Source organism: Mauremys mutica, chromosome 20 (assembly GCF_020497125.1).
Source record: "Mauremys mutica isolate MM-2020 ecotype Southern chromosome 20, ASM2049712v1, whole genome shotgun sequence".
Lineage (NCBI taxonomy): Eukaryota > Metazoa > Chordata > Testudines > Geoemydidae > Mauremys > Mauremys mutica.
Genome location: NC_059091.1, coordinates 17,799,566 through 17,870,766, shown reverse-complemented (window position 1 = coordinate 17,870,766; position 71,201 = coordinate 17,799,566). Strand labels below are relative to the sequence as shown.

At 48.9% G+C, this 71,201-nt stretch overlaps 1 protein-coding gene across 1 annotated transcript; it reads left to right on the top strand.

Moving 5' to 3' along the window:
• Positions 1-29,412: 29,412 nt before the first annotated feature.
• LOC123353662 (adhesion G protein-coupled receptor E3-like) lies at positions 29,413-60,481 on the top strand. The gene is made up of 17 exons (XM_044994962.1): positions 29,413-29,434; positions 31,804-31,881; positions 33,181-34,401; positions 36,372-36,448; positions 37,044-37,133; positions 37,668-37,851; positions 38,587-38,706; positions 39,617-39,816; positions 41,031-41,201; positions 51,754-51,948; positions 52,625-52,860; positions 53,601-53,667; positions 55,026-55,117; positions 59,004-59,172; positions 59,283-59,387; positions 59,640-59,699; positions 60,179-60,481. The coding sequence occupies exons 3-17, from the start codon at positions 33,228-33,230 to the stop codon at positions 60,179-60,181; spliced, it is 2,943 nt and encodes a 980-aa protein (XP_044850897.1). The 5' UTR covers positions 29,413-29,434; positions 31,804-31,881; positions 33,181-33,227; the 3' UTR covers positions 60,182-60,481.
• The last annotated feature ends 10,720 nt before the right edge of the window (positions 60,482-71,201 follow it).

The following is a 71,201-nucleotide window of genomic DNA, read 5'->3' as shown; positions in this document are numbered from 1 at the left end:
TTGTTTTGTAAGTTTAAAATAAATTGGTTTTGTTTTATTTTTAAATAATACCACTAAAATTCATTTGAATCTTTCATTCAAAACTGCAAAACGAACTCATACTTTTTGCCAAACACAAATAATTAGTGTTGTTTGGCTTTGGTATTTAGCATTTAACCCTTAAGGAACAGTACCTCAATGCTTTATAAAGATCAATATCATTTAAAGACCAAAGTTGTGGCTGCAGCAAGGCAGTCAACCCCCCAAAAATAAAATAAAAATCTAAATTTGTTTTTTGGTAACAAAATAGCAAATAAAAGCTATTATAATTTAAAAAAAATAGTATACCCTTCTGCAGCAACAGCAGTGTAAGGTGCACAAAACAAAAAAAGCAACATTACAAACACTGAGTCTTAAGGTGGCTCTTTGTAATCAAACTCTCACTTTAATAAAAGTACATAAAAACTCGGTAAGCACAAAAACCCCCAAACAACAACAAAAAAACCCAGTTACACCTTAAGTAAAAATTAATATGGCTAATATAATGTTAAAAAAGTTAAACTATAAAAAATGTGCATTTTGCCCAGAACATGTACAGGGTATATTGTAAAAAAAAGTTTAAAAAAAATGCAAACAAGCATACTACTTAATTAAAATACTATGAAGGCCCCAAACGTTGTATGTTCTTTTTCAAATCGCTATGTATTATAAAAGCAAAAGTTAAAAATAAAAAGTAATCAAAACTCTAGTGGAAGTTGGCTGTGTCCCTTTTAAAACAAAGTCTCTAAACTCTGCTAATGGCTTTAAATCCAAAAGCAAGCCAAACAAAAGCATCCGTGTTAATGCAACAAAAACCCCTCCCAAAAACTCCAAATTATAACCCGCCAAAAAAACCTAAAAAAATCAAACCTAAAAATAAAAACAAACAAATCAACCCTAAATATAATTAAAAATACTTTGTGTGTATGCAATGCTTAAATTTAAAAACAAGTACAAAAAATCTGCTTATATGTATAACCCCCCTACCTTTTAGTTAACCAACCCCCCCCCCAGATATAATTAAATTAAAAAGCCTATTCAAAAATTTCAAAAAACCCATTAAGTACACTGGACTCTAAAACAAAATAGTTTAAATAAAAAGCATAGTACACCTCTACCCGGATATAACGTGACCCAATATAACACGAATTCAGATATAATGCAGTAAAGCAGCACTCCGGGGGGGGGGGGGGGCGGCTGCGCACTCCAGTAGATCAAAGTAAGTTCGATATAACGCGGTTTCACCTATAAAGCGGTAAGATATTTTTGGCTCCCGAGGACAGCGTTATATTGGGCTAGAGGTGTATAACAAAGTACTTTTAATACATTTATTCTTAATATTAAACATTAGGATAAATTTAATGTTAATAAGCACCCCATAATAATGTATAGTATGTATGATTTTTTAAAAAAACCTTTAAAGTCAGATATCTGAGGGGTAGCCATGTTAGTCTGGATCTATAAAAGCAGCAAAGAATCCTGTGGCACCTTATAGACTAACATTTAGTTAGTCTATAAGGTGCCACAGGATTCTTTGCTGCTTTTAAAGTCAGATAGTAATGCTTCTCAGCTATTACCTGTAAATAAACTTAAAGCTTAGCACAGCAAAAATACATAAATACAATCTGCTGTATTAAAAAAACCCAAACCAACTGAAGTACCCCACCTCATAAATTTAATAATTAAACAGTAAAATAATTCATCCTAAACCCTTAACAAGTAAAAGCCATTAAAACCTGGCCTGCCTATAGAACAAAACCACAAAAAAGTGTAAGGGTAATTTCTCTGTTTTGCTGCAATCAGCAAAAATATTTATAAAAAAATTATTTAAGCAATAAACTACCACCCCAAAATGTTACCCGGGGTTCTTTCAACCCAGAGCTCTTGGTAACGTTACTCTGTGTGAGGAGGTGTCAGGAAATAAATCCGGGGAGACACAGCCATCCGACCGATAGATGGCTGGCACAAACAGGACAACACGAGAGTGCTTTCACTTAAAGCTAAACTTTAGTCTCAAGCACTTACACACGTCCACAACAAGCTAGCAGAGGGGTAGCCGTGTTAGTCTGGTTCTGTAAAAGCAGCAAAGAATCCTGTGGCACCTTATAGACTAACAGACGTTTTGCAGCATGAGCTTTCGTGGGTGAATACCCACTTCTTCAGATGCAAGACTTGCATCTGAAGAAGTGGGTATTCACCCACGAAAGCTCATGCTGCAAAACGTCTGTTAGTCTATAAGGTGCCACAGGATTCTTTGCTGCTTTTACACAACAAGCTAGTAAAACACACCCAACCCTTGATAATTACTAACGCTGAGTGTGGCTTTCGAGTGATACAGCGGCAGCCCGTCTGCCGCTGGGGAACACAAGATGCATCCAGAGGGAGAAGTCAGTCCTCAAACAAGTCCCACCTGTCTCATGCTTTTTCCCCTTATTTATACATTAGTAATTAAAGAAACCTTATTAAGTAAGCAGTTTCAAGCAAGAGGTTTCTTCTGATTATTGATTAACCAGGTGTGGGTTTTTCCAGAACTTGCAGCCTTGAGACCTCAATAGACATTCCTGGGGCATATCCTACTCTTTGAAAACACACATATCAGCAAATTTTAACCCAATTCTTATCAGGAAGGATGCAGGGTCAAGCCATCCTTTTGGTAGCACCCTAAACCCCCCTCCCCTCCTGCCTTGGTCAAGCTGAGACTTGCTTTTAACAGCTTGCTGACTAGGCTGTCTTTAACAATAAGCCATAGTGGTTTCAGGCACTTTACTGGTTTGCCAAAGTCTCCTCGTACAAAAAGGGGTAAAAACATGTTCTTTTTGTCTTTCAAAAAAATCAAAAAAGCTCATACCAGCTAAAAAGCAACCCAAAATAGTACAAATTTACTGTCACAACAAAAATTGTTGCAAAAGCATCATATTGCAACCAACAATATCGCAATCTCATGCCTACCCATAATCAACCCAGCTAGCCATGGAACTAATTCAAACTCTAAACTAGTAACTATAACATGTGGCAGGGACCTCCGAGTCCACCTTGACAGACTCGGGTTTGTGCTACCGTGATAAAAATAGGTGTGTAGACAGCACTTTTAAGTTGTGGTTTGGACCAGCTGAGGCCCATCCCCCGCCCTACATTCAGAGCCTGACCTCCCGTCCAAGCCACAACTTAGACGCTCTGTGTACGCAGCTACTTTTAGCACAGTCGCATGAGCCCGAGTGTGTCGAGCTGGGTTCTGAGCCTTGCTGCTGCAGTCTGCTGCGCGGTGTAGATGGACATTCTGTTACCTGTTGGGCTTCACAGGCCAGCAGAGAGCAGCTGCAGCACCAACTGTTGGCTAAAGAGATTAGTAAGATACATGGTCTCCTGCAAACCTACTGTGCATCTTGCCCCTCTCTAGGCCGTGTGTTTGCTTCCTTGCTTAGCATTAGACTTGCTGACCCATGAGGAACAGATGTGAGAAGTTTATATCTGACAGAACCCAAAATTACAAGGAACCTGTATGGTGATTGTGTGAATTTTTATAATGAGTTATGATTCCTGTGCATGCTTCAGTTTCCCTCTGGCCTTTGCAGTTCTGTGCATTGAGCGTAAAGGGATATGATGTGGTATCTGACTCAGCAGTGTGGTTGGAGACCAGAGTTATTAACAAACTAAGTAAAGAAAATCTACACATGTGAATGAAGGGTCTGGAAGAGACAACGGAAACCCCAGTGGCCGGGACATTCACTTCTAGCGACCATCAGCTGATAGGAAGGAGATTTCCTGGCCCCTTGCAGGGCAGCAAACCAAACACACTGAGTGGGAGAACAAAGGGGAAAGGTGACAGGTGTCTGGGTTTAGAGCTGAGCTTTCAGAGACACAGGAACACGCCTGGAACTAAAGGAACAGAGCCAGCGAGAGAGAACCAAGATGGTTTGTTCCTACAGCAGCCTGGCTCATGCGAGCCCTGGCACTGGTCAGCATGGACCATGTCCTAACCTCTGCCCCCTATGTTAAAGTAAGGTCTGTCAGATTATGGAGGCCATGTGACTATAAGGGTACATCCAGACTACCCGCCCTATCGGCGGGTAGCGATCGATTTATCAGGGATCGATATATCGTGTCTTGTCTAGATGCGATATATCGATCCCTAAACACGCTCCTCGTCGACCTCGAAACTCCACCAGAGTGAGCGGCGGTAGCGGAGTCGACGGGGGAGCTGCGGCCGTCGATCCTGCGTCATGAGGACAGGAGGTAAGTCAGAAGGAGATACGTTGACTTCAGCTACGGTATTCCCATAGCTCAAGTTGCGTATCTTACATTTACACCCCCTCCCCACAGTGTAGACCAGGCCAAATACATTCTTACCTTGTTTTGAAAAGGCTGCCTGGCATTCCTGCAAATACTCACTGAAAGCGTTGTTCCCTGAAGGAGTAAAGAACAAACCTCCCACTGGAGTCTGGCTCTGCTGGACTTACTACAGGGAGCCATGGAAAATGACGGGGGTTGCTGGCACCCAAAGGCCTAGTTTTGGAGGCCACAGGTCTGCCCCTGTGGAACTGTGTAGCTCCTTGGGGCCCAGCAGCTACAGGGATCTCTCCAAAGGGACTGGTTACAGGCTGCCGCATAGACCAGACCCTGTGAATCCATGACACCCTGCCCCAGGCCATTGAGAAGCCACTCAGACTCCAGCCTCCCAGTTAGTGAAGTTCTCCGGTTAGTGAAACATAATGCCTTGTGTAACGTTTCTGTGCCCATAATAAGTGAGTCCCATGTAGAGTGTCTGCAATGAAGCTGGTATTGGCTTGGCAGCTCTCAGCAGCATTATCTGGACTCTGTGGGGGTTCGCTGCATCTGGGTCACTAGGAGTAGCGGAATGCCCAAAGGGGTGGGTACAGCTCAGGCTCTAAACAGGCCCTGGAGGGAAAACCCAGAATTTTGAGAAGAGGAAAGTTTGGGTGTCAGGGATAATTCCTCCTCCTCTGTGTTTGTTTAGTCATTCACTCCCTCTTTCTCCCTCTGTCACTCCTCAGGGTGTTCTAGTTTTAGTCTGCTCACACTCTGTCCCATGGTGGACAAGAACCTCTTTCTGCTGCCATGTCCCACTGAGAGGTCTTTTAATAGTGTCACTAGGCCATACTGAAAAGCCAGAGGTGGGCCCAGAAAGCAATAGCTGGAGACTTTCTATACTGGACGGCAGTACCTGGAGGACTGTCAGAGGAGTGAGGGAGAATGAAGTAGCAGTAACTCTGGGTCTGTCCTTTTGGCAGCTTTCCCCTTAAGAAGCTGTTAGCATTACAGAATTGGAAATGAAAATTGAGATCATGATCAATTTAATGTAGAAACTAGAAGCACTGGGAAATCCTACAAATGGAACTAAATCCTGAGAGACATTGAGGACTGGCAGCCAGGGCCGGCCCTAGACCAAATGGTGCACCCTCCCCCCATCCATTTGTTAAACATTTAAATACCTTATTTTTTTTTATTGCATTTGTAGACCATTTCATGACTTTGATGCATGATTTATCCCTGTCTCATAAGACTAACTGGTGATACTAGGGTTCCCAGGCATCAGGTTTTTGACCAGAACGCCCAGTCGAAAAGGGACCCTGGAGGCTCTGCATAGCCATTAAAAGTCTGGTTGGTGGCGCAGTGGGGCTAAGGCAGGCTCCCTGCCTGCCCTGGCTCTGCTCAGCTCCCCGGAAGCAGCTGGCACGTCCGGCCCCTAGGTGCAGCAGCAATTAGCAAAGCTCTGAGTTCTGCTGCCGCTCCCAGTGCCAGCTCCGCAGCTCCCGTTGGCCTGGCACTGTGGCCAATGTGAGCTTTGGTGCCAGCAGCTGCAGGCACGGGCAGCGCACACCGTGCAGAGTCACATGACTCTGCCTCTGCCTAGGGGCCAAACATGCCGGCTACTTCTGGGAGCAGCGCAGAGCCAGGGCAGGCAGGGAGCCTGCCTTAGCCCCACTGCACCACTGACTGGGAACAGCCTGAGGTAAGCGCCACCCGGCAAGAACCCCACCCTGAACCCCCTGTCCCAGTCCAGAGCCCCTCCTGCACCTTGAACCTCTGGAGCCCCCACCCTCAGCTGGAGCCTTGACCCCCTCCTGCTCCCAACCTCCCTGTCCCAGCCCAGTGAAAGTGAGTGAGTGTGGTGGAGAACGAGCAACGGAGGGAGGGGAGCTAGAATGAGTGGGGGCGGGGCCTTGGGGAAGGGGCGGGGCCAGAGACTTTGGTTTTGTGCAATTAGAAAGGTGCCAACCCTAGGTGATTCCTTGCTCTTTATATAGTTGCGAGGGCATAGCTGACAACATTCTTAGAGGCTGGAGGAAAATGTAGTTCTCAGAATATCTGGAAGGTGCCATGAGATCCTATAAAGGTCCAGAACATTCTAGGAGGCTAGTGAAAAATGAATCCACATATGGATTCTCCCTTCTGTACCATTACTTCCACTGACTTCAGCGGGCTTTGGAACAGACTGCAACTGTCATCTCAATATCCATCCAGGGACCAACATGATGCACATGGCAGAAAAGTATGTCCCATGATGATCCTTTACTGCCGTAGACCTCTCCTCTCTCCTAACCTGACCCTTCAATTGCCATCCTGGCTGTGCTGTGTCTAATTTAAGATCCGATACAGCATACCCTTATTCATGCAAATTGTCCTTATTTTGGCAGATGGTCCCATGATGTGAGTTAGGGTTTCTCAGCTCCTTGGGTCGTGAGACTATTACTCTCTTATCAAGCAGAAGGTCGGCAAGATAACCTGGAAACCCTATAGTGGCATGTGCTCAGCTGTATGGTAGCAGCACTCTGTGCAGAATCCCACAGGAATTCCCCATACAGGAGGCTCACTGGACCCTTCTAGTAGACTTAGTGCTGTCGTACCTGGTATCTTTAAGAGTGGACACATCTTCATTAAGGGGGAGAGTTTGTCTCTCAGGATCCAGAGGGTTACAAGAAAAAATGATAAATTTATCTGTGGAAACAGCATGAAAGATTCCTTGTAAAACATGCTAGCCAAGGCCAGTCTCTCTGGCTGCAGAACAGTGACTGCTCGTCAAGGTGAGCCATATTGCATTCTCTGCCAGATCTTTGTCTCAGGCCATGCAGGGAACTGTTGGCATAAAATCATAGAATATCAGGGTTGGAAGGGACCTCAGGAGGTCATCTAGTCCAACCCCCTGCTCAAAGCAGGACCAATCCCCAGCTACATCATCCCAGCCAGAGCTTTGTCAAGCCTGACCTTAAAAACCTCTAAGGAAGGAGATTCCACCACCTCCCTAGGTAACCCATTCCAGTGCTTCACCACCCTCCTGGTGAAAAAGTTCTTCCTAATATCCCACCTAAACCTCCCCCACTGCAACTTGAGACCATTACTCCTTGTTCTGTCATCAGGTAACACTGAGAACAGTCTAGATCAGGGATGGGCAAACTATGGCCCGCGGGCCGGATCCGGCCCTTCAGGGCTTTGGATCCGGCCCGCGGGATTACCCCTGGTGGTGCTGCGGGCCCGGCGTTGCTCTCAGAAGCAGCCCCCGGGCCGGGAGGCAAAGGGCTACATGTGCGCACGCAGAGCCCTCTGCCACCCCCCCACCCAGGGGCCGCAGCACTTCCTGGAGTGGCGTGGGGACAGGGCAGGCATGCAGGGAGCCTGCCCTGGCCCTGGTGTGCGCCACTGCCACCCCGGAGCCACTTTAGGTAAGCGGCACCGGCTGGAGCTCAAACCCCTCCTGCCCCGCGCCCCCCAACTTCCTGCCCTAAGCCCTCTGCCTGTACCTCGCACCCCTCCTGCACGCAACTCCCTGCCCTGAGCCCCTTTCTGCACTCCTGTGCATTCCAACCACCTGCCCTGAGCTCCCTGCTGCACCCTGCACCCCGTGCACCCCAACTCCCTGCCCTGAGCCCCATCCTGCACTCTGCACCCCTCCTGTACCCCAACCCCCTTCCCTGAGCCCCCTCTTACACTCTGCACCCCTTCTCTGCCCCAATCCCTTGTCCTGAGCCCCTTCCTCCACATCCCGCACTCCACCCTCCCTGCCCCGGCCCTGCATACAATTTCCTCACCCAGATGTGGCCCTCGCCCCAAAAAGTTTGCCCACCCCTGGTCTAGATCCATCCTCTTTGGAACCCCCTTTCAGGTAGTTGACAGCAGCTATCAAATCCCCCCTCATTCTTCTCTTCTGCAGACTAAAGGTGAAGAAAGAGCCAGCCAGGTGCAGCAAACAGGGGAATTTCAGAGAGCACAGCTGCAGAGCCTACACTTGGAGGTAGAGGGACTTGGCGAGTTGTTTGGTAGTGGTTTGTTTGTTTCCATGTAGCTGGAGTTTGGGGCCCCTGGACAGGTCAGGTGAGAGAAGTCTGCTCATGTCTCTATGGGGGGCAGAACAAGAACCAACATCTAGAAGCTGAAGCCAGAAAATGAAACTGGAAATAAGACACCACAGCCAGAGCGATTAACCAGTGGAACAAACTCCCAAGGGAAGCAGTGGATTCTCCAGTGTTACCATATTTGCCCGTTACTTTGGGGTATGCTCATTTATTAGGGTTGCTCTTTTTGGGGGGGGAGGGTCTGTAATTTTATCAATGTGCTGCTTGTGTCTCTTGTGTGTTCATATGAAGAAGTGTGTTCTACTTCTCCCTTCTGCAAGTCCCCTCCCAGGAGCTATCCTGGTTCCCCAGGGCTGGGTTCTTCCAGATGAACGAACACACACACACACACACACACACACACACACACAGAGCAAGTCTGAGTGGGCCGGATCAATCAGCACTCTCAAGCTGAAACCTTATATGCCCCTGGACTCAATAGGCTGGTCCAAGCAGTACTTCCAAGCTGCCACCCTTATATGCCACAGGTACCGCACCGGAATAGAGTGAGCCTGAGCAGGCTGGGTCAAACAGCCCTTCCAGACTGCCACCCTTATATGCCCCTGGACTCAGTAGTCTGGGTCGAGCAGCACTTCCAAGCTGCCACCCTCATATCTCATAGGTTCAGCATGTGTCCCTATCCCCACATTCACGTTGCAATTGTACTGGTAGTAACCCACTCGATGAGCAAACCTCACAGTATTTTGGCCACTACAGGGAGCTTTAGCTTAGGTAAGAGGAGCATTGCTGCAGAGTAAATGGGGAAGCTAAGAACACAAAAGAGTAAAGTTCAGAGAGAGAGAGAGAGAAGCAACCAGCTGAACCATAAAAGTTATTTATTGAATCATAGTGATAACCACACCAGGAGGGCTAAACAAACATAACAGTTACATTGTTAATGATTACAAAAAGTCAGATATAGAAAACTAGACCTGATCAAACAAGTCAGGGTTAAAAAGTTATACCCGAGGTAGAAAAGAAAAGAGAGAGAGAGAGAGCTGGGGTCTCACCACTCCATGAAGCTTGAACTGGTCGGGGTTCCCAGGTGATGGTGGTAGCTCAGGATCCTGAGTGCTGGAGACAGGCAGAGCCCCCAGCACGATCAGTCAGGAGAAGATGAAGTCCCAGTGGAACTGATGCAGAGTTTGGATCCATGCATCAGAACACTTAACTTGGGCATAGGTAGGGTTTTTTTGTAGGGAAACAACAATGGTTCCAGGGAGAACACTAGATTTGTTTATGGGTAAAACTGATGACAAGGGTTTTCTTTAGGCTAGACAATAGGAACTGATCATTCCTGGCTATGGATGGGTGGTGTTCCTTCAAGGGAGCTCACAATGCAATTAGGCAGCTTCAGTGTTTTGGATATCAATCAAGGATTCATTACTAGAATTGGTCTGATAACTGCTGAGCTGGGTGTCGGCAGGCATAGGTTCATTAACATCTGGAGCAGAGATCCCCCATGATGCAATGCATCCCTGCGTCTCTGGTCCCAGAGTTCAGTGCAGTTCTTGTCTCGGAATCTCTGTTCTCCATTCTGTGTGCTAATGGAGATGCCTCCCTGTGCCAACTTTGATGTAGACCAGGCGAGGGGAGTTGCCTTAATCCTGTCACCCTTGTCAGGAGGGGTTTAGGTGCATCTCCCACTGCCTTTTATTGCTTTCTGTAAGTCTTTCTTCTGATCGGTTTTGGTTCAAGCAGAGGCTGGGTATGTGTGTGGTGGTGGGGGTGTCCCTCTTGAGTCAGACAGGCTGGATACTGTGCCCTGGTTCCCCAAGAACACGGAGCTGATTGGTATCACCAGCCCATGCTGTCTTCAAATCCAGACCAACTGCCCTTCTGGAAGGCACCAGGCAATTTAGACAAGCACAAGTTATTGGGCTATATAGATGGGGCCTGTTCTATACAGAAGGTCAGACCAGATGATCGAATGGTTCCTTCTGGCCTTAAACTCTATGAGACACCGAATGGCCAGCGAGACTGTGGCAGAATTGGGTATCAAACTCAGGAGTCCTGGTTAACCATTGAACCAGGCTACTTCCCCCCTCTGAGGCCAGAGAAACATTCCATCTTGGAAACATTAAGCTGCAGGAAGCTGAGGGGAAGACATAACTTTTCTTAGTGAAGACAAGCAGAGGAGTTGGCCAGGGAGGAGCTTTCCCTGGTGCTGGAGGATTCGGGAGCAGTATCAGGACTTGTCTACACTGCAAGTAGCTGTGCTGCAAGCGAAGTGGAGAATCTATGGCGCACCAGCTTGCTGCGCAATAACATCCCTTGTGGGCACTGCAGTAGCACACTGAACTGCAGCCACACTCACAGGGGATTTTACTGAGCCACAAGCTGGCGCGCTGGAGATTCACAACCTGGCTTGCAGAGCAGTATCTTGCCATGGAGACAAACTCTCAGTTAGGTCGTATCTGCCCGAAAGTGGGAGTTGAGGGGAAATGTTATTCTGGTTCCCACCCAGGGAGATGCTCACCTCCAGCCTGGGGTTTAGCTGGGCTAAGAATTCCCTCCCGTTTCCATTCTCTGGGCCCACTTTATACCACGGAGGCCCTCTGCTGAGCCATCTCCCCTCTGAGCCCCCGCCTCTGTGAGACAACCAGAAATGAAGGTGTCTGCACAGTCCCATGGCCGACAGCCTGATAACCATTGGCTCAGTCAGCAAGGTCCACACTAGTTCTGGAGCCAGAGACGAGGGTCCTGACCTGGGGATCCTGGGGACAGAGCAAGGATAGAACCGGGACTGGAGTTTCTGGGAATCACTCTGTACTGCAGTTTGGTCCCTGGGCATCTCCAGGTACCTTGTGTGGTTGCCATGGTGACCCTTATCACAGTGAATGTCCATCATCTCCTCCTAAGCGCTCAGCCTGACGGCCTCGCTGTCTGCATTGCAGTTCTCTGTGATGAGCTGAGTCTTGGTACCTGGGAGGGGGGAAGTGACAGAGCTTCCCATTGTGAAACCACTTCCCGGGGAATTCATCCATTCTGGCCGAGATCCTCTCCCAGCAGATGTCAGGGTGATTGAAGTCCCCCATTAGAACAGGGCCTGTGATCTGGAAACTTCTGTTAGTTGTCTGAAGAAAGCCTCGTCTACCTCATCCTTCTGATCCAGTGGTCTATAGCACATGCCCACCACGACATCACCCTTGTTGCTCTCGCCTCTAAACTTAACCTAAAGACTCTCAGCAGGCTCTTCTCCAGTTTCAAACTGGAGCTCTGAGCAATCATACCTCATTCTCACGTACAATGCAACTCCTCCACCTTTCCTCCCATATCTGTCTTTCCTGAACTGTTTATACCCATCCATGACATTGCTCCAGTCATGTGAACTACCGAACCAAGTTTCTGTTTTTCCAATCACATTGTAGTTCCTTGACTGTGCCAGGACTTCCAATTCTTCCTGCTTGTTTCCCAGGCTTCTTGCGTTCGTGTACATGCACCTAAGAAAACTAGCCAATTGCCCTACTTTCTCAGCATGAATCAGGAGGCCTCCCATCTTGTACACTCCTCCTTGTGTTTCCTCCCGGTATCCCACTCCCTCACTGAACTCTGGACTTAGGTCACCATCCCCCGGTGAATCTAGTTTAAACCCCTCCTCACTAGGTTAGCAAGCCTGCCTGCAAAGATGCTCTTCCCTCTCTTCGTTAGGTGGATCCCATCTCTTCCTAGCAATCCTTCTTCCTGGAACAACATCCCATGGTCAAAAACATCCAAAGTCCTCTCTCCGACACCACCTGCGTAACCACACATTCACCTCCACAATGCAACGGTCCCTACCTGGGTCTTTTCTGCAACAGGGAGGATGGACGGGAACACGACTTGTGCCTCAAACTCCTTTATCCTTCTTTCCAGAGCCATGTAGTCTGCAGTGATCTGCTCAAGGTCATTCTTGGCAGTATCACTGGTGCTGACATGGAGAAGTAGGAAGGGGTAGCTGTCCGAGGTCTTGATCAGTCTCTGCAAACACTCCATCACATCCTGGATTCTAGCTCTGGGCAAGCAGCACACTTCTCGAGTCTCCCGGTCTAGTCGGCAGATGGATGACTCGGTCCCCCAAGGAGGGAGTCCCCGACCACCACCACCCATCTTCTCCTCTTGGGAGTGGTGGTCACGGAATCACCATCTTGGTTATGCTGGTGTAAATCTGGTGTGACTCCATAGAAGCCAACAGACTTACACCTCCACAGAAGAGCCCCATGGTACGAAGTGGAGTGAGGGCGAGCTGATTATGGGGCTACTGTGATTAAAATCCCCTCAATGGATATAACAGGCATTTGCCTTGTAGCAAATTGCATGGGTCCATTACTAGATGGAAATGGTAGAATTATCGGTAGTAATGCAGAAAAGGCAGAAGTTTTAAATAAATATTTCTGTTCTGTGTTAGGGAAAAAAGGAGATGACGTAGTGTCATCATATAATGATAGCACTCTTTCCATTCCACTAGTATCTTTGGAGATGTAAAGCAGTGACTCCTCAAATTAGGCATTTTAAAATCAGTACATCCAGATTACTTTCAGCTAAGAGTTTTAGAGGAGCTGGCTGAGGATCTTGCTGGAACATTAATGCTGATTTTCAGTAAGGTCTGGAATACTGGGGAGGTTCCAAAAGACAGGAAGAAAGCTAATATTGTGCCAATATTTAAAAAGGGTAAATGAGACGTGTGACATTGATCCTGGGAAAAATAATGGAGTGGGTGATTCAGGACTCAATTAATAAAGAATTAAAGGAGGGTGATATAATTAATGCCAATCGAGATAGGTTTATGGGAAATAGATCTTGTCAAACTAATGATATCTTTTTTGATGAGATTACAAGTTTGGTTGATAAAGGTGTTTGATCTAGCACTGCAGAACATTTTGATTAAAAAAATAGAATGAAATAAATAAAATTAACGTGGCATAAATTAAAAGCTAGATATCAGATAGGTCTTAAAATGTTATAAATGAGGAATCATCATCAAACAGGTGCGTTTCTAGGGGATCCTGTAGGAATCTGTTCTTGGCCTTATGCAATTTACCATTTTGATCAATGGCCTGAAATAAAACAAAATCATCACTGATAAAATTTGCAGCTGACAATAAAATGGGGGAGTGACAAATAATGAAGAGGACAGGTGGCTAATACAGAGTAATCTGGAATACTAGTCCTGTGGCACCTTATAGACTAACAGACGTATTAGAGCATGAGCTTTTGTGGGCGAATACCCACTTCGTGCATGCATCTGACGAAGTGGGTATTCACCCACGAAAGCTCATGCTCCAATACATCTGTTAGTCTATAAGGTGCCACAGGACTCTTTGCTGCTTTTACAGATCCAGACTAACACGGCTACCTCTCTGATACTGGAATACCAGGTAAACTGAGCTCGAACAAACAATACAGGAACTCCTCACTTCAAGTCATCCCAGTTAACGTTGTTTCGTTGTTACATTACTGATCAATTAGGGAACATGCTCGTTTAAAGTTGTGCAATGCTCCCGTATAACATTGCTTGGCAGTTGCCTGCCTTGTCCACTGCTTGCAGAAAGAGCAACCGATTGGAACTAGCTGGTGGGGGCTTGGCACCAGGGTGGGCCGGCAGCCCCACTAAGTTCCCTGTGTGGCAGCCGCCCAGCAGGCTACCAATTGCCGGGCAGTTCAGCTGTCCCTCCCCAACTGCTCTGTGCTGCTCCTGGGAGCCTCCTGCTTGCTGTGCAGAGGTGGGGGGAAGAGGGGTGCTAATATCAGGGTTTCCCCCTCCCCCCGCTCCTTATTTCCACAGAGCGGGGGAGGGGGGATATGACAGGGCTCAGGATGCAGGGAACTTGCTGGCAGCAGCTGCTCTCTCAATTTACTAATCTACTGAAAAAGGCAATGTACTTAGAGTGGGATCAGCGTATTTAAAGGGGCAATGTGTGTGTGTGTCTCTCTCTGTGCCATGCTGTCTCCCCTCCCTCCATTCATAGTGCCTTGTAGAGTGTGAGGCTACATTAACAACAATATGTTAACCCTTGAGAGCTCAGACAAGTGCTAGTTCATCATTTAGCAGCAAGGCATTCCCTGGGAAATATCCCACCCTCTTCCACCCTCTGACTCAAGTACCGCAACCAAGATTCACAATCATCATTGCTGTGTACAGTATTACATTGTTTGTTAAAAACTTATACTGTAGGGGAGGGATAGCTCAGTGGTTTGAGTTAAACCCAGGGTTGTGAGTTCAGTCCTTGAGGGGGCCATTTAAGGAACTGAGGTAAAAATCTGTCTGGGGATTGGTCCTGCTTCAAAACCAGGGGTTGGACTAGATGACCTCCTGAGGTCCCTTCCGACCCTGATATTCTATGATGTGTGTGTATATAATATAGTCTTTTGTCTGGCAAAAAAAAAAATATCCCTGGAATCTATCCCCCTCCCCCTTACATGAATTCTTATGGGGAAATTGGATTTGCTTAACATCATTTCGCTTAAGGTCGCATTTTTCGGGAACATAACTACAACGTTAAGTGAGGAGTTACTATAAATCTGACCTGTCCTGTTTCTCACGATTGGGATGGGAGACTGTCTTGTCCTGAACCTTACCTTGTTTCAGGGTTATTTAAAGATAAAGAAGGAGGGAATCTTACAAAGAAACACCAGCTCACGTATAGGATTTGAGAGTATTAAAAATGTATGGAGTGAGGAGGCACGATCTTGTGGTTAAGGCACTAGACCAGGACTCAATTCCCAGCTCTGCCATTGACTCCCTGTGTGGACAAGTCACTTCACTTCTCTGTGTCTCAGTTCCCCATCTGTAAAATGGGGATAACAATCCATACTTTCTGTGTCTTATCTCTTTACATTGTAAGCTCTCGGGCAGGGACTGTTTCTTATTACCTGTGTACAGCACCCAGCACAACAGGGTCCAGATCTCTGGAAATTTCTGCGTTGCTGGAATACAAATAACAGGGTTTTTTTGTTTTTTGTTAAGCCTCTTGTCCCACTGTGACCATTACGGCTGACGAGGAAATAATCTGTGAGAAGGACTACATATAGGGTTGCCAGGCATTCGGTTTTTAACCAGAACATCCAGTCCCTAAAAGTCCAGTTGACAGCGCAGCATTAAGACAGGCTACCTGTCCAGATCCACGAGGTTCCCCAGAAGTGGCCGAAATGTTCCTCAGCTCCTAGGGAACTGCGGCCAATCGGAGCTGTGGGGGCAGCACCTGTGGGCAAAGGCAGTGTGCAGAGCCACCTGGTTGTGCCTCTGCCTAGGAGCCGTAACAACATATCACTGCTTCCCTGGAGCCACCTGAGGTAAGCGCCGCCCGGAGCCTGCACTCCTCACCCTCTCCCAAACGTAACCCCTTGCCCCAGCCCTGAGCCCCCCTGATCCAAACTTCTTCCTGGATCCCACACACCGCACCTTCTCCCACACCCCAACTGCCTGCCCCAGCCCTATTCCCCTCCTGCACCCAAACTGCCTCCTGCACTCAAACTCCCTCCTGGAGCTGGCATCTCATACTCCTCCCATACCCCAATCCCCTGCCCAGCTCAGAATTCCCTCCTGCACTCCCTCAGCCCCAGCTCGGAGCCCCCTCCTGCACCTCAAACTCCTCATCCACAGCCCTACCCCAGAGCCTGCACCCCTCAGCCAGAGCTCTCAGCCCCCAGCCCACCCCAAACTCCCTCCTTCACCCCAAACCACTCATCCCTGGCCCCACCCCAGAGCCTGCAGCTCCAGCTGGAGTTCCCACCAACTCCTGCATCCAACCCCTTGGCCCAGCCTGGAGCTCCCTCCCGCACTCTGAACCCCTCATTTCTGGCCCTGCCCCAGAGCCCACACCCCCAGCTGGAGCCCTCAGCCCCTCCTCCACTCCAACTCACTGTCCCAGCCTGGTGAAAATGAGTGAGTGAGGGTGGGGGAGAGCGAGTGACAGAGAGAGGGGGCATGGAGTGAATGAGAGGCAGGGCCTTGGAAAAGGGGCAAGGCCTCGGGGCAGGGGTGGGGCAGTGGGTGGGGCTAGGGTGTTCGGTTTTGTGCTGTTAGAACGTTGGCAGCCCTAGCTACATACTATGGGTACCATTCTAAGGAGTCTCACAGATTCCTTAAAATAGTTATACCAGCAAATCCTTCCTAGTGTAGACAAGGCCTTAGTTCCAATCAGTTAGATTTAGGCAAAACTTTTGAAGACAATGGGGTTGCTGCGGTGTCACTGAGGTAATTCAGATTTGTACCAGTGTAAATAAGAGCAGGAGTGTTTCCAGTAAAAGCGCGATGTAAATGACAGGAGACTAAATCCCAGACACTGGATTTTTTTCATTCAGGTCTCATTCTCTGATATTGCTTAGGGGCCTGGGTCTGAGTGTTTTTTCATTCTCCTAGCACTGCGTGTTTTGAGGCTGAGACAGGTCTTTCTCTGTGTGCCCTTGTTAGTTTGGGCTCTGGTTATACAGGACCACTCCTCATTGCTCAGTGGTGGAGCACAAAGATTTCTATTAGGGATCTGGAAGACATCCTACCTCTAGTGGTCTTCTATGGGGAAAGAAGACCTTAAAACTCTTCTCTCCTTGTATTTTCAGGAGATGACTGCTTGCCCACTCCCAAGTTTGCAGCTTCTTGTCTTCTGCCCTACCCATACCGTGAGTCTTTGTGAGGCCAACTCTCTTTCAAACCCTCCTGCCTGCACCCCTCTTTCTATAGGAACATAGCTAGAAACACACCCAGGTTCTGCTACTGATGCATATGGGTCCTGTGACACTCGGGGAATGTCTACACCGCAATCAGGAGGCAGGAATAGTGGTCCATCTGTGACCCCTTTCAGACAACAAAAATTACTACATGATCCCAGGAACAGGGACCGAAGCCTGAGCCAACCCGAGCCCCACTGCCCTGGGTGCAGGGGCCAAAGCCCAAGGGCTTCAGCCCTGGGCAGGGGGCCCGTAACTTGAGCTCTGCCACCCAATGCTTTGCCTGTGGGCCCCAGGCAGTGGGGCTCGGGGTTTACCTGTGCGCCCCAGATGGCAGCAACTCTAATGTCAGCCCTGGTGACCCCATTAAAATGGAGTCGCAACCCACTTTGGGGTCCCGACCCACAGTTTGAGAACCGTTGATCTAGCTAGATCTTGTAGCTTTGATCTAGCTAAATCTTGAAGTTAACATAGCTAGAAACACACCCAGGTCCTGCTACTGCTGAACATGGGCCCTGTGACATTCAGGGAATGTCTACACTGCATTGAGGAGGTGAAAGCTAGCTTGAGTAACAATAGCAGTGTCACAGTAGCAGCCGTGTTAGTCTGTATCCGCAAAAAGAACAGGAGTACTTGTGGCACCCTAGAGACTAACAAATTTATTTCAGCATGAGCTTTCGTGGGCTACAGCTCACTTCTTCGGATGCATAGAATGGAGCACACAGACAGGAGATATTTATACATACAGAGAACATGAAAAGGTGGAAGTATGCATACCAAAAGGAAGAGTCCAATCAATTGAGATGAGCTATCGTCAGCAAGAGAAAAAAAACCTTTGAAGTGATAATTGAGATGACCCATAGAAGGTGTGAGGAGATCTTAACATAGGGAAATAGATTCAACTAGTGTAATGACTCAACCATTCCCAGTCTCTGTTTAAACCTAAGCTAATTGTGTCTAATTTGCATATTAATTCGAGTTCAGCAGTCTCTCTTTGGAGTCTGTTTTTGACGTTTTTTTATTGCAAAATTGCCACCTTCAAGTCTGTCACTGAGTGGTTAGAGAGGTTGAAGTGTTCTCCCACTGGTTTTTGAGTGTTATGATTCCTGATGTCAAATCTGTGTCCATTTATTCTTTTGCGTAGAGACTGTCCGGTTTGGCCAAAACTCACCAGCAACCGCACACCATACAACATAAACACTAACTCAGGAACCCATCCTTGCAACAAAGCCCGATGCCAACTCTGTCCATATACCTATTCAAGTGACACCATCATAGGACCTAATCACATCAGCCACGCCATCAGGAGCTCATTCACCTGCACATCTACCAACGTGATATATGCCATCATGTGCCAGCAATGCCCCTCTGCCATGTACATTGGCCAAACCAGACAGTCTCTACGCAAAAGAATAAATGGACACAAATCTGACATCAGGAATCATAACATTCAAAAACCAGTTGGAGAACACTTCAACCTCTCTAACCACTCAGTGACAGACTTGAAGGTGGCAATTTTGAACATCAGCAGACAATAGAGCTGGTTGACTTTTTTCAAAGTTTTGACAAAAATGCTGTCAAGGCTGATTCCACACTTTGGCACTTCGTGTGCAGAAGTTGGGAGCCCACTAGGATTTACAAAATTAATACTGACCACTCCAGGCTTGTATTAAACTCCCAAGGTTACAGCTTCTCTCTGACCTTGGCTTGGTAAACACTTCCAGCACCCAAATGCAAAACCCCTTTTGGAACCCAGGAAGATACTCTTGAGAATTCCTTCCTGTGAGATACCCTCAAGCCCTTTCACCCCCTCCCCCCTCCAGGAAGAGCTGAGAAAGAAAACAAAGGAAATTAACTGTTGCCACCAGCGAATTAAACAACATATGCACAAACCTCTTAGACACCAAAAATCCAATCCTGTTCTTAAAAAAGGGTAAATATTATTAAAAACAACAACAAAAAATAAAAATACATCTGGAACTTAGGCTTTTGCTAGATTCCAAAAATTAAGCACCCAAACTAGCTTTCTTGGAGGTTCAGCTTAAAGGTTACAAGCAAACAAAAACATCTGGGGTTAGCATAGAAGGGTCCATTAGCCATAAGAAATAAACAGAAATAACCCGAACTGCATCTTTCTAAACATTCCTAATCTACTTATGCATTTGAGAGTTTCAAATAAGTAGTTCTAGGTATGATCTGATGATTTATGATCATACCTGGCTTAAAGCGTCTCATAGTATAACTGCTCCCTGTTCCTCTCTTTCCGGGAGAGCAACAACAGACACACAAAGGGGAAGTTTTTCCCCATTTTAAAAAGTTCTAGCCTTCCAATTGGCTCTTTTGGTCAGGTGCCCACTCCCTTTCCTTCACCTGGGGGACTTTGTTAACCCTTGACAGGGAAAGCAAGCAGAACAGCCACCAAAAGGGACTTTATAGCTAACTGGATGGCTGGGTGTCCATAAAAGAGAGCTACCCCCGTTCATTTATCACAAATGCATTGAAATGCATTTAACCAAAAAAAAGGGAGTTGGGGAAGAATCAAGAACATTTTGAATCTCAACAAACGGGGGAGGGGGAATGTAGGGAGGAAAAATGTCAACGTTTTTATAGTTTTTGAGCAACTATATAGCTGGCTGAAATTTTTTATATTTCAAAATTTCATTGAATAAGTACAGAAAATTTTTCAACAATTTTGTTGTTGCATCTCCCCCACCCTGCACAGCTTTAGTGGGAAGTGAGTATCAAAATAGTAACTGTAAGGGACTTAGGCACCAGAATTTAAGAGTTCAAAATAAAACTAGGTGATTTAAGCAACCAATTAAAACAGCTTGAGAACTGAACATTGAGCAAAATTATTCCATGGATAATGTTGAACGATGAATATATTCAAGGGAATTGATTTCAGAGGGGTAGCTGTGTTAGTCTGTATCAGCAAAAACAAGGAAGAGTCCTTGTGGAACCTTACAGACTAACAAATTTATTTGGGCATAAGATTTCGTGGGCTATAACCCACTCCATCAGATGCATCAGATACATCTGATGAAGTGGGTTATAGCTCACGAAAGCTTATGCCCAACTAAATTCATTAGCCCCTAAAGTGTCACAAGGACTCCTCATTGTTTTTATTAAAGGGAATTGCAATCCATCTAGGGAAAATTTGCAAGCAGGCTGAGATAACATAGAGCCAGATTCTATAACACATGTTTAGGCTCCCAAACCCCTTCTTTCTTCCCAGGGGCAAAATGCAATCCTCCCCTCCCCCCAGTTTTAAACCCTTCTTTCTATGGCCTTCCCTCAATAGATGCCTGAGTCTGTTCAAAGGCATCAGCTAAAAAAGCCATCTCATCCACAGACTTTATATCTTTGTCCCATACACTCTGCTTTACATCAGCCTTACATATGCTTAGAAAGTACTCTTGAGCAACAAGATCAAGCATTCCTTCAAAACTTGCCACCTCTTTACCCCTCACTCATTTCCCCAACAAATCTTTCATTTTGTTTACATATTCCCCATTACTCATACCAATAGCCCTCTTAAGATTCCTAAAATGTAACTCTATATGTTTCAGGAGTAATCTGAAAATTTCGCAAAACAGTATCTTTAAATTTACAATAGTCTAAAGCATCTTCAACAGGCATTCCGTTGAATATATTTTGAGCTTTACTAGTTAATTTTGTAATCAGGGTAGGAACTCTCTTATCATCAGGTATTTCATGTATTACACACAGCCTTTCGAAGGCGGTGAGATATTCAGCAATATCATCCTCTTCACTGTATGCAGGATATAAGTGTTCCCATTTGTGGATTTTTGGAGTTATGGGAGTTGTTGGGGTCAGAGAGTTCTGGTTCTGCTTCTCTAACAGGTTCAGTTGGTGGTTTTGTGCTCTCTCTCTCTCTCTTTTTCTCTTTCTTCCTGCTCTTTCTCTTTTTCTATCATGGCCCTTCTGTGTGCAGCCTCCTCTCTGGCTGCCTCCCTGGCAGCCTCTGCCTCCATAGTTTCCCTGGCCGCAGCTGCTTCTTTGAGCCTCATTTCTGCCTGCCACATTTGAAACTTGTGGTCCTTTGTCTTCTCTGCTGCTTCCAGTCTTGCTAGCTCTAGTTTCGTAGCTGCCTCACTGGTATCATTTTTCTGCTTGCTTGTGCTTATTTCCTCACCCGAAATAAACAGAAAATAACAAAGCTGTCACCTCCTCCTGATTGTTTTTAGCAACTTCATTTAAGACTCAGTTAAAATCACAAATATCAGTGCTTAAAGTGTGAACTTCGCTTGTAGTAACAAGCTGTACATACAACGCCGCTCACTGCACCACTGTGATGTTTCTCCGGTGTTATCAAGACTGGTCTGCTAGGTCACTCCAATCCTCGACTCTGGGAGCCAGCCTCACCCTGCTCTGCTGTGAGAACCCCCACTTCTGGGCTGTTCACGCACAGCCTCTGGCATCTAAGCTGCTCCTTGGATTGTGCAACCGAATGACACTAGCCAGTATCTCCGGTCCCTGACACAACCCTAGGAACCTCCGTCTTGCAGTGTCCAGTTATGCTCACTGGACGCTGCAAGCTTATATAAGTTTGTCAGTGTAACAAAGAAATTGATATGTACCAGGCTGGTTATTCCAAGGAGAATCTCTGACATGCTTCAAACCAAACACACTGCTTCAGGTAAAATAAACAAACAGATTTATTAACTACAAAGATAGATTTTAAGAGATTATAAGTCAAAGCAAAACAATTTGGAGTTGGTCAAATGCAATAAAAGCAAAACACATTCTAAGCTGATCTTAGCACTTTCAATGCCCTTACAAACTTAGATGCTCCTCACCACAGGCTGTCTGGTTGCCCTTCAGCCAGGCTCTCCCCTTTGATCAGTGCTTCCGTCACGTGGTCTGCTGTCTGTAGATGTAGGTGGAAGAGAGAGGGAGCATGGCAAATGTCTCTCCCTTTTATCATGTTCTTTCTTCCCTCTTGGCTTTGACCCCCACTTCAGAGTCAGGTGAGCATTACCTCATCACAGTCCCAAACTGGCCAAAGGAAGGGGGGTGACTCACTCGAGAATCCAACAGATTCTTTGTTGCTGCCTAGGCCAGTGTCATTTGTTCCTGTGAGGCTGGGCTGGGTTTGTCCCATACATGCCCTGATGAGGTGTGAACTGCCCCTCTGCTCTTGGAGAGTTTTGCCTGGGCTTCTTTTAAGCCATGAGGACACATTTTCAGCCTCATGACTATATACATTACATTACAGCCTATAAAATTACTATAACATTACTGTAACAACAATTACTGTAACATCACTATAACAACAATGCTCAGTGCATCACGAGCCTTCCGAAGACAATCAACATGACAAAATATGCATTGGATACCACACAATCATTTTATAAGGATGAACATGGGGGTGCAGAGTGTTCCCCTGCGGTACAGAACGTCACACTGCCTTCATAGCCCTAGAAGCCTCTGAAGTCAGAAGTGATGAATCATAGAAATGTAGGACTTGAAGGGACTTCGAGTGGTCTTCTAGTCCAGTCCCCTAAACTAAGGTAGGACTAAATACTATCTAGGCCAACCTGACAGGTGTTTGTCTAACCTCTTCTTAAAAACATCCAGTGATGGAGATCCCACAGCTCCCTAGGTAATTAGTTCCAGGGCTTAACTAACCTTACAGTTAGGAAGCTTTTCCTAATGTCCAATTTAAATCTACCTTGCTGCAATGTAAGCCTATTGCTTCTTGTCCTGTCCTTAGTAGTTAAGAAGAACAATTTATCACCCTCCTCTTTATGTACTTGAAGACTGTTATCATGTGTGTCGCCCCACCATTCCCGCCCGCCCCACCCTATCCCAGTCTTCTCCAGACTAGACATCCCCAGTTTTTTCAATCTTTTCTCACAGGTCATGTTTTCTAGAACTTTCATCATTTTTGTTGCCCTCTTCTGGACTTTTTCCAGTTTGTTCACATCTTTCATGAAATGTGGTGCCCAGAATTGGACACCCTGCTCCAGTTGAGGCCTTATCAGGGTTGAGTAGAGTGGAAGAATTATTTCTCATGTCTTGCTTATAACACTCCTAGAATCCCAGAATTATGTTTGCTTTTCTTTTTTCTTTTTTTTGCAACAGTAGTACATTGTTGATTTAGTTTTTTGTTTGTGATCCATTCTAACCGCCTGATCCTTTTCTGTAGAAAAAGCAGTCATTCATCCTTTCTAGGAAGTCATTTCCCATTTTGTACATTTGAAATAAGACTCCTGATGAGGTAGGGGTGTGTGTGTGAGAGAGAGAGAGAGTGAAAGAGAGAGAGAGAGAGAGAGGTGGCTGTTGGGCTGCAGTATAGAGTGAATTTAGCGATTTATCCAAAGTGGGTCATCAGCAGGGATCGTACCTAGAATCTTCTGCACTAAAAGCCTGAGCCTTGTATCCCTTTAGCTAAAGGATATGCTTCTCTAGTGCGCAGCAGTAGTAGATTCTTATGTGACGTTGTGCAGTCTATATGGTTTTGTAAAAATATGGTAATGAGTGAATATAATGTAACTGGACTATGCTTCATGCAAAAGGTCTCTTGTAAGGTTTCATTACAAAGCTTATAATCTACTGAGTGTGATCATCCTATTTGTATAAATGTACCACTCCTGTATCTGAAACTAGAAATATGAAATATAACTCTGAGGGCTTATTGTAATTATGCAAAGTGTGGGCCATTACTGGTGGTTTGGAATCTTGGAACCATTAACCAGGACCATTGTTTGCATATGGCTCTGTTTTACCTGTAAGTCTTCCTGTATACGTGTGTGCTGGCAAATGGGTAATGAAGTCTTGCAGTGACATGTGATCCTGTCACCTGAACTGGAATCCATCTTTAACCAGGTGTCTTTCCATTGAGAAGGAGGGGGTGGGAACCTGGAGAGGGAAAAAGGATTCCCGCCGTATGCAAAAGATATATTAATGAGTGGAAGAGAACAAAGGGAGGAGAGGAGCCATCAGGAAGAATCCCCTAGCTACCGCCTGAGCTGGAACAAGAGCTGTACCAGGGGAAAGAATTGTGCCCAGGCCTGGAAGGTGTCAGTCTGAGGAAAAAACTTACTGAAGCATCTCTGAGGGTGAGATTATCTGATTTCGGTTTGATTAGACATATATTTGCACATTTTATTTTATTTTGCTTGGTGACTTACTTTGTTCTGCTTGTTACTACTTGGAACCACTTAAGTCCTACTTTCTGTATTTAATAAAACCACTTTTTACTTATTAATTAACTCAGAGTGCGTATTAATGCCTGGGGGAGCAAACAGCTGCACATATCTCTCTATCAGTGTTATAGAGGACGGACAATTTATGAGCATAAGCTTTATACAGGGTAAAACGGATTTATTTGGGTTTAGACCCCATTGGGAGTTGGGCATCTGAGTGCTAAAGATAAGCACACTTCTGTGAGCTGTTTTCAGGTAAACCTGCAGCTTTGGGGCAAGTAGTTCAGACCCTGGGTCTTTGTTGGAGCAGACGGGAGTGTCTGGCTCAGCAAGACAGGGTGCTGAGGTCCTGAGCTGGCAGGGAAAACAGGAGCAGAGGTAGTCTTGGAACATCAGGTGGCAGCTCCTGGAGCTGGGCAGGAAGTGGACACGTGTTACAGATAAGAAACCATCAGATCTTAGTTTTGTAGCCCTTGTTTGCTCAGCTTATTTCAGCACCAATTGTATACAGCTCTCACTTGATGTGTCAGATCTCCCATGAGGGTGTAAACTGCAGCGTAGGGACTGTCTGATTCCCTGTTGCCCTGTGAGGGCACCCAGCACACTGCAGGGGTTGGGGAAGATACATAATAAAGGGCCCATCCCCTTAGTGGGATCAGTTACTGACTCCAGCGAGGTGAGCTTGGCCCAAAGACTCTTTTCCAGAGACAAGGGGACTAAATAGAAAGATGCTGTGACTGAGTGTGTGTCAGTTATGCTTTTGATCTTGTTTCTAGTTAATAAGGAAGCTGCAAGGGTCAGAATCCCAGAGCTTGTCTTCTGAGCAGCCATGGGACACCGAGGCTTCGCATTTCCTCCAAGTAAGTAGAACCGAGTTAGTGATGGCAGAGCCATGATGTATGGGAGAGTGTGGCAGGCAAGCCGGTGTCCTCTGAATAGCTGGGAGTACCCAGCTGGCAACTTACTGGAGATGCCAGGGAGGGGAAGCTAGAAGGGTTCTGTCCTCAGGCCCTTCAGAGGTTCCCTGGCCTATCAGGGTACATCTATACAGCCTGTGGCAGGGACCCTCCAATCCTGCCTTGACAGACTCAGGCTTGTGCTACCGTGATAAAAATAGGTGTGTAGACAGCACTTTTAAGTTGTGGTTTGGACTAGCTGAGGCCCATCCCCCTCCCTAGACCCTGACCTCCCGTCCAAGCCACAACTTAGAAGCTCTGTGTATGCAGCTACTTTTAGCACAGTCGCATGAGCCCGAGTGTGTCGAGTTGGGTTCTGAGCCTTGCTGCTGCAGTCTGCTGCGCGGTGTAGATGGACATTCTGTTACCTGTTCGGCTTCACAGGTGGGCAGAGAGCAGCTGCAGCACCAACCGTTGGCTAAAGAGATTAGCAAGATACATGCTCTCCTGCAAACTTACTGTGCATGTTGCCCCTCCCTAGGGCATGTGTTTGCTTTCTTGCTAGCATTGGGCTTGCTGACCCACGAGGAACAGATGGGAGAACTCAAATTCACAAAGGCAAAGAGGGAAAGCCCTGTGTGGCAATTGTGTGAATTTTGGTAAAGATTTATGATTCCTGTGCATGCTTCAGTTTCCCTTTGGCCTTTGCATTTCTGTGCATTGAGCGTAAAGGGACGTGATGTGCTATTTGACTCCGCAGTTTGGTTGGAGACCAGAGTTATTAACAAACTAAGTAACGAAAATCTACACATGTGAATGGAGGGTCTGGAAGAGACAATGGAAACCCCAGTGGCCAGGACATTCACTCCTAGCGACCAACATCTGAGAGGAAATAGATTTCCCGGCCCGTTGCAGGGCAGGAAACCAAATGCCCTGAGCAGGAGAACAAAGGGGAAAGGTGACAGGTGGCTGGATTTAGAGCTGAGCTTTCAGAGACACAGGAAACACACCTGGAACTAAAGGAACAGAGCCAGCGAGAGAGAGCCAAGATTGTTTGTTCCTACAGCAGCCTGGCTCATGTGAGCCCTGGCATTAGTCAGCATGGACCATGCCCTAACCTGTGCCTCTCTATGTTAAAGTAAGGACTGTCAGATTCTGGAGGCCAGGTGACTAATACATTCTTACCTTGTTTTGAAAATGCTGCCTGGCATTACTGCAAATACTCATTGAGAGCGTTGTTCCCTGAAGGAGTAAAGAACAAACCTCCCACTGGAGTCTGGCTCTGCTGGACTTACTACAGGGAGCCATGGAAAATGACGGGCGTTGCTGGCACCCAAAGGCCTAGTTTTGGAGCCACGGGTCTGCCCCTGTGGAACTGTAGCTCCTTGGGGCCCAGCACACTACAGGGATCTCTCCAAAGGGACTGGTTACAGGCTGCGGCATAGACCAGACCCTGTGAATCTTTGACACCCAGCCCCACTGTACTGAGAAGCCACTCAGACTCCAGCCTCCCAGCTGCCTCCTGCAGAGCATCAGAGGATGAAACTAGAATGAAAAAAATCAGTGCCTAGCTTCCATTCTCCCAACATCAATGAGGTCCAGTGCCCTGATGTTAATTCTCACCCTCCGCAGGCAAGCCGCCGAAGGCAACCTGCCTGCCGCCCTCGCGGCGACCTGCAGAGCGCCCCCCCATGGCTTGCCGCCCCAGGCACGCGCTTGGCGTGCTGGTGCCTGGAGCCGCCCCTGAATCCAGGGTAACTCCAATCAAAGTAAACCAATGGAGTCATTCCAAATTTACATCAGTGTAACTGAGATTAGGGTCAGACTCATACACAGGTGCTTAGAATCCTTTATTTAGTAATATCTCCCTGTGTTGTTTATTGCCATATCTTAGATTTTAAACAAGTTTTGTTCATCTTCTCTCAAGTATTTTTCCTCCTTGGACTGTTCTGGTTTCTACCACCAGCAAGCGCCCAGAGGACAAACACAATTGGTAAGTGAAACATAATGCCTTGTGTAACGTTTCTGTGCCCATAATAAGTGAGTCCCATATAGAGTGTCTGCAATGAAGCTGGTATTGGCTTGGCAGCTCTCAGCAGCATTATCTGGACTCTAATGTGGGGGTTCACTGCATCCGGTCACTAGGAGTAGTGGAATGCCCAACAGGGTGGGTACAGCTCAGGCTCTAAACAGGCCCTGAAGGGAAAACCCAGAATTTTGAGAAGAGGAAAGATTGGGTGTCAGGGATAATTCCTCCTTCTCTGTGTTTGTTTATTCATTCACTCCCTCTTTCTCCCTCTGTCACTCCTCAGGGAGTTCTAGTTTTAGTCTGCTCACACTCTGTCCCATGGTGGAGAAGAACCTCTTTCTGCTGCCATGTACCACTGAGGGGGTCTTTTAATAGTGTCACCAGGCCATACTGAAAAGCCAGAGGTGGGCCCAGAAAGTGGTAGCTGGAGACTTCCTATACTGGACTGCAGTATCTGGAGATCTGTCAGAAAGGAGCAAGGGAGAATGAAGTAGCACCAACTCTGGGTCTGTCCTTTTGGCAGTTTCCCCTTTAAGAAGCTGTTAATTTTCATTTGCAATTCTGTAATGAGATTATGATCAATTTCATGAAGAAAGTAGAAGCTCTGGCAAATCCTACAAATGGAGCTAAATCCTGAGCAGCATTGAGGACCGGCAGGCAGGGCTGACCCTAGACCAAATGGCATGTGCCCCTCACCCGCCCCATTTTAAAACTTTTAAATACCTTATTTTTTACTGCATTTGTCCTCCATTTCATGAATTTGATGCATGATTTATCCCTGTCTCATAAGACTAACTGGTGATACGAAGGTTGCCAAGCGTCTGGTTTTCGACTGGAATGCCCATTCGAAAAGGGACCCTGGTGGCTCTGGACAGCAGCACTGACCTGGTAGTTAAAAAATCTGGTTGGCGGCGCAGTGGGGCTAAGGCAGGATCCCTGCCTGCCCTGGGTCTTCGCAGCTCCCCAGATGCAGTTGGCATGTCCAGCCCCTAGGCGCAGCGGCGATCAGCGAAGCTCCGAGTGCTTTCGCTGCTCCCAGCACCAGCTCTGCAACTCCCATTGGCTGGGAAATGTGGCCGATGGGAGCTGTTGGGGCTTTGCCCGTGGGCGGGGATGGCGCACAACGCGAAGAGCAACCTGGCTGCGCCTCCACCTAGGGGCTGAACATGCCGGCCACTTCCGGGAGCAGCATGGAGCCAGAGCAGGCAGGGAGCCTGTCTTAGCCCCGCTGTGCCACCGAATGGGAACTGCCTGAGGTAAGCGCCGCCCGGCCAGAGCCCCCACCCTGAACCCCCTGCCCCAAGTTGGAACCCTCTTCCGCACCCTAACTTCCTCCCAGACCCCACACCGTCACCTGCATCCCAACCCCCTGCCCCAGGTCAGAACCCCCTTTAGCATCCTAATTCCCTCCCAGATCCCACACGCTCACCCGTATCCCAACCCCCTGCCTCAGGTAGGAACCCCCTTTAGCATCCTAATTCCCTCCCAGATCCCACATGCTCACCCGCAGCCCAACCCCCCTGCCTCAGGTAGGAACCCCCTCCTGCAACCAAACTCCCTTCCAAAGCCTGCACCCCACATACCCTCCCTCACTCCAATGCCCTGCCCTAGCCCTGAGCCTCCTCCCACACTCCAGCGCCTTGACCCCAACCTGGAACTCCCTCCTGCACCCCAAACTCCTCATCCCAGGCCCCAACCTGAGCCCACAACTCCAGATGGAGCCTGAACCAGCTCCTGGACCCCAAACCTCGGCCCAGTCCTGAGTCTGCTCCTGCACTCCAAACCCTTTGGCCTCAGCCCAGAGCCCCCTCCTGCATCCCAAACCCCTCACCCCCAGCCCCACCCCAGAGCCCGCACCCCCAGCTGGAGCCCTCCCCTGCACCCCACCCCCATCCCCCAGTCTGGAGCCTCCTTCCACACACTGAACCTCTGATTTCTGGCACCACCCTGGAACCCTCATCCCATCCCCCACCACAACCCCCTGCCCCAGCCCAGTGAAAGTGAGTGAGGGTAGGGGAGAGTGAGAGCTGGACGGAGTGGGGCTTTAATGAGTGGGGGTGGGGCCTTGGAGAAGGGACAGGGCCTTGAGGAAGGGGCGGGCACAGGGGCAGCTCCAGGCATCAGCAAGGGCAGCCCATTTGCAAGGGTGGCAGGGATCCAGCCTGGGAGCTGAGAACCAACAGGGGCCCTGGGAGCTGTAGTTCCTTGGTTAGCTCCCTGCCTATAGAGCCAGCCCTGGAACAGGGAAAGAACTACATTTCCCAGCATTCCCTTGGCCACTACCAACTGGAAAGGAAGGAGGGGGACCTCATGCTGCAGCATGCTGTGAGTGGAGAGTTGCACTGTGAAAGGCAGGGAGACCATATTTTAACATTAAAAAAACAGGACACTCCACAGGGAGGGAGGGTAGCCCCAGCCTGCCACCATCGACTCCCTCCGGCTGCCCCCCACAGAAACCCCAACCCATCCACCCTCCCCCGCTCCCTGATCACACCCTCCCAGGACCCCTGCCCCTAACTGCCCCCGAGGACCCCACCCCCTATCTAAGCCTCCCTTCTCCTTGTCCCCAACTGCCCCCCTAGGAACCCACCCCCTACCCGTCCCCTGACAAACCCCTGGGACTCCCATGCCTATCCAACCGTTGCCTATCCCCTGGCTGCCCCCCCAAACCCCTGACCCATCCAACCCCCCCCTGCTCCCTGTCCCTTGACTGTCCTCCCAGGAACCCTCTACCCCTTCTCCAACCCCCCAGCCCCCTTACCGCGCCACTCAGACCAGCATGTCTGGCTCCGCACAGCGCCAGTCATGCTGCTGCATACGTGCTGCTGTGCTCCCCTGTGGAGCCACAGCCCCCTCCCCCACAGCACCTGGCTTCCAGATATGAACACCTCAAAATTCAGGAGTGCTCAAGCTCAGTTTGGGCAGCTGTTACTTCATTTCTCCCAAATCAAATATACCGATCCACTGTAACTTTCTGTAGAAAAAGTAGGATAAAATTGAGCAAGAAATGCTTCCCAGTGGTTATTAGGACTGGAATTGCTATTTTCAACAGCCTTTTTTGTTTGTTTGTTTGTTTGTTTAAAAGGAAGACAGTGATATTGCATTGGCAAATTCCCCATAGAAAGAAAGAGTGGAACAAAAGAATAATAAAGGCACCTCAACTTTTCCTCATTTTTGGAGGACAGTCTTATAATATGCATCCAGATATCCTCCAATCACACAAGCTGAAAATTGTTTCACATTACTGCAGTTCTGTAACCATATGGGAACCAATCCTGTCTGTGTTCTGTGCACATCTAAAATTCCTGCTGAATGACCTGCCCTGGGAGCAAGTTACCAGTGACCCAGGGCTGTGGCGGAAGGAGGGTGCAGGTGGGGAGGGGGGAGAGCCCAGGGCTGGGGCAGCAGGGGGTTGTGGCGAGGAGCCCAAGGCTGGGACAGGGGGCAGCCAAAACTTTTTTTGCTAGGGGCAGCAAAAAACCTAGAGTCGGCCCTGGGCAGGGACAGGATGTTCAGTTTCATGTGGTTAGAAAGTTGCCAACTCTAGGTGATGCCCTGCTCCATATATGCTAGCAACGGCATGGCTGACAACATTCTAGGAGGCTGGAGGAATACATAGTTGTCAGAAAATCTGGAAGGTTCTATGAGTTCCTATAAAGAAAAGTCCAGAACATTCTTGAAACATTTTACTTCAAACATTCTGGTTTCCCTTTTGTTGCTAATAACAAAAACAGCACCCCGAGCCTGGTGCCCCCCAAGCCTGGCACCCCAGGTGGTTTCCTGGGTCACCTGCCCCTAAATCCAGCCCTGCTACCAGCTCCCATTGAGCTTAAGAATGATGGGCCTGATTCTCTTTTCACATACATCAGTGTAAATCAGGAGAAATGCACTGAAATCAATGGCGGTCATATGGTGTAAGGGACAGGAGAAGGAGGCCCAGCATTTCACAATATCTCCCCTCACTGATCGTATTAAAGGGCCTGAAGCTGGACAGCCAGATTCTCAGCTAGTGGAAATTTGAGAAGCTGTATTACATTTGGCCTTAATTTTGTTTCCACTCAGGGCAGAGAGAGAGCTCTGGGGGTACGTCTAGACTACCCGCTTTATCGGTGGGTAGCGATCAATTTCTCGGGGATCGATATATCGCGTCTCAACTAGATGCGATATATCGATCCCTGAACGTACTCCCATCGACTCCGGAACTCCACCAGTGCGAATGGTGGTAGCGGAGTTGACGGGGGAGCTGCGGACGTCGATCCCACGCCATGAGGACCCGAGGTAAATTGATCTAAGATACTTCGACTTCAGCTATGCTATTCACGTAGTTGAAGTTGTATATCTTAGATCGATTCCCACCCCCAGTGTAGACCAGCCCTGGGAGTGAGGATAAAATGTTTATTGGGAGATACGATGTTTCTGGATCTCTCTATAAAGAGCCAAGTGGGATGTCAGCTGGGGGTAATGTGCAGAATCCTCATCTGTTGTAAATCAGCAAAGGTCTGTTGCAGTCAGTGGTGCTACCCTGTTTTACACTGGCTGAAGATCTGGCCCTATATAACTAAAAGGGAAATAAAGGAAACTTATTAAATGAAAGTTTGATTTAACTTTTTAAATTGTTATTTTATTTATATGTTTCTTATGTGTGTTTAATAAAAGGTTCTCTCTCTTCTCTCTTTCACTCTCACTCTGTACAGACAGCTGCAGCGGCACAGAAGTCAGCAACCAGAGCTGTAAAGAGGGGAATTTGCATGGGAGTTCTGTTGGAGGAGAAGGTATTTGTTTTTGTATTTGTATTTGTAGAGGCTGGTAGGGGCAGTGTGCTGGGAGAGAAGCTGAGCCCTGATTAGGGGGCAGGGCCTCTCTGATTAGGGGTCCTATAAAGCAGGGGTCCCCAACCCCCGGTCCGCGGCCCGGTACCGGTCTGCGGCCTCTTAGAAACCGGGCCGCGAACCGACCCAGTGCAGCTTCCGCAGGCATGCCTGCGGGAGGTCCAGCTGAGCCGCGGGACGAGCGCTCCCTCCGCAGTCGTGCCTGCGGGAGGTCCGCTGCTCCCGCGGCTCAGCTGGACCTCCCGCAGGCACGCCTGCGGAGGGTCCGGCAAACGAAACCGGTCCTTGGACCTAAAAAGGTTGGGGACCCCTGCTATAAAGGTAGCCAGCCAGTCAGGCAGCGGCACAGACAGTTGTACCAGCACAGGAGCCAGCAAACAGAGCTGGAAACAGGGGAGTTTGCAGGGAATACCCCCCCTTCTTCCCCCTCCCGTCTATTTTTCTATAGCAGATACATCATGCAAGTAGCAATTACATTAAGCAGTTAAGTCATACTTGGCAACAACCACTTTAGCTCGTTAGTAACTCTTCTGTGAACAGTTATCTTGTTTTATTTCTTTTGATCTGTTATTTTGCCCCTTAGCCAGAAGCAAGCAGGCCTCATTATAGCAGGCCTCATTATTGCCTTCTGGTACAGGTGTTGCAACTGATAACCATTCTCTATTGCTGGCCTGTTAGGTCGATTAAAGTTCAAACATAAACATGGAAGCGCTTTGGTCAGACATGGAGTGACTTTAGTTCATTCATTAGTTCATTCAGGCCTACTACAGAAGGGCTTCATTCACACTGTGGTTTTCCACCCTCCTGAGTTACCTAGAGTCATGCCTAATGACACCAACATGGGGATTGGTCCTGCTTTGAGCAGGGGGTTGACTAGATGACCTTCTGAGGTCCCTTCCAACCCTAATCTTCTATGATTCTATTATAGAGATCAGGGACAGTCATGGAGTTCTGATCCAGATTGGAACATTCCCCAAAGTCTTGTTTGGTTCCAAGGACTTTGTTGGGTTCTAAGCTAAGTTGTGCTTGTTCATTATTTAAAATAATGTTCACTATTAATAAAAAATATTTTCATTTACAGTAAAAATGTAATGGGGAAAACTTCTAGCTGCAATAAGATTTTCAAGCTCCTTTTCTTTTTTACTGGGCCTTAATTTTTGGCCTGAACAAAGTTGATCCAGTCCCTTTTACTCTCTCCACCTCTCTCCACTTCCAACGTTTTATTGCTATTTTTCCTTGCAGGCACATGTCAGACGGAGACTCTGGGAAGAGAATTCATCACCTCCTACATGGAGCACTGTGGGAACTCTAGTCAATGTGAAGTGCAAATTAGTGGCTACTTTGCCTTCACTTCAGTGTCTGTTTCCATCTCCAATTACACGGGTGATGGGGCAAAGTTTGAGAAGAAGGTTATGGTAAATCGGGGAGAGATGGAGCGGGTCAGCCTACCAGTGTCAGTTGGAATTAAGGGCACTACCAAGTTCTCCAAGGTGGTCCTAGTCAAGGCTGACAAAGATATCTCAGTAGTGTTTGTCAGCAACAAACATGTGAGTCTTGAGACCACTGTGCTGTATCCTGTCTCCAGCTTGGGAAAAGAACACTACATAGTGACTCCCTCTACACAATCCTTAGATAGTTACCCAGAGTTCTCTGTTATGACGTACGAAGACTGCAACGCCGTGGAGGTCCATGTGAAAGGCCAGTTACATTACAGAACACAGATCAACTCCACTTGCGTCAGAATTAAGCTCCGAGCTTTTGAAGGTTATCAGTTTCAAGGCATAGGAGATCTGTCTGGCACCAGGATTGTCTCAGAAAAGCCAGTGGCCGTCCTGGTTGGTTTGTGTTTTTGTAATAACACAAAATGCAACCATGTCTTTGAGCAGCTCCTACCAGTTTGCAGCTGGCGTACAAAATACATCATTCCTCCCTTACCCTGGCAGAAAGTGAATGAAATAGTCTACATCACTGCTTCCCAGAACACAACTGTGTTGTATCAACTAGGGGAACAGCAAGAGACTGTTACTCTAGCAGGAGGCAGTGTACTCCAGCGTCCTGTCAAGCCCTGGATCCCAGTCTCCATCTCTGCTAATGTGGGCATCCAGGTGGTGTTCTACAGCGTGGGCGCAGCTGTCCCTAATTCCTCCCACTCCTTCCTGATGAATGTTCCAGATGTTGCCAGTTACTGCCGGATGTATTCTATAAATGCCCAGAAGGGATTCGAGAACTTTGCCTTGATGGTGGCCAATTCATCAGAGACTGGTGCCATCATCCTAGACAATCAGCCTCTAAGGGATGTGGTGTGGAACCGAGTCCCTGGAACTGTGTTAGTTTGGGGCATGCATCCGCTTGAACCTGCCATCAGCTCCCATGCCGTGGAACATCCCAGCTCTCCATTTGCGCTCCTGAGTGTTGGCAATGCCACCATGGACAGCTATGGAATTCCGGGTTCCTGCAGGAAGAGTGAGTAGCATGGGTTTTAAATCTATTTTGGCCGCAGTTTGTGTCCACGCTGCAAAGAAAACAGTGTCACAACTAGGGAGGCAACCTTGGGCCTGGTGTAAAGTCTGTTGATTTTGATGGGGCTCCATTGAGTTACACCAGCTGAGAATTTGGCCCAACATGCCATCCTAGGCCACCCCTAGCCACAGTTACTCAGGCTATGTCCATACTACAGAAGCTGCAGCAGCACAGCTACGGCGCTGCAGCTGTGCTTCTGTAGCACTGTAGTGTAGACACTTGGTACAGTGATGGAAGAGGTTTTTCTGTCACTGTAGTTAATCCACCCCACCAAGAGGTGGTTTCTAGGTTGAGGGAAGAATTCTTCTGTAAACCTAGTAGTGTCAACACTGGGCTTAGGACGCCTTAACTACGTCTCTCAGAGATGTGAATTTTTAACATGGCTAGATCTACCTAAGTTTTAGGCGTAGTCCAGGCCTAAGATTGTGCCTGTTTTGCTAGCTGCACCGAACTAGTTTCAGCCCAGCTCATGCAGTTAGACAGATGCTCGCCAGCTGTTCTGAATTGATTTAAGAACTGTTGCACTTTTCCTCCTACACTCGGTTGTAATGCCTGCTGGGTACCCAAGAGAGTTTTGTGCTTGTTTCTTACTCCTGTGCTTGCGGCGGGGGATAGAAAGGGTGGAGGAAAAGGTAGTTTTAAGCCACCTTTGTGCTTTATGCATTCTGGGACCATGCAGGGTTGCTGTAATTTACCCTCTGCTTCCCATGGCCCCTGAGAACCAGGAAGTAGCTGTAGCATGGCACATTCTGACCACACTTGATCTGCCTTGCACATGAAGCCAAAATCACGTAAAGGCCTTTATACCAGTTCCACTCTAGCGTTGAAGGGTCCCTCCACAGGGAACATGCTTAGGAACCTTTTACACCCACTTTAATCGCCTTTTCCAGGCCAGAGCAACATAAGGCTTTTAGTGTAACGGAGGCCTGCTCAACACCTGAAACTTCAGTCAACCATAAGCCAGCCTAAGCCGCAGTGTAGGCAACACTAGGTCAACAGACGAATTCTTCTCTTGTCCTAGCTACCACCTCTCAGAGGTGGATTTACTACAGCAAGGGAAGAACCCTTCCATCACTGTAGTCAGCGTCTACACTACAGTGGCACAGCTGCAGCTGCGCCACTTTAGCGTTTCTAGTGTAGACATACCTTGATGAGACTTAGGCCTTTTAGAAGTACAATAGCAGGGTTAGAACAGTTCTTGAGAAGGGAAACTTCTTGAGTACAGATGTAACAAGAGTCATCTTGGTTATCACCATGGATCAAACCCAAGACCTTTTTAACTGCATGACCCCCACTGTTTGAGCTGAGGGACGAGCTCCCATAGCTAGGAGCTGTAGCAGAACCAGACCTGTGGTGGACCAGCCCCTAGAGGACACATAACACACACTGATCAATGAGATACACAGACAAAGCTTAAGTGAGTATTAACCAGGTGATGTGTGGACACACACCAGGCTTTCAGGGCCAAATGTATTGCTAACTGATTACAGACTCAGTTGAAAGTTGTCAGATAGACAGGGCTTAAGGGATCAATGGCGTTAAAGGGAGAAAACACCTGCTGGGTTTCAGTAGATCATCAACTTTGTATTGTGGTAGGAAGAAAGGACGTCCCTTGTGGCTAAAATGCTAGGCTAGGACTCAAGTGATCAAGCTTCTATTCCCAGCTCTATCCTAGAGTCCCTTTGTGTGTGGCCTTAGGTGTGTCACTTAGGCCAAGATTTTCAAAATTGCCTTGTGATTTTGGTTGCCTAACCTGAGACCTTAAAGGGGGCTGATTGTCAGAGGGTGACTGCTCAGCATGTTTGAAAATCAGGGCCCTTTTAAGGGGTCTCAAATCATGAGACACTTTTGAAAACTTTAGCCCTGCAGATGTTGACCTGATGTAATTGTCCTGCTTCTCTTTCTGTTGCTAGATGTTACCTTTCAATGTCAGACTGAGACTCCACAGATAAAAGAGCAGTTGAAGAGGTGCAAAGATGTCTTTCTGCAGGTACATGGAAGGGGTTTATTTGGGTTTTTGAGGGTTTTCACAAAGAGCACACAGAAAACTTTGAGCCTTTGAGCCTGAGGATTCTCTGTCTATCCAGGGTTTACCATTGACTTCAGTGGGAGCAGAATCAGTCCAACACAAAGTGCTTTTGAAAACTCGACCGTATCATGGTGTATGACACCCCACTGTACATCAGAGTTCTGCAGTTAAGGCATCAGCCAGAGATACAGGAAGTCAGAGTCCGGTTCCCATCTCTGCCCCAGACTCACTGTGTGACTTTGGGCAATTTGCTCAGTCACTCTATGCATCAGTTCCCCATTTGTAGAAGGAGCAAAATAATCCTTACAAATCCCCATGAGGAAAGGAAGGAGAAATTCATTAATATGCATGAAAGCTTCAATACTATGTGAAATATCAGCGTGTCTGTGGGCTTCACCACACTTAGCCTTAACATGTCTTAATCTGTGGGCATTCCAGTGGGACGGCCAGCCAGTCATAGGTCAAAGCAAGATCACTCTGCAGAACCATTAACCTTAATTTTGGGTGGCGTTTCCATGCTTGCAGAAATAACCCATTTCCTCTGTTTGCTCTGCAGGGCAACAACAGTGAATTTTGCTCCTTTGTGAATTCAACCTTGGTGAATTTGGAGACCATGTGTGCAGGGGACAGAGCAGTATCGCTGAAGGTCAGAGGTTCTGCCCCTACGGGTGTGGGCGCTCTATGGGCAAATGCCCTGAGCACAGGAATAGCAGTCTCACTTTGGGGGGAACTGTAGCTGCTTTTCAGAACAGGGGTGTGTGCGCGCATGTGCATGCTCTCTAGCTGAAGTGGCAGGGGATCTGGGTTCTGTCCCTAATGGTCCTAGGAAGATCCAAATTGCTTCCGGGGGCAACACGGAGAGGACCTAGATGCTGGCTGATTTGCTGCAATGTTCTCTGCCACCTACACTGAAGGGGCCAGGGATGAGGAGTGAATGACACAGAGTGTTAGCCTGACCTTGGCTTCAGCTTACTGTGGAGTCTTGAGCAAGCCTCAGTAGACTCACCCGCTCTGTAAAGGGCTCCCTCTTCGAGAATGCTGCAGTCCTGCTGAGTGGGGAAGGTCACTATGAACCTGTATGTTCCTAAGAGGGTCATTGTTCCCCTGGGAGTGAAGAATGTGTCTCATGAACCACTGAAATCCTCCCTCCTTCTCAGGATGTTTTCTTTCACAATCCCAGGATGTTGCTCGTCCCTTTGGTTCCTTCCTGAATAGCTCCATCCTCAGTGCTGGTGGGAAGGAGAACGAGGGGGAGGTGGCCTCTGCCGTGACGTTCCTCCTGCAGAGTGTGGAACTAGCTGCATTGACAGCTGCTTTGAGGTCTCCGAAGAATACGTCCCAGACTGTGACAACAGAGTCTATGGGTGAGGAGGATGGAAGGCTCCCATATTGCTTTGTGGTGGCTGTGAGTTAGGGGGTTATACTGTTCTCAGTACAGAACACCACTGCATCCTCGCTGCCCCTCTCTCGGTTTTATAACCCAGCCCTGGGTGGCAGGTGAACGAGCCATTGAGAGGCTAGCCATCAGGAGAGAATAGCCCCCGGCCCCTCCTTCTCTGCCCATGGCCCCACCCCTCCTCTTTCACCCTGTCTCTTCCGCTGGAGCCCAGAGAAACCCATCCCTCCACCCTGCGCTACCCCAGCCCTGGAGTGCTAGGCGGGCAACACAGCAGAAGCGCCCCGAGCCCTGGAACACAGGTCAGCTGGATCATCCTCAAGCCAACCCCAGTGCTGGGTGGATGAGCAGGCGGTGTGATGCGGCCCCTTGTGAGCACCAGCCCCAGCCTGCCTGCCCCAGCTTCTCAGCCACGGAAAGGCGGGAAGGGAACTGGAAGCAGGCAGGAGGAGGCCTGGGGGCGGAGCATGGGTGGGGCCAAGCCAGGCTGTTTGGGGAGGCACAGTTGCCTTCTGCCTCTTGGCACAGTGGCATTTTCATGGGGACACAGTGATGATGGATCATAGGTCAGCCAGAGGGGCTCAGGGAAACACAGAGAAATGGAGGTGAGGAGAAAGGGGAGGGGCTGGTGGGATTCAGAGAGAGTGGAGCTCCAAACCTGCCTTGCCCTTGCAGCAAGAGGCTTTGCCATTTCCCTCCCCAGCTATCGAGACGCTCCATGTTGAGCTGGCTGCAGGTCCCTGTGATAAGGTCTTCACGCTGAGAGCTCAGGAGCAGGCAATGGACATTCACTGCGATACGGTCACCAGAGCAGCGACAGAAGGTACCATCCTGGTGCTTCCCAGGCACTCGCCCCTGCAGCTAGACACCAAACCCCAGCCCTAGTTCTCCCCTTCCCCTCGCCCCAGGCTGGTTCGCTCACCTCTGTTATCCTGACACTAGTGTGGACCTTGTTGGCTGAGCCAGTGTTTCTCAGGCCGTTGAGCTGTGTGGAGCCCTTCATTCCTGGTTGTCCCTCAGCATGAAAACCAAGGAATTGGGGGAGGGGCATGGAGAAGAGAGAAGCTTTGACAGGCATGTGAATTGGTCCAGAGAATGGAAAGATCAGAGATCCGTTGGCCCAACACATGACGTCCTGATGATGAGCCCAGCTAGGCCCCCGGTTGACGTACATGTCTTCCGGGAATGGAACCAGGATAATATTTAACAGTTTTACTCCAATTTGCAGGCCAGTATGACCTGACTGGGACTGGTTCTTAATTCTTTATCACCAGGGAAAACTCCTCACTAGCCAACCCCTCTGCCTCTCCTAACCAAGAAAAACTATGGCTTCACCTCGGTGTCTTTCACCTACGACTGTCTACCTAGCTGGATAATGTGCAGTGTGGGGATATGATTTCTAAAGAGCACTACCATACTGTGCATTAATTGGTCTGCATAGACCCTACTAGTGTGCACTAAAGGTTCCCTAGTGTGCTTTAATGTATGTTAGTGCACTTCAAGAATCACACTCGCATAGAGCACTCTGGATGTTTCCAGCACAGAAGGGCTTCTGTGGAAGAAGAGGGAGGAGGCAACATACTCCAGTGGTTAAAGCTCAAACTGCTAGCCAGGACTCCTGGGTTCTTTTCCCAGCTCTGCCCCAGACTCGCTGTGACCTTTGGCACCTGGCTTGCTCTTTCTTTGTCTCAGTGTCCCTGTCTCTATGATGAGGCATCATTTCATGTTTTCAGATTCCTGGGCTGTTGCTTTTATTTCTTACTCCACCCTGGGCTCCATCATTAACAAGAGATTTCTCAACGAGGGAGATCTAACGGCTGATGAGAAATTGAGGAATTTTCACCTGAATTCCAGGGTGGTGAGTGGGGCTGTTGGCAACGGGAGCCTCATGAACATCTCCAAACCTGTGAACTTCACCCTGCGCCATAGACAGGTGAGTGTCGATCCTTTTACTTTGCTCTGTGCCCGGGGCTCCATCTGGTCAGTTAAAAGGTGCGTCTCCTGCAGGGCATTTGAGTTCTGTTGCCTTTCTGGACTGAGAAACAGTTATCTGAGAAAGAGAGGGATCTTCTTCAGCCCTGACACGGGGGCTGTTTTGGTGGAGGACGTTACATAGGGTTCATACCAGGCCCGACTGGGTTATGACTCATCATGTAAAATGCTCTGGAGTAACAACTGTGCCTGGCTCATCCCTTAGAGCAGGAACAACTGGAAGGCAACTCCCTGTAGCAGTGGTTCCCAAACTTTTGAGGGTCGCGCCCCCCCTGCTTACCGCTATCCAGGCCCCTCCCTCTGAAATGCGGCTGGGAGCAGGGCCGCGGCTCAGGGGCAGGGGGAAATGACTGGGTTGGGGAGCAAGGCCAGAGCCATGGCTGGGGGCTGAGGCTGGGGGTGGGAGTGGAGAAGCAGCCGAGCTGCAGTGGGGGCCATCAGCCGAACTCATGGCCAGGTGTGGCTCTGCTCCCAGCTCTCCCCCCGCTACCCATCAGCTGGGCCCTGTGCCGGGAGTGGAGCCGCAAGGGGCTGGCGCTGGGAGTGGAGCCATGCTGAGGTTGGGGATGGTGCCAGGCCTGGGGCTGGAAGTAGGGGATGCGGCTACTGGTGGGACCAGAGCAGAGCTCAGAGTGGGTAGGGGCTGGGTGGTGCTCCCTCTCTGCCCCCCTTTGAGGCTGACCCAGGACTTGTTGTGTCCCTCAGAAGGTTCCTCTATGTCCCCCTAGGGTGGTGCACCCCACAGTTTGGGGACCTCTGCCCCATAGATAGCAGAGTTCAGGGAAACAGCATGAGATGGTGCCTTCTTTGATAAAGTGATGAACTCGCTAGAGTGCATGTGGGTATTTGTGGGTGGGTGTGTGAATGCCTTTTAATGGCTCAAATTGTGTGTCATAGACCCTACAGTGCTCAGAGTTAAGGGAATTACCACTTTAGCTCTGGGATCGGGGGCTTGTGCTATTGGAGCTGAAGGATCTCACTTGTATTTCCACTGCCAGTGGGAAGTCCCAAATGACTGTTACGTGCAGCACAATGAGAGCCATGAAGCCGTTGGTGATTTCAGGTTTATGATGATCTATTAGAGATGTGTGATAAAAAAAACAGCGTTCTCCCCAGGATCCAGTGAGGATGATGATGGGGTGTTTTTCTTTCCAGGCAAAGAAAGAGGAGGAAGAGACTCGCTGCGTTCACTGGAAATTCATCGCTGGGAAAGGCACCTGGGCTGAGGATGGCTGCACCATTCTCCACACGAACAGCACTCACACCATCTGCAGCTGTGACCATCTCTCCAGCTTCGCACTCCTTATGGGTCACACCGGAGTGGAGGTATCTCATTGTCAGACTCAGATCAAAGGGCTGAACTCTGAGCTCCTGATTTGAGCAAAATCAGTGGGAATTTTGCTGAATGAACGCTGAGTCGGAATGTCAGGGTATAATCTGTGGCCATACAGGATGGGTCAGGATCAAGGGGGCCGGGCTGGGGTTGTGATCTGAGGTGCCTAGAGTAGCCCACACTAACAATGCCAAGGTCAGGGCAGGCTGCAAAAAGGAGAGCAGATTCCCCCTGAACTGGTGGTTAACACTGTAGTTAGAATCACCAACCAGTCAGTCTGTGCCTTGGATCCCCCACACTGGTTATCGAGAAGCTGAAAAAAAGAACTCACACAGCCCCCTTGATTGCATTCCAGTCTCTGGCTCCCAATCAGCAGAGAGGTCCAGTAAAGTGAGAAGTTACTTAAAACTCTAGTCACTTAACAAAATGGTCTTCTGATTCCCAAAGGGGCAGCCACATTGCCAGGGCAATATTAGTTTGGATCTTACCCAAAATACACACTGCCAACCAGTCCTTTAGTACAGGGGATGGCAACCTGCGGCATGCGTGCCAAAGGCGGCACGCGAGCCAATTTTTACTGGCATGCTGCTGCCAGCCGGGATTCTGGCCGCTGGCCCCACTCAGCCCACTGCCGGCCTGGGTGAACGGAACCCCCGGCCAGGAGCAGTCTGAGCGGGGCCAGCGTCCAAGACCCCGGCTGGCAGGAGCCAGCGGCTGACCCGCTCAGCCCGCTGCCGGTCTGGGGTTCTGGCCGCCAGCTCCTTGCCAGCCGGGATCTCTGCCCCTGGCCCCGCTCAGCCTGCTGCCAGCCTGGGTGAACACAACCCCCTGCTGGCAGCGGGCTGAGCGGGGCCAGTGGCTGGGACCCCGGCTGCCAGGAGCCGGCAGAACCCTAGACCATCAGCGGTTGAGCCACTGCCGGTCTGGGGTTTTGTCCGCCACTCCGCTCAGCCTGCTGACAATCTGGGGTTCTGGCTGCCGGCCCCTTGCCAGCCGCGGTCTCGGACCCTGGTCCTGCTCAGCATGCTGCCGACCTGGGTGAATGGAACCCCCTGCCGGCAGTGGGCTGAGCAGGGCTGGTGGCCAGGACTCCGTCAGAACCCCAGACCGGCAGCGGGTGATCCGCTGCCAGTCTGGGGTCCTGTCCACCACCCCGCTCAGCCCACTGACTGTCTGGGGTTCGGGCCACAGGCCCCTTGCTAGCTGAGGTCTCGGCTCCCAGCCCTGCTCAGCCTGCTGCCAGCCTGAGATACTTCTAGACTTATAGAGAGAGACCCTCTAAAAATGTTAAAATGTATTACTGGCACACAAAACCTTAAATTAGACTGAATAAATGAAGATTTGGCATACCACTTCTGAAAGATTGCCGACCCCTGCTTTGTATCTAAAACTAAAGGTTGTATTATAAATGAAAAGAAAAGAAAGAGAAGAGAGCTGTTAAATGATCAAAGCAATCCGATACATATGGCTTCAAGGTCCATATATCAGGTTCTTAGCAGCCTTGGCGAGTTTGCTGGCTTGTAAAGTCCCTCTGGAACATACCTACAGCTTAGCTGTGTCTATCAGACCTTTGTTTAAAGCTTCAGTTTGTAGAGAAATTACTCCAGATGTGAGAAGCAGCATTGAAGGCAAAATGGAGGTGATGCAGCTGCCTTTTTATATCCTTTCCCATGTGGCTTGTACTTGCTCTGTCCCAAACACAAGCTCACAGCACATGGGCATAGTCCCTACATGTCCTGCTGACTCATAGGCATAGCCCCTGGCTTCTCTCAATGTGTTCATTGTAGAGTTCAGCATTTCTCAAATTTTAGTGACCTGAGGACCTCATTTTCAATGGTGGCTCCAGGAATCAGCGCTGTAAGTGGGTGCCTGGGGCGGCAAGCCGCAGGGAGCGGCTTGGTGGTCCCTGTGAGGGCGGCAGTCAGGCAGCCTTTGGCGGCACACCTGTGGGAGGTCCGCCAGTCCCGTGGATTCAGCGGCAATTCGGCGGTGGGTACCCCGAAGCAACGGGACCGGCGGACCTTCCGCAGGCACACCGCCGAAGGCAGCCCGCCTCCCATGCTTGGGGTGGCAAAAAAGCTAGAGCTGCCCCTGCTCATTTTAATTTAAAATTTTTCGCAGACCCCCAAGCCCCTGGCTCAGCCCTAGGCCCCACGCCCATTCCATCCATTTCCCCAAGACCCCTCCCCACCTTTTCCTGCCCCAGCTCCACCCCTGCTCCTCCTCTTCCCTGCCTCTCTCTTCCCCCTCCCCCGAGCACCTCCACCCCCTCCCTCTCCCAGCACTTCCTGCAAGCCGCCAAACAGCATGCAGAAGGCACTGGGAGGGAGGTGGAGGACTTGGCCAGCGGGGCCTGCAGACCCTGTGGAATGCCCTTGCAAACCCAGTTTGAGAAATGCTGGTATAGCTGATTACCCTTGATGGGCCATCAAACAGACTAGATAATGCTGATGCCAATCTGTCTGGGGGTGCCACCCAGAAACACTGCACAGATATATCACACATTTATAACTCACAATGCAAAGACGATGCATACATATAAACAAGATTATCATACTTAGCAAATCATAACTTTTCTACTGATACTGGGGCATATCTTGTAAGATTCATTGCAATTGTGTAATATTGGTATCCATAATATTATAAATGGTCACCCATATTCCATAGAATCATAGAACTGGAAGGGACCTTGAGAGGTCATTCAGTCCAGTGCCCTGCACTCATGGCAGGACTAAGTATTATCTAGACCATCCCTGACAGATGTTTGTCCAACCTGCTCTTAAAGTCGCCAATGATGGAGATTCCACAACCTCCCAAGGGAATTTATTCCAGAACTTAACCACTCTGACAGTTAGGAATTTTTTTCCTAATGTCCAACCTAAACTGCCCTTGCTGCAATTTAAGTCCATTGCTTCTTGTTCTATCCTCAGAGGTTAAGAAGAACAATTTTTCTCTCTCCTCCTTGTAACAACCTTTTATGTATTTGAGAACTGTTCTCATGTCCCCACTCAGTCTTCTCTTCTTCAGACTAAACAAACCCAATTTTTTTCAATCTTCTTTCATGTTTTCTAGACCTTTAATCATTTTTGTTGCTTTTCTCTGGACTTTCTCCTATTTGTCCACATCTTTCCTGAAATGTGGCTCCCAGAACTGGACACAATTTTCCAGTTGAGGCCTAATCAGCATGGAGTAGAGCGAAGAATTACTTCTCCTGTCTTGCTTACAATAATCCTACTAATACCAGAATGATGTTTGCTTTTTTTGCAACAGAGTTACACTGTTGGCTCAAATTTAGCTTGTGATCCACTCATAGCCGTCCTTAGGTATATGTAGCTGCGTAGGGCACCTGAAAATTTGGGGCACCACTGGGTCTCAGTGTCCGCCCCACCTCTTCCTATCCCTGTTCTTACTCTTCCTGCAGGCTCCCACAGCTAGCTGCTGCAGCCAGGTGACTCTCACTCTGGAGGGGATTTAGTAACTTAAAAGTGAAAGTAGCAAAGAATCCTGTGGCACCTTATAGACTAACAGACCTTTTGCAGCATGAGCTTTCGTGGGTGAATACCCACTTCTTCGGATGCATCGTATTCACCCACGAAAGCTCATGCTGCAAAATGTCTGTTAGTCTATAAGGTGCCACAGGATTCTTTGCTACTTCTACAGAACCAGACTAACACGGCTACCCCTCTGATACTTAAAAGTGAAAAAGTCTCCAGCCTGCCAGACATATTAGCACAACATTGAAACCGTTAAAGAGCCATTCAAGTGGTAATGAAGCCATTGAACAGGCATTTGCCAACCCCTAGGTTAGGTATATGCTATCAGGTTCTGAATTTACTGACAAAATCAGTTGTGCATTACTGTAATATTTACTCAGAATATGTCAGTCTACAGGACTGTAGTTTAAAATTTGCTTTAAAAATATTTCCTTAGCAGATTGCTGAAGATTATAAAATCACATCTCTAAAAAATCCTTGCATAGGTTTTTTGATCCACAATCTGAGGGTACGTCTACACTACGGGACTATTCCGAATTTGCATAAACCGGTTTTGTAAAACAGATTTTATAAAATCGAGTGTGCGCGGCCACACTAAACACATTAAATCGGTGGTGTGCGTCCATGGTCCGAGGCTAGCGTCGATTTCTGGAGCGTTGCACTGTGGGTAGCTATCCCGTAGCTATCCCATAGTTCCCGCAGCCTCCCCCGCCCCTTGGCATTTCCGGGTTGAGATCCCAGTGCCTGATGGGGCAAAAATCATTTTCGCGGGTGGTTCTGGGTACAGCCTCACCCCTCCCTCCCTCCCTGACAGCGGCAGACAACCGTTTCGCGCCTTTTTTGCTTGGTGAACCGTGCAGACGCCATAGCACAGCAAGCATGGACCCTGCTCAGCTCCATACCGCAATCGTGGATGTTTTAAACACCTCGCGCACTCTCGTGCAGTATATGCTGAACCAGGACCTTCGAACCGAGGCGAGTAAGAGGCGGATACGGCAGCGCGGCGATGACAGTGATGAGGACGTGGACACAGAATTATCTCAAACCGCGGGCCCCGGCGCTTTGGAGATCCTGATGGTAATGGGGCAGATTCTATCCATTGAACGCCGATTTTGGGCCCGGGAAACAAGCACTGACTGGTGGGACCGCATTGTGTTGCAGGTGTGGGACGATTCCCAGTGGCTGCGAAACTTTCGCATGCGTAAGGGCACTTTCATGGAACTTTGTGACTTGCTTGCCCCTGCCCTGAAACGCCATAATACCAAGATGAGAGCAGCCCTCACAGTAGAGAAGCGAGTGGCGATAGCCCTGTGGAAGCTTGCAACGCCAGACAGCTACCGGTCAGTCGGGAATCAATTTGGAGTTGGAAAATCTACTGTGGGGGCTGCTGTGATGCAAGTAGCCAAAGCAATCACTAAGCTGCTGCTACGAAAGGTTGTGACTCTGGGAAACGTGCAGGCCATAGTGGATGGCTTTGCTGCAATGGGATTCCCTAACTGTGGGGGGGCGATAGATGGAACCCATATCCCTATCTTGGCACCGCAGCACCAGGGCACCCAGTACGTAAACCGGAAGGGGTACTTTTCAATGGTGCTGCAAGCACTGGTGGATCACAAGGGACGTTTCACAAACATCCACGCGGGATGGCCAGGGAGGGTTCATGACGCTCGCGTATTCAGAAGCACTACTCTGTTTAAACGGCTGCAACAAGGGACTTACTTCCCAGACCAGAAAATAACAGTTGGGGATGTTGAAATGCCTGTCGTTATCCTGGGGGACCCAGCCTACCCCTTGATGCCATGGCTCATGAAGCCATACACAGGCAGCCTGGACAGTGGTCAGGATCTGTTCAATTACAGGCTGAGCAAGTGCAGAATGGTGGTGGAATGTGCATTTGGCCGTTTAAAGGCGCGCTGGCGCACATTACTGACTCGCTCAGACCTCAGCCAAACCAATGTCCCCTATGTTATTGCTGCTTGCTGTATTCTCCACAATCTCTGTGAGAGTAAGGGGGAGACCTTTATGGCGGGGTGGGAGGCTGAGGCAAATCACCTGGCCGCTGATTACGCGCAGCCAGACACCAGGGAGATTAGAAGAGCACACCAGGAAGCGGTGCGCATCAGAGAAGCTTTGAAAACGAGCTTCATCAATGGCCAGGGTACAGTGTGACTGCTGTGTTTGTTGATGAACACCCAACCCCCTTGATTGACTCAGTCCCTGTAAGAAACTCCCCCTCCCCCTTCGAGTACAGCTTACTTATGCAAATAAAGTCACTCATTTAAAAAGCATGAATTCTTTATTGATTCATTATAAAAAGAGGGAGAGAAGTAAGGGTGTGCTTTGGGAGGAGGAAAGGAGGGATGGAGAAGGCCATTAAAAAAATAAAATTCAGAGTAACGACATCCTTCTGGTTGGGCTGTCCACGGGGGTGGAGTGGGCGGGTGCACGGAGCCTCCCCCCACGCGTTCTTACACGTCTGGGTGAGGAGGCTAAGGAACATGGTGAGGGGGGAGGGTGGTTATACAGGGGCTGCAGCGGCACTCTGTGATCCTGCTGCCGTTCCTGAAGCTCCACAAGACGCCGGAGCATGTCAGTTTGATCACGCAGCAGCCCCAGAGTTGCATCCCGCCACCGCTGATCTTCCTGCCGCCACCGCTGATTTTCCTGCCGGTCTTCCTGCCGCCACCTCTCATCTCGGTTGTCCCTCCTGTCCTCACGTTCATCCCTCCTGTCCTCACGTTCACTGGCCTCTTTCCTGTAATTTGAAACCACGTCCTTCCACTCATTCAGATGAGCTCTTTCATTGCGTGTAACTTCCATAATATCCGAGAACATCTCATCTCGCGTCTTCTTTTTCCTCCGCCTTATCTGTGCTAGCCTTTGGGATGGAGGAGGGACGCTTGAAATATTTGCAGCTGCATGAGGGAGATAAATATTTAGAAAGATACATTTTACAGAACAATGGCTATACTCTTTCACAGTGAAAAGCACTATTCACCTTACATAGCACATGTGATTTCCCTACAAGGTCGCATTTTTCATCTTAATAGTGCCTGCTTGCAACTCTTGGGTTACAGATCTCAGACACAGGTCCAGGCATCAGGATTCAGCTTGCATGCGGCCATGGTAAGCCACTGTCTCAGTGATTTACCCCTCCCCCCCCAACGCATGGCTAATACCACGCTAGCTCCCTGCTAATCAACAACCTTCCCCCTCCCCCCCACCCACTGCTTGTCCGGTAGCTTGGGGAAGATCGCCTCGCCGGTGACCAAACAGAAAAGATCATCGGCATTTCACTCCTCCCCTCCCCCCGCTTCGCTACGTGCAGGAAAGTGTTTTTTTTAAGCTGCTGCATTCCACGAACCCAGTAGAAAAATGGCCACCCCCCCTTACTTAAATTCCTGATTTCTAACCAGGTTATCCTGAACGATATCACTTTGCTGAGGATAACAGAACAAGATAAAGAGCGCATGCTTCTTGAATGCCAGCAGTCACCGGGACCATACGCCGCTATGCTTTGCCACGCAATGATACCTGATTACTTGCTACATGCATGGCATGGTAAAGTGTCCTACCATGGTGGGCGGAACAAGGATGCTTTGCCCAGAAACCTTCTGCAAAGGCTTCTGGAGTACCTACAGGAGCGCTTCATCGAGATGTCCCTGGAGGATTTCCTCTCAATCCCCGGACATGTTAACAAACTTTTCTAAGTAACTATACTGTCTGCGAATGCGTCCCAAGTCCTCAGGGCAAATCAATCATTAAAAAAGGCTTGCTTAAAAAACACTGTTTGCTATTTGCAAAGGTACACTCACCAGAGCTCCCTTCCATGGCGTCATTCTCTGGAATAGTTGCTTGTGAGGGCTGGGAGCAGGGTAATTCCGTCAGGGTGATAAAAAGCTCCTGGCTGCTGGGGGTCACGGAGTGCTGTGTGCTCTCTGCGAGGTCTTCCTCCTCTTCTTCATCTTCATCTTCCCCGTCTGACATGGCAGAGATTACAACCCCCACCTCGGAATCCACGGTCAGGGGTGGGGTACTTGTGGCGCAGCCCCCTAAAATTGCATGCAGCTCAGCATAGAAGCGGCATGTTTTTCGACCTGCCCCGGACCTTCCGTTTGCTTCTTTGGTTTTCTGGTAGGCTTGTCTGAGCTCCTTAACTTTCACTCTGCACTGCACGGAGTCCCTGCTGTGGCCTTTATCCGTCATAGACTTAGAAATTCTTTCAAATACTTTTTCATTTCGTCTTTTGGAACGCAGTTCTGTTAGCACTGAATCCTCTCCCCATATAGCGATCAGATCCATTACCTCCCGAGCGGTCCATGCTGGGGCTCTTTTTCGATTCTCAGGAGACTGCATTGTTAACTGTGCTGATGAGCTGTGCGTGGTCACCTGTGATGATGAGCTCTCCACGCTGGGGAAGCAGGAAATGAATTTCAAAAGTTCGCGGGGCTTTTCCTGTCTACCTGGCCAGTGCATCCGAGTTGAGAATGCTGTCCAGAGCGGTCAGTGGTGCACTGTGGGATAGCTCCCGGAGGCCAATACCGTCGATTGCGGCCACACTAACCCTATTCCGATATGTTAATACCGATATTAGCGCTACTCCTCTCGTCGGGCAGGAGTACAGAAACCGATTTAAAGAGCCATTAAAATCGATATAAGGTGCCTCCTAGTGTGGACGGTTGTGGCGTTAAATCGGTTTTAGGCTCCTAAAACCGATTTAAACGCCTAGTGTAGACCAGGCCTGAGTATTCATCTTTAGCTCTAAATGCTTGGATCTACAGACATAGAGTTTAAATAAATCCTTCAAAAGACCACTCTTATCTACAATACACATTTTAATTTGAATTACTATAATACAAAAAACTTGCTTCCAAAGTCTTCCTGTCCTTTCTGTCCATCCCTTTCTTCCTTCACCTCCTCCCCCACTGAAGAGAGGCTAGCCCTTAAAGGGACAACACCCCTTTCCTTCCAGATAGCTGGACAAATGAGTTTCACTTTCTTTACTTCTTACGATTTGATGAACTAGTTTTAAGGGAACCCTCCAGCAAAATCAGTACCTTAGTAAGATATAAAATCCTTTGTTATGCCTAAAATCTTTGGAAACATATTTTTTAAAGTTGATGAAATTTCACAAACATGTCTGTTGTTATGTAGATCACACAAAGTAAATTAGTGTTCCCTTTTTCTAAAAGCAATGAACATTGTTATGAACACACTAAACCTCTGTGACTGATTCATTTAAAATAATGTCTTTGTTTCAGTGAGTTAAATATGTAGTAATCTGGAAGGGTTACTTTATGAAGGCTTAAGAGTACATTTAAAATATAAAATCAGCTTAGAAATACTGATTAAGAAAATGTAAAACAAAGAAGAGCTGCATCACGTATTCCATAATATTTAATGTTGTATTCAGCAGGACAGCTGATGCCCTTACTATAAAGTTTTTGCAAATAAATCTCTGACAAACTTCAGGGTATATCAAAATACCTGTGACTGACATTTTTTATTCCTAAATTTAGTGCTTTTAATTAGGTACCTTCTGCATGTCTTCACCTTCTGGCATGCAGTGGAAAACATGCTCCATTTTCTTTTGACCCCCCCCCTACTCTTCTGCAATTTCTTTCTAATGTCATTTGCTTCATTTGGGTTCAGGGATTTGGCTGGAAGGAGGTGAGCAGGGATGGGGAGGGAAGAGAGGAGGAAGAGAGTGGGGAGGGGTGGTGCCTGGCCAGAGTGGGGGCGGGGCCTGGGGCAGAGCAGGGATGGAGTACGGGCGGGGCCACAGGCAGAAGAGGTGGGCTGGGGAGCTGGCCTCCCCAAGCAGCAGCTTCATCCAACGTCCAAGACAGCAGGTAGGCTCCCACATACTCTGCACATACTGCAGTGTCCTTAGGTAGGGGCCATATTTACAGAGCTGAATGCGCTGGTGCCATGCTGTGGCAGGTTCGGTCACAGAGACCCCCTTGGGATTGTCATCTGAATTGCTGAGATTACCTCTGAGACCATTTTCCCTGCCAGCTTGGGACTGCAGAACCCTGCCTTGTTGAGTCAGACATGCTAACCAGCTGCAACACAGACTCAGGGTCTGAACCACACCCCCAAAGCTGCAGGCTTTAACTGAAAACCACTCAGCAGGTCACCTATTTCCAGCACCCAGTTCCCAATGGGATCCAAATCCCAAATAAATCCGTTTTACTCTGTATAAAGCTTATACAGGGTAAACTCATAAATTGTCCGCCCTCTATAACACTGATAGAGAGGTATGCACAGCTGTTCGCTCCCCCAGGTATGAATCACTTACTGTGAGTTTAGCAATAAACAAAAGTGATTTTATTAAGTATAAAAAGTAGGATTGAAGTGGTTCCAAGTCATAACAGACAGAACAAAGTAAGTTACCAAGCAAATTAAAACAAAACATGTAAATCTAAGCCTAGTACAGTAAGAAACTGTTTACAGGTAAAATCTCACCCTCAGAGATGTTCCAATAAGCTTCTTTCACAAGACTAGACTCCTTCCTAGTCTGGGGCCAGTCCTTTCCCCTGGTTAGTTCCAGCAGGCATCTTAGGTGAAAAGCTGACTGAGACCCCCCCCCTTGTTCTGCTCCACCTCCCTTAGCTTTGGCACAAGGCGGGAATCCTTTATCTCTCTGTGTCCCCACCCCTTCTTCTAAATGAGAAAGTACCAGATTTAAGATGGATTCCAGTATCATGTGACATGGTCACATGTCCTGTGTAGACTAGCCCTGACTAAAGTCAATATATACCACATCTACCGCTTCTCTCCACATCCACAAGGCTTGTTACCCTGTCAAAGAAACCTATTAGGCTGGCTTGGCACGATTTGTTCTTGACAAATCCATGCTGACTGTTATTTATCACCTATTATCTTGTAGGTGTTTGTAAATTGGTTGCTTAATTATGTGCTCCATTATCTTTCCCGGGACAGAAGTTAAGATGACTGGTCTGTAATTCCCCAGGGTGTCCTTACTTCCCTTTATTTACTATATAGTGTCCCAGGGCTTACTGGTGAGTCTCCCTTTGCTGTGTTATAGGAGAGTTACACACTGACCATCGTCACCCACGTGGGACTGACCCTCTCCCTGCTGTGCCTCCTGCTCGCCATCCTCACCTTCCTCCTGTGCCGCTCCATCCGCAACGTCAGCACCTCCCTCCACCTGCAGCTCTGCCTCTGCCTCTTCCTGGCCCACCTGCTCTTCCTCACCGCAGTGACCCGCACTGGCATTCGGGTCTGTTATCCACTTTTATTCTTGGTTGAAAATTGAGCCGTGTCCAGATCCTCTGTCAGCATTTCTACAGCTCCCATCACCCCAGCACCTTTTTATACCCTCAGCTGGACGGTAACATTTATTCCATGCTCTTTAGTCCTGCAGAAATAATTATTTACTCCCCTCCAAAAGAAATCTCTATGGGTGAAACCAGTCCTTCCCTTTTCCTTGTGGGCTCCTCCCTTTATCATTCAGACAAAGGAACCCCAATTTCCAGGGTCACAGTCCCCTGCCTGTCCTCTCTGCCCCTACACAGATGGGCAGATGCAAGACACCTATACCATGAAGCAGATATAGAGAAGAGAACCTACACCCTCCAGGTCTCTCCCTATTATGAGGACTGGGAACTTTTTTATATCCCTGTTTCCTTTCCTAGGATTCCTTACAGTATCCAACTCTTTTCTGAGTGGAGATCAGGACCGAGCTGGACTCTGAATGATTGAAAAGGACAGCCAACTTGCCCTTAGACAAGCCCCTGTAGACTGAAGAATGCATTGTCTCTGGGAGAGCGTCATAACTAGAGAGATGTTTTAATAAAAAGTCCTATGTGATCCTCACAAAAGTCGCCCCACCTCCAAATTCAGTAATTCCCTTCCCGGAAGCAGTGTCCCAGAGCTCTGTCTCATCCTGTCCTCAGGTGGTCTGTGCTGTTACTGCTGGCTTCCTACACTACCTCTTCCTGGCCTGCTTCAGCTGGATGTTCCTGGAGGGGCTGCACCTCTTCCTCACTGTCAGGAACCTGAAGGTCGTGAATTACACCAGCGCCAGCCAGTTCAAGAAGAGATTCATGTACCTGTTCGGCTATGGATTCCCAGCCCTGGTGGTGGCTATTTCTGCAGCCATGAATCCTGAAGGCTACGGAACTTCCAAACAGTACGTGCAGCGCCCATCCCGAAGGGGAGCTGGGATGTGGCTTCCATGTGCTTGTCCGGCTCACCCCAGGTCTGACTTGAACCTAGATTTCCCGGTTCACCCTGCCTGGGAGCTGAATGTCCACCTGGAATCTTTCCCATCCCCAATGACACTAAGCTGCCCCAAGTGGTGTAGTTGAGTTGCCCCCATCAGACATCTACACTCCTCACCCCACTGATAATGCGGAAGAACAAGCCAGAAAGATCCCAGCTTGACTCCCAGCTCCCAGGCTGGGTTTGTGGGGCTGGTAGGTAGGAAATGAATGCACCTTTGTACTGTGTGCAAATCCCTGAGCATCCCCTCTCTAAAGTGAGCGACTGCACTAAAACAGGGTGTGGCGTGTTCTAGACACCCCAGGTGAGATCCTCAGCTGGTGTAAATCAGGGCAGCTCCACTTCCTTCAGTGCAGCTAGGCAAATGTCCATCCACTGCATGTCTGGCCCTCCATCAATACTGCGCCCATCCACCAGAAAGGGTCATTTGAGGATGTGGAAGAGGAAGTGGTGGCTGGAAGCAGGAGATGCTGAGGTACATGGGAAGGGCTGTTTGCTGCCCACAAGAGAGTCGGCCAAGTCACAGGCAGGCTGAGATCCATCTCATCTTGAGAGCGAGCTGCCCTGTGACACCCCCTCTCTCCCCCTGGGGCTGAAAAAGGGCAGTAATCCCATTAAAGTCACTTTCTTCTTCCTCCCTGCCTGTAGCTGCTGGCTCACCCTGGAGAGAGGCTTTCGTTGGAGCTTTCTGGGACCAGTCGGTGTCATAATCCTGGTGGGTACCTCACAGAACCACAGCGCCCCATTCTCCTCTCACCTCTGGAACCCTGTGGACTCCAGTGGAGCCAAGAGAAGAATATCTCCCAGAGAATTTAAGATGAAAGACTCCTATAAAATCCGACTTCATCCACCCTTCTTTGGCCAGTGCAGGATTTCCCCCTCACACAACAGCCTACATTCTATGGAGTCAGTCAGGGTGAATGGGTCAGGCACTGGGTTGTGAGTCAGGAGACCTGACACTGCCACTGGCCGGCTGTGTTAACTTGGGAAGTAGCTTCTCCTCATTGTACCTCTGTTTCTCCTCCCACCTTTTGTCTGTCTTGCCCATAGGCACTGAAAAAAAAAGTAGTGGATGCTCAGCACTCACTGGCAGCCACCTCCCCTACTCATGCCCCTGTGCCTCCCGTCCACTGGCAGCTGCGCCGATCAACTCCTCCCACTCCATCCCAGTGCCTTCTGCTTGCCGCAGTCAGCTGTTCTGTGGTGTGCAGGAGGTGCTGGAGGGGAGAGGGTGGATCTGGGTGGGAAGAGTTGGTGCGGCGGTGTGAAGAGATGGTGGCTTGGAGACGGTGTGAGGGCGGGGCTTAGGGCAGAGTGGGGGGTTGAGCAGCCTGGGGGAAGCCGGCGCCTGTGGTCTTGCAAACAAATGCTCCAGGACAGGAGCTGCCCCTTTCTAGGTGTGAGTACAGAATTCAGTGCAGTCTCAATTGGAGCCTCTAGGTGCTACCATAATATGATTAATTATAATATGTCATTATTCATGCAATGCTGCCATGGAAGCAAGTGGGACCTCTGCCGGAATGAGGATAGTTTTGTCCCTTGCCTTGTCCAACCTGACTGGTAACTAACCCAAGTGATGGGGGAAGGGAAGGTGGCTGCAGTGTCAGGAGTTTGAGGATGGAAGGGTACATGTGTTGCCAGAGATAAAGGTAGCAAATGTCCTTGCAGATTCCTGCCCATCTCAGGCAGCAGGTTAAGAATTAATTTCAGCCTCAGAATTGAAGGGAACACTCTAGAGACAGGATCTAGAAGCTTTGGGCCAAATCACACGGCTCGAAATCTGGAATAACTGCAGACCCCACTGGAATCAGTGGAGTCCCTCCAGATTCAGATAAGAGCAGAATGTGGCCCTCTGGCTGTATGATCAAATGTGATGCATTGCAGCCCTGCCTATGACAACAGTTCCCTGCACGGCCTGGGACCAGGATCTGGCAGGGAATGGTCTATGACCCACTTGACAAGCAATCACTGGTGTGCAGCCATCTGATCCCATAGGATTGTTCCGTGCCTCAGCCAGAGAGACTGGCCTTGGCTAACATGTTTTACAAGGAATATTTCATGCTGTTTCCACAGATAAATTTAACATTTTTTCTTGTAACCCTCTGGATTCTGAGAGACAAACTCTCCTCCCTTAATGAAGATGTGTCCACTCTCAAAGACACCAGGTAGGACAGCACTACATCTAGTAGAACAGGGGTGGGCAAACTTTTTGTCCTGAGGGCCCCATCCGGGTGTGGAAATTGCATGTAGGGCCATGAATGTAGGGCTGGGGCAGGGGGTTGGGGTACGGGATGTGGGAGGGTGTGTGGTGTGTAGGAAGGAGCTCAGGGCAGGGGGTTGGGGTGCAGGAGGGAGTGCAGGGTGTGGGAGGTGGCTCAGGCAGGGGTGCAGGGAAGGGTGCATAGTGCAGGAGAAGGATTCCTGTGGGATTCTGCACAGATTACTGCTACCATACAGCTGAGCACATGCCACTATAGGGTTTCCAGGTTATCTTGGTGACCTTCTGCTTGATGAGAAAGTAACAGTCTCACTGTCCTAGGAGCTGATAAACCCTAACTCGCATTAGGAATCCCTTACACATGAGTCCTAAAGTTGTCCATGGGACCATCTGCCAAAATAAGGATAATTTGCATGAATAAGGGTATGCTGTATTGGATCTTAAATTAGACACAGCACATCCAGGGTGGCAATTGAAAGGTCAGGTTAGGCAAGAGGAAAGGTCTACGGCAGTAAAGGACCATTCTGGGACAAACTTTTCTGCCATGTGCATCATGTTGGTCCCTGGATGGATATCGAGATGACAGTTGCAGTCTGTTCCAAAGCCCGTTGAGGTAATGGTACAAAAAAAGCTGCTAGATCAGTGACGCTCTTGCAGTAAGTCCTGCGGCACAATTCAGAGTGTGACATGTAAATTGTCTTGTAACGGGTTGGGACTCACCACCTGGCGCCTCCCGCTGGTGACTCCGGGAATTAGCTCTGTCTGGCGGCGCGCCCCCTCCTGGTGGTGTCCCATCCGTCTTTCCGCCCTCCGTCGGCGACTCTGGGCCCGCGTTGCTCCCTGCTCAGCAGCGTCCTCTTTCGAGGCCACTGCCCTCCGGCAGTGCCCTTTAGTCCATCTGCACCCTCTTCCAGGGGTGGGTGATCGGCAGTTCTACACCCCAGCCACCATGTCCAACCACCCTCTGAGTCTAATCCCTCTTGTCAGGGATCTGGCGTAGTATAATGGCCGCCCCCTACAGCCAATGGCTGGGTGTACTGCAAGGGGGGGGACCCAGGCCCGCCCTCTACTCTGGGTTCCGGCCCAGGGACCCTCTGGCGGCAGCCTCGCTGCCCTCCTTCTCTCCCCTCATCTGTCTGCTTCCCTGGGCCGCTTCCCCTACGGCCCCTTGCACCCACTAGGCCCTTCCCTTCAGGGCCTGCAGCCTGGCAGGCTACGGACTAGAGGTCCGTAGCCTCCCTGAGCCTGGCCAGCACTGCACTGTCCGCAGTGCTTGTCTTCCACCTTTGGGGACTGACTTTCCCTTCTCAAAGGCCTGGGACAGACTGCCTGTTCCCTTCCTGGGAAGTCTTCTTATAGGGCTGAGCCTGGCCCTGATTGGCTGTCTCCAAACTGGGCCCTGATTGGCTCCCAATAAGCCCTTCTTTGATTGGCTCCCTGTCTGCGCAGGCACCCTGGCCTGCCGCAGCCCACTTTCTCAGGGAGTGGGGCAGTCCACCCCACTACACACCCTCCCCCTTAAGAACCCTCTTGGGGGGGAATTCCCTATAGACCCTGTGCTCCTCGCAACTCCTAGCTCAGCCCTTGTGTGGGTTCCCTGGTTAAAGTGGGGCCTCTCTGCCCTAGCCCCCTTCTCTCTGGGGGCCTCAGCCTGCACTACCCATTCCTGGCCGCTAGTCCCAGACTGAGCCTTTTTCTCAGGCACTCCCCCTCTCTGCATCAGGGAGCAATGCCTCTTTATGTGGCCCTTGCTGTGGCAGTGGAAGCACCCTCAGCGCCTTCTCCCTTCCATAGACCTATCACAGCCTGTTTGGGCCCTAGCCCTTCCCTTTGGGCTGGCCCAGGCCTTGGGAGCCCTATAATGGCACACTCTCTTTAGGTGTCCCTGCTCCCCACAAGCCCAACAAGCTGGGGGGCCCCCTGTTACTCTCACAGAGGGTGCCTTTGCTGGGTGGGGCCTCTCTGCCCCCTCCCAGTAGGGACACTCCCTTCTCCAGTGTCCCCATTGCCCACAGGTGAAACAGTCTTTAGTCCCTGGCACTGGCCTCCAGCCCAAGGTGCCTGGCTCCTGTTGAGGTCCATGTGCCCTCCCCTGCAGCAGCTGAAGCAGCCCTGCTTGCTGCTCGGCGAGCCGGGCCACATAGGTTCTCCAATAATAGTCTCTCATCTTGTCCACCATTTTATCTCTCAGTCCTTCTTAGTCTTGCAATGTGGCACAAACTGCCTAGTCTCTCTTCAGGTTCTCAAGTCTCTCCTCCAGGCAATAGTCCACGGTCCTTGCCCTGCCCCTTGTATCAGGGATGGACAGCTATGCCTGCATTCTCCACCACGTTGTAACGAGTCGGGACTCAACACCTGGCGCCTCCCGCTGGTGACTCCGGGAATTAGCTCTGTCCAGCGGCGCACCCCCTCCTGGTGGTGTCCCGTCCGTCTTTCCACCCTCCGTTGGTGTCTCTGGGCCCGTGTTGCTCCCTGCTCGGCGGCGTCCTCTTTCGACGACACTGCGGCTGTGCCCCTTAGTCCATCCGCACCCCCTTCCGGGGGTCGGTGATCAGCAGTCCTACACTCCAGCCACCATGTCCAACTGCCCTCTGTGTCCAATCCCTCTTGTCAGGGATCTGGCGTAGTATAATGGCCACCCCCTATGGCCAATGGCTGGGTATACTGCAAGGGGTGAAGGGGGGGACCCAGGCCCGCCCTCTACTCTGGCTCCCGGCCCAGGGACCCTCTGGCAGCAGCCTCGCTGTCCTCCTTCTCTCCCCTCGTCTGTCTACTTCCCTGGGCCGCTTCCCCTACGGCCCCTTGCACCCGCTAGGCCCTTCCTTTCAGGGCCCGCAGGCGGCAGGCTATGGGCTAGAGCTCCCTAGCCTCCCGGAACCTGGCCAGCACTGCGCTGTCCACAGTACTGGTCTCCCACCTTTGACCTTCCCCTCTCAAAGACCTGGGACAGACTGCCTGCTCCCTTCCTGGGCAGCCTTCTTATAGGGCTGAGCCTGGCCCTGATTGGCTATCTCCAAACTGGGCCCTGATTGGCTCCCAATAAGCCCTTCTTTGATTGGCTCCCTGTCTGCGGAGGCGCCCTGGCCTGCCGCAGCCCACACTCTCAGGGAGTGGGGCAGTCTGCCCCACTACCGGTCTTTAAAGCAGCTCATTATGAAATCTGTTTGTTGGGGAGGAACAAGATCAGGGCTGCCAGCTGGGAGTGCTGGATGGAGACATGAGAGGGGGAAAAGATTTTGGAACCAGATCAGAATGTTGAGGCTTCAGAAAGCCATGGTGTTACTTACTGCAAGTGCCTAGTGCTGTGTAAGGAGAAATGCAAGTCTGTGCTGATATTCAGAGCTGGGCCATGTTCTACTTAGGGAGGAAACTCATCTCTTTTCCCTGGGGCTGTGGATACTGTTGAGGTAAAGTGCCATCCATTGAGGAGGAAGGCAAGTGTGGCTCACTATTGCTCTTTAGCAACCCCTCTGTCTATTTATGGAACAAGATAGATGGGTTCCCAAGAGCCCAATATCCTGTTCCCACTTGATTGTCACATTGCAAGGGCCTGATGTGAAGGGATTAGAAACAAAACCGTAATGAGAGGTTGAACCATTTGCTTTGGAAGAGCCACCTGCAGGAGGGGAAGGTGTGTGGGGGGAAGATGGTTGAGCACAATATTGTATTTCAGATTCATAGGCGTAAATTGCCATTGTGTTCGTCTTGACAGTAACCCTAAGACACAGTAAAGCGGGTGCCAGCTGTTTCGCCCCACACTGCCCAGAGCCCCCTGACTCAGTCACTCACCATCGGGTCATTATAACAGGATCTTTCCATCTGCCTTTATCCAGGCTAATGACTTTTAAAGCTATCGCCCAACTATTCATTCTGGGCTGCACATGGAGTCTTGGTCTCTTCCAAGTCGGCTCAGCGAAAATGGTCATGGCATATTTATTCACCATTGTCAACAGCCTGCAGGGAGTCTTCATCTTCCTGGTGCACTGTCTCCTCAATCGCCAGGTAATGCCCGTGGCACGTCATCAGCCACCCAGTGACTTCACGGGCCTAGCATTGGCCTGTCCTGAGGGTGTTAGTTACATTATGTAGTGACCATGTCCCTTATTCTCCAGGTGAGAGAGGCGTACAGGAGATGGATTAAAGGCACAAGAAAACCCAGCCCCACAACTCAAATGTTAAGTAGGTCCAGGTCCACTGTCACTACCAGCTCCAAGATGGTAAGAGATCCTCTATTCTGTTCCAATACCAGCTCCAAAAGTCGCATCTATCTGGGTCTGTTGTAGCACCTGAGGTGCCTTGTCCCCTGAGTGACACATGCTTGTTTTAATCCATCTGAGAATGGCATTGGGAGTCTTAGTGAGATTCAATTTCATTCAAATCAAGGGGGAATCCCAGGTCTCCTAGAACCCAGCACAGAACTCCTCCTTTCTTGCGCACCTCCACCTTCCCTTCCCTTTGCTTCTTTGCAGGCTCCATGCATCACTCGCTCTGGAATGGGCTGGGAAGGTGTTGGCTTTGACAAAATTCAGGTAATTATCCAATTGCGGAAGCTTGCAAATCAAATCCTGGGTGGAGAATCTTGTCAGGGCCATCCCCAATGAAGAGTTAGTACTGCATGGAATTTCCTCTGACTCCGTTACCTCTATTGGGAAAGGATCCAGAAGCTTTGTCTGGAGGGAAAAGTGGAGTCTTATGTCTGGAAAAACCTCCCTGCTCCAGTCCCAGCATGAGAGGCCACAACCTTTGCCTGGAAGTGGACATTTCTGGTTTATTTAGAGCAGCCTATATTGACTGCTACTTTATGGATCACCTGTGCATGGGTGGGGGAAGGGAGTGGGCTTTGTCTATGCTTGTTATTTTCCTGCACGTGATGTCACTTTAGTGGAGGGTGGCTGCATTTTGCAGACTCTGCACTATTCCTGAATGAGGACCCAGTCCTGATCCCATTGACGTTGAGTGGAGTTTTCCCTTGGGATTGGCACTCAATATATATTTGTTTTGCTGACAGTGAATTGCAGAGAGCCCTCCACTTCATCCCTGTGAAACAGTCACCTCTCCAACCAACGATGTTTATCATACAGCCGGCTTTGCTGTGCCAGTGGGGCAGGTGCTTCAGCTGCCATTCTTCATCACAACTACATACAAAACCTGGAAGGGGAAGCGGGATTCGACCAAATCCTCTCTCTGATCCAAATCCACAACTCCTACTGAATTCAAAGGCCACCCTACAGTTGTATCTGGGTGTCTCTCCCAGATTTAAAAGGCCAGATCCCAGGTCAGAGAGCAGTTTTTTCCTGGGGAAAACACACCATGGGGGGGGTGATTTGCAGAGCCATCGCGTGTTATGTATGTGATCTAGCTCTGCTGTTTCACTGAAATGTGTAAATAATAAAATAACCTGCTTATGGACCTTGGTTGCTTCTTTGATTTGAGGGTTTGCTATCACGTTCTGTGTATCCTGGAAACCTAGGGCCCAATTCTAAAGCCTCTTTATGCCAATCTGGCAGTGTAAAGGGGCTTTAAAGTTGGCAGAAATGGCCCTGTGATTAGTCCTCCTTTTCCTGATGCATACTTTCCTCATTCACACAAACAGATTGAGAATACAAACAGTAGTATTTTATATTGAGCAAAAAGGCATTGCAAATTAAGCCTTGCTAAATTTTACAATTAATAACCAAGACAATTTACATTGAGACCCAGGCCTTCAGTGTTTCTCTGATTTACTTAACATAGACACAATAGAGAATCCTGTCTCTTACTAACTAAATCTTAAAGTTAGAGAGGGCTCAATTTGTAATGCATATGGGAAAATAGAATCTTATAGTCCCAGAGGGTTATTTCTTTCTGCTATTCAAAAAGAGTGGCTAACAGGATGAAATCAAATCATACATTAATTCTTATGGGACATTATAAAATTCTACTCCTACGTATCCCCCTTTTGACACTACGATTATTAATCACCAGTGTCACTTCTTATTTAGTCCACGTAATAGAAAATACTGGAAGGTGATTTGGGCCTGTGGCTCTAGCTTTGCATACATTTGTTTTATCCAACAGCACATTCCAAACATTTCAATTAAACACATACAATTTAAAACCAAAACCAATTAGGAGTAGTATCATTAGTATGCCAGTAGTTGTGGGAGACCATCCAGAAAATATGTTATACCAATGGTAAGCTGTTATGTCTTTCTGCAGTGGCAATTCTTAACATGTCCCCATTTGTGTGTATAATATGAATGGTTTGGGATTGATAGAGAACTCAGCTAAATCAGTGCTCACAGCAAGCTGAGACTTCCTTTTTTTTGGTTGTGGCAAATAGTAAATGTGCTTATTGGTAAACACAGTACTTACATGACATTTACATTTGTCTACTGGTGGGTTGCTAACACTTTTATCCTTTTAAAACACTTTTCCCCAAGAATGAACACATACCCATAGCCCATTATACAGTACTTTGGTCTCATTATTCATTTTATCCCACATACAGGATTGTAGTGAAATGTCTTTACTACAGGGCTTTGGAGCAACAGGCCTCCACTTTTGAGGAGTCCACTTGGTACAACCTCTGGTGCCCAATAGCTTCCTTCCTTCCCCAGCCCACTGACTCGAGGTCCGGGGTAGCCAGAAGGATCCCAGAAGGTCCGGGGTAGCAATCTGGGGTGGGCTAACTTTCCATATCTTTGCTTCCAGAGCCTGTTGGTGTGCGATTTTAACAACAATTTCTTCACTTAACAAATTTGGTTTCACCGTACTGGAGACATACTGCATCCATTTATATTGATAAGTATCAATGATCTTTTCCTTTGCTTTAACAGATGCATCAAAACCTTAATATTTTCTGATATTACCGAAAACATCTCATGTTCTAAACATCTGCATTTCAATACATTCTATAGCTATCGCAGTATGTTTTTTTACTTTCATTTGTTTTTGTATTAGGTTGTTCTGTAGCTGGTATTAGCTTTTTCTGATTTTCTGAAAGACAAAAATAACATTTTTCTACCCCTTTTGGGGTGGCATTGATTATTACTTAAAAGATTCCTTTCTTTTACAAACACCCTTGTTGATTGCAAGCAAAACAGAGGAATTACCCCCATATTTTCCTGTGGTGTTTTTTTTTGTTCTATAGGCAGGCCAGGTTTTAATGGCTTCTACTTTTTAAGGGTTATGGGGAAATTATCCCACTGTTTAGTCATTAAATCCATGAAGTGATGTACCTGTTTTTCCTCTTATATAGCAGACCAAGGGCTTGGCTACACTGGAGAGTTGCAGCGCTGGGAGTTTATAGCGCTGGTCATCCAGCTGTGTAGGAACAGCGCTGGTGTGTGGCCACACTGACAGCTACCAGCGCTGCAGTGTGGCCACACTTGCAGCGCTGTATTGAGAGGTGCATTGTGGGCAGCTATCCCACAGAGCACCTCGTCCCATTTTGCCGCTGTGGGTTGTGGGAAGGGGATGGAAGGATGCGGGTCATTCCGCTTCCTGTCCCAACGCCCCGTAGTGCATCGCTTCACATCCCAGCAGTCACAGTTGTTCCGGCCACGTTTGGCGCCATTGTGAGTCTCTTGCTGTGTTTTACTCTCTGTGTGAAGCGCGATTTCTGTGGGAAATGGAGCCCGAGCTGCTGAGGACTGTGCTGATGACTGTCGCCAGCACATCACGTTTGGCTGTTGAGCTATTCCTTCAGCTCCAAAGTGACAGTGAGGAGTCCGATGATGATATCGAGTCGCCTGATGCGTGTGACACTAAATTGCTTATGGCATTCATGGAAATGCTCAGCACCGTGGAACGCCGCTTTTGGGCTCGTGAAACAAGCACTGAGTGGTGGGATCACATCGTCATGGAAGTCTGGGACGACGAGCAGTGGCTGCAGAACTTTCTCATGAGAAAAGCCACTTTCATGGGACTGTGTGCTGAGCTCGCCCCCACCCTGCGGCGCAAGGACACAAGTTTGAGAGCTGCCCTGACGGTGGAAAACGGGTGGCTATTGCAATCTGGAAGCTGGCAACTCCAGACAGCTACCGGTCGGTCGGGAACGAGTTTGGAGTGGGAAAGTCGACCGTTGGAATCGTTTTGATGCAAGTTTGCAGAGCCATTAATCGTGTCCTGCTAAGAAGAACCGTGACTCTGGGGAACGTGCAGGACATTGTGGATGGCTTTGCACAAATGGGTTTCCCTAACTGTGGAGGGGCGATAGATGGGACGCATATTCCTATTCTGCCACCCCCCCACCTAGCATCAGAGTACATTAATCGGAAGGGGTATTTCTCTATGGTTCTCCAGGCTCTTGTGGATCACCGTGGGCGTTTCATTGACATTTACACAGGCTGGCCTGGAAAGGTGCATGATTCACGCATCTTTCGGAACAGTGGCCTGTTCAGGAAGATGCAGGCAGGGGCTTTTTTCCCAGACAGGAAGATCACAATAGGGGACGTCGAAATGCCCATTGTGATCCTTGGAGACCCCGCTTACCCGTTACTGCCTTGGCTCATGGAACCCTGTACAGGGAAGCTTGACAGGAGCAAGGACCAGTTCAACTACAGGCTGAGCCGGTGCCGAATGACAGTGGAGTGTGCTTTTGGCCATTTAAAAGCGCGCTGGAGGTCTCTGTATGGGAAGCTAGACTTGGGGGAAAGCAGCATCCCCGCGGTTATATCCGCTTGCTGTACCCTCCATAATATTTGTGAAGGGAAGGGTGAAACATTCAGTCAGGCATGGACCACCGAGGTTCAAGTCCTGGAGGCTGAATTTGCACAGCCAGAGAGCAGGGCTACTAGAGAGGCCCAGCAAAGGGCTACAAGGATTAGGGATGCCTTGAGGGAGGAATTTGAGGCTGAAAGCCAACAGTAATGTTTGCTGCCTTGCACGGGAGTGAAGTGCAGTGGTTACACTGTTAGTAGGGTTCAATTTTCCCTAAAATGATTTGCAGTGCCTGTTTCTTTACTGGGCTACGGTATCTTTCACTATCTGCAATAATAAAGACTGTTTTCAAAGCCAAGAATTGTTTTATTGAAAAGAAAATAACTTCCTTGACAGACACACAACATTTTGGGAACCTAAAAGGGCAGGTGGGTGGGTTGGTGAACTGTACAGTCACAAGTTTGAATATGTCCTGTCTGGAGTGCTGTGCAATGATTGCTGCACTTCAGGGTGCATATACTGCATGGTGATAGGCGTTGAGTGCAGAGGGTAAGGGTCGTAGTTCTCAGGGCTGGTTGGTGAACGTACAGGTGTTGGAGGCAGCTGGTGGTGGTAAGAACCTGGATGCTGGGGAAGGGGGTTTTGAGCTGACATTGGGGCACAAGGGAAAAAGCTTTGGGACGGGGCGGGTGGGGGAGTAGCACGGTAGTGCTCTGCCTGCATGGCTACGAGTGACTGGATAGAGTCCGCTTGGCGCGCCAGGATGCTTAGCAGCTGCTTTGTGGTTTTCCTCCTGGCCACTGCGTTTCTCTGGCGGATCCTGCTTTCTCTTTCTCTCCAGTCCTGCAGGTTTTTACTCTCTCTAGCAGAGTGATCAATAACTGTTTTCAGCATGTCTTCCTTGGTTTTTCGCGGCTTCTTCCTGAGATTTTGTAGCCTCTGTGCAGTGGTGGAGACAGGCAGTCTAACAGTCAAGGTCGCTTTTGGAAAGGCAAAAATGGCAACAGTTAACAGGGGTAGCATTGCTCATAATCTCATCCAGACAGTAATTCCCACACACTGAAGGAGTTTACAGTCTTCACTTTAGCATACTTTTCCCATACCAAACAGCACACATAACCCAACAGGAGCCATGAAATGGTGAGTAAGGGGGACGGATTGCTTCGGGGCTGTGCAGGGGTTTCTGTGCATTGGGGACAGCAAACAGCTACAGGGGGGATCTGCACTGAACAGTCTCCCCACATTTTCCACAGGAGTTAATCCTGGAAGATATCTCGCTGCTGCGGGTCACCAGGGAAGAGCAGGAAGGTCTTCTACAGCAATGCGGATTCCGCCCTGGCCCCTATGCAGCTTGCCTGTGTGCAGCAATGGTCCCCCCACCCCTCGCGGCACAGTGGCGTGGATGCGTTAGCCTGACTGGGACAAGGACCACAATGGCTCTCCCTATAAACTTGCGCAGGCGCATTGCCCACGCTCTGGCTGAAACTTTTGAGGAGATTACCACAGCCGATTACCGCGACGTGATATACCACATCAGTGGGCTATTCCACATCTAGGCATGCATGCATGCAACCCTAACCCCCCCTCCTCTCCCGAAACATTTCCATCCTGAAAATAAAAGCCGCTTACCGGTAACCCGCTCCTCTGCTTGTCCTTCACCAAGTGCTGGCTGCTGCGATTGGCTACCTTCCTCCTGGCTTGAGAAGAGCTCCTGGCTGCATGCCTCCTGTCCCTCACCCGGCTCAGAAGTGTCCATCGTGGTCGTCGGATTGGCAGTGGGGTCACCCCCAAGTATCGCGTCCATCTCCCTGTAAAAATGGCAGGTCGTGGGGGCAGCGCCGGAGCGGTGGTTTCCCTCGCGGGCTTTGTAATAGGCACTCCGCAGCTCCTTTACTTTAACCCTGCATCGCAGCGCGTCCCGGTCATGGCCCCTTTCCAGCATGTCCTTTGATACCTGGGCAAAGGTATCATAATTCTTACGGCTAGAGCGCAGCTGTGCCTGCACAGCTTCCTCCCCCCAAACACTAATGAGGTCCAGCAACTCGCCATTGCTCCATGCTGGGGCTCGTTTGCCGCATGGAGGCATGGTCACCTGGAAAGATTCATTGATTGCACTCCACACCTGGCTGAGCAAACAGGAAGGGGATTTTTAAAATTCCTGGGGCATTTAAAGGGCTGGTCACCTGAGGCCAGGGCAGTAGAGTGCAAACTGATGAGCAGAGTGACTGAACAGGAATTCTGGGATATCTCCTAATACCCTGGAGGCCAATAACAGCGCTGGTGTGTGTCCACACTTGACGAGCAGCGCTGGATCACCAGCGCTGCAATCGCTACACCCCAACCAGACCAGGTGTACAGCCAGCGCTGCAGCCAGGGAGTTGCAGCGCTGGATGTGCCTTGCAGGTGTGGACAGTTACTAAGTTGCAGCGCTGGAAAGCCTCCACCAGCGCTGCAACTCTCAAGTGTAGCCAAGCCCCAAGTGTGTAATGTTTTTCCTGCTGTGTTAAGCTTTAAGTTTATTCACAGGTAATAGCTGAGAAGCATCATTACCATATTACCTTAAAGGATTTTTCCAAAAATCATACACACTATACAGGGGTATACAGGGGTACTTGTTACAGGGGTACTTATTAACATTAAATTTATTTCAATGTTTAATATTAACAATAACATTAGCATCAAATCTATTAAAGGTATCTTGTTATACCATGACTTTTATGTAGGCAATTTGTTTGCTGACCAGGTATGTCCTTTATTTGCAGCTTCTTTTGTGCTGGCAGTTCTCACCTTCCTTTATCAGTTAGAGCAGCAAAGAATCCTGTGGCACCTAATAGACTAACAGACGTTTTGCAGCATGAGCTTTCATGGGTGAATGCCCACTTCGTCGGATGCAAGAGTGGAAATTTCCAGGGGCAGGTAAATATAAGCAAGCCAGAAGCAAGCTAGAGATAACGAGGTTAGATCAATCAGGGAGGATGAGGCCCTGTTCTAGCAGTTGAGGTGTGAAAACCAAGGGAGGAGAAACTGGTTCTGTAGTTGGCAAGCCATTCACAGTCTTTGTTTAAATCCTAAACTGATGGTGTCAAATTTTCAAATGAACTGAAGCTCAGCAGTTTCTCTTAGAAGTCTGGTCCTAAAGTTTTTTTGCTGGAGGATGGCCACCTTAAGATCTGCTATTGTGTGGCCAGGGAGGTTGAAGTGTTCTCCTACAGGTTTTTGTATATTGCCATTCCTAATATCTGATTTGTGTCCATTTATCCTTTTCCTTAGAGACTGTCCAGTTTGGCCGATGTACATAGCAGAAGGGCATTGCTGGCATATGATGGCATATATTACATTGGTGGATGTGCAGGTGAATGAACCGGTGATGGTGTGGCGGATCTGGTTAGGTCCTGTGATGGTGTTGCTGGTGTAGATATGTGGGCAGAGTTGGCATCGAGGTTTGTTGCATGGATTGGTTCCTGAGCTAGAGTTACTATGGTGCGGTGTGCAGTTACTGGTGAGAATATGCTTCAGGTTGGCAGGTTGTCTGTGGGCGAGGACTGGCCTGCCACCCAAGGCCTGTGAAAGTGTGGGTTCATTGTCCAGGATGGGTTGTAGATCCCTGATGATGCGTTGGAGGGGCTTTAGCTGGGGACTGTATGTGATGGCCAGTGGAGTCCTGTTGGTTTCTTTCTTGGGTTTGTCTTGCAGTAGGAGGCTTCTGGGTACACGTCTGGCTCTGTTGATCTGTTTCTTTATTTCCTCGTGCGGGTACTGTAGTTTTGAGAATGCTTGGTGGAGATTTGTTTACAACCATATCTGCTCTAACCCCGCAGACAGAGACCAACACCTAGAAAATCAGATATTAGGAATGGCAATATACAAAAACCTGTAGGAGAACACTTCAACCTCCCTGGCCACACAATAGCAGATCTTAAGGTGGCCATCCTCTAGCAAAAAAACTTTAGGACCAGACTTCTAAGAGAAACTGCTGAGCTTCAGTTCATTTGAAAATTTGAAACCATCAGTTTAGTATTAAACAAAGACTGTGAATGGCTTGCCAACTACAGAACCAGTTTCTCCTCCCTTGGTTTTCACACCTCAACTGCTAGAACAGGGCCTCATCCTCCCTGATTGATCTAACCTCGTTATCTCTAGCTTGCTTCTGGCTTGCTTATATTTACCTGCCCCTGGAAATTTCCACTCTTGCATCCGACGAAGTGGGCATTCACCCATGAAAGCTCATGCTGCAAAACGTCTGTTAGTCTACAAGGTGCCACAGGATTCTTTGCTGCTTTTACAGAACCAGACTAACAGGGCTACCTCTCTGATATTTATCAGTTAGGTAATTTGCATCAACACAGGTATGGCTGGCAGTTCTCACCTTCCTTTATCAGTTAGGTAATTTGCATCAACACAGGCTTGGGTGGCAGTTCTCACCTTCCTTTATCAGTTAGGTAATTTGCATCAACACAGGCTTGGCTTTTGGATTCAAAGCCATCAGCAGAGCTCAGAGACTCTGTCTTAAAAGGTATCAGAGGGGTAGCCATGTTAGTCTGGATCTGTAAAAGCAGCAAAGAATCCTGTGGCACCTTATAGACTAACAGACGTTTTGGAGCATGAGCTTTCGTGGGTGAATACCCCGAGTGGGTATTCACCCACGAAAGCTCATGCTCCAAAACGTCTGTTAGTCTATAAGGTGCCACAGGATTCTTTGCTGCTTTTGTCTTAAAAGGGACACAATCAACTTCCACCAGAGTTTTGATTTCTTTCCACTTTCAACTCCTGCTTACAAAACACACAGAGATCTGAAAAAGAAAACACCGTCTCTTTTTGGAGCCCTAATAGGATTTTAATTCAGTAGCATGTTTCATTTGCATTTCTTTTACCCCTTTCTACAATATACACTGCACATGTCCTAGGGAAAATGCACATTCCTTCTATACTAAAACTTTTAAAACATTAGCCATATCAATTTTTACATAAGGTGTAACTGTTTCTTTTGTTCTTACAGAGTTTTCATGTACCCTTATCAAAGTGACAGTCTGATTACACAGAGCCATTTTAAGGCTCAGGCCTTTGCTAAACTTGAGAGTTACAGCGCAATAAAGCCACCAACAGCGCTGTAACTCACTCCCCGTCCACACTGGCAAGGCACATAGAGCGCTGTATCTCCGTGGCTACAGCGCTGCTTGTACTCCATCTCCCCGGGTATGGCTACACTTGCAGCTGTACAGCGCTGGGAGTTAAACTTGTCTTCGTACAGCTGAGTAGAGAAAGCGCTGCAGTAGAGAAAGCGCTGAGTAGAGAAAGCGCTCCAGACTGACAGTTGCCAGCGCACTGTCGTGGCCACATTTGCAGCATTTGCAGCGGTGTTGGGAGTGGTGCATTATGGGCAGCTATCCCACAGAGCACCTCTTACCATTCTGGTGCCGTGGGTTGTGGGAAGGGGGAAAAGGGGGCGGGGCATGCTGGGTCCTGTCCCAATGCCCCGTGATGCATCGCTTCACATCCCAGCAATCCCTGTGTTTCCGTCCACATTGGCGCCATCTTTTAACGGTTTACTGTGCAGCGTGATCTGTGTTCCATTTCAGTCTGCGGGAAATGGAGCCCAAACTGCTGAGGAGTATGCTGACGAGTCTCGCCAGCACATCACATCAGAAAAAATCTCAGGGCATGAAGGACAGAGGCTATAACAGGGACCCGCAGCAGCGCTGCGTGAAACTTAAGGACCTGAGGCAAGCCTATCAAAAAACCCGAGAGGCAAACGGCCGCTCCAGGTCAGAGCTCCAGACATGCCGCTTCTATGATGAGCTGCATGCCATTATAGGTGGTGCAGCCACCACTACTCAACCCTGTGCTTTGACTCCTACAATGGAGTAGCACGGAACAGGGATGTGCGTTTTGGAGATGAGGAAGATGATGATGAGGCGGTTGAAGATAGCTCACAGGAAGGAAGTGGAGAAACCTTTTTCCCCGACAGCCAGGAACTTTTCTCACCCTGGACCTGGAGTCAGTACCCCCCGAACCCACCCAAGGCTGCCTCCCGGACCCATCAGGTGGAGAAGGGACCTCTGGTGAGTGTACCTTTGTAAATATTATACATGGTTTAAAAGCAAGCATGTTTAATGATTAATTTGCCCTGGCATTCACGGCCAGTTCAGCTACTGGAAAAGTCTGTTAACGTGTCTGGGGATGGAGCAGAAATCCTCCAGGGACATCTCCATAAAGCTCTCCTGGATGTACTCCCAAAGACTTTGCAAAAGGTTTCTGAGGAGGGCAGCCTTATTCCGTCCACCATGGTAGGACATTTTACCATGCTAGGCCAGTAGCACGTAATCGGGAATCAATGCATAACAAAGCATGGCAGCATATGGTCCTGGTGTTTGCTGGCATTCAAACAGCATCCATTCTTTATCTCTCTGTGTTATCCTCAGGAGAGTGATATCATTCCTGGTCACCTGGTTGAGATAGGGTGATTTTATTAAGGGGACATTCAGAGGTGCCCGTTCCTGCTGGGCTGTTTGGGGGGTGAAGTGATCATCCCAGAGGATTGGGTGTGTGTGTGTCGGGGGTGGGGGGGGGTGGGGTTAGTTGGGTTTGTGCTGCACGTTAACCTGAAAACCACAGCCCTTCCTCCTTTTAAATGGCCAACCCAATGGCTGCTTGGTATGGGAAATGAAGGCGCTGCTGTTTGAAACCATTCCCGCATGTTATGAAGGTTAAAGAAGCCAAAAGGCTGCCTGAAAGCCAAATTCTGTTGCCCAGTCCTGCGTGAAAGATCTCTCACAACAAACTGGCATATCCTTAATAAGAGGCAAAATGTGACCTTGTACCGAAAGCACATGTGCTATATAATGTTAACAGCAAGGTTTATCCTGAAAGCGTCTACCCATTTTTCTCTAAATTGTGTCTTTTTAACTACCACTCTTCCTTTTTTTTCCTCCACCAACTGCAAATGTTTCAACACTCACACTATCTTCTCCTTCCCAGAGGCTAGTAACGATTAGAAGGTGAAAAAAAAAACCACACTCACAGTGAAATGTTCTCTGAGCTCATGCAGTCCTCCCACACTGAAAGAGCAGAGCAGAATGCGTGGAGGCAGACAATGTCAGAGTCCAGGAAAGCACAATATGAACACGAGGACAGGTGGTGGGCTGAAGATGATAGGTGGCATCAGCTTGGTGACAGAAGGCAAGCAGCAATGCTGAGGCTACTAAAGGAACAAACTGATACGCTCTGGCGTATGGTTGAGGTTCAGGAAAGGCAGCTTGAGCACAGACCGCTGCTATAGCCCCTGTGTAACCAACCGCCCTCCTCCCCAAGTTCCATTGCCTCCTCACCCAGACGCCCAAGAAAAGCGATGAGGGGCCTCCGGGCACCCAACCACTCCACCCCAGAGGATT

What these genes read in the sequence shown, in the direction of transcription:
- LOC123353662 (XM_044994962.1), top strand. Translation starts at nt 33,228, where the DNA reads ATGGAGCACTGTGGGAACTCTAGTCAATGTGAAGTGCAAATTAGTGGC. An exon ending in CAGTCGGTGTCATAATCCTG is followed by an intron (nt 53,668 to 55,025) that starts GTGGGTACCTCA and finishes CTGTTTCCACAG; the next exon opens with ATAAATTTAACATTTTTTCT. An exon ending in TCACTACCAGCTCCAAGATG is followed by an intron (nt 59,388 to 59,639) that starts GTAAGAGATCCT and finishes GCTTCTTTGCAG; the next exon opens with GCTCCATGCATCACTCGCTC.